Consider the following 61,685-nt stretch of genomic DNA (forward strand, 5'->3'; position numbering starts at 1 on the left):
ACAGCTTTTTGTAAGTGAAAGAAGTATGAAGTGCTCTGGAAATTTCTCCCCATTGCACTGCTAGGCTACTCCAGAGGATGCATGAGTATTACGCGGTGTGGCTGGGCTGGGAAGTTGATTTTAGGCATAACTTAACAGACCAGCATGGACAAAACATTGGAAATGATCTCTCACTCAAGCTGCAGGAGAGAAATCTATGGTCTGCATCATTCAAGGCAGCAGAAGACCAACATGACTTGCTATAAATCATTGCTTTTGAAAGTAAATAAAACTTCCATGTAAATAATGAAATCAGTCAAAAAAAAAAAAAAAAAGAGGCCTTCTGATACTTTGGAAGATGGTACTGATTTTCTAGTAAATTAGAATAACAAAGATAAGAAAGCAATGGAACAACAGCAGCTGCCAGAGAAATGGAGGTATGTTTGGGGAGAAAGAAAGGAAGGAAGGAAGGAAGGAAGGAAAGAAAGAAAGAAAGAAAGAAAGAAAGAAAGAAAGAGAGAAAGAAAGAAAGAAAGAGAAAGAAAGAGAAAGAAAGAAAGAAAGAAAAAGAAAAAGAAAGAGAGAGAGAAAGAAAGAGAAAGAAAGAGAGAGAGAAAGAAAGAAAGAAAGAAAGAAAGAAAGAAAGAAAGAAAGAAAGAAAAAGAAAGAAAGAAAGAAAAGAACAGCTCTGCTTTTCCCTTGTCTAAGTGATGTAGAGTATAATAACAATTCTTTTCTTCATTTTTTTTTTCTTTTTTTCTTCTTTTTCCCAAATGGCAATAGAAACCTACAGAACTGTGACTCATCTTTGAAGAAGTTTTCAGTGCTGAAACCCTAACAACATGCTTTTCTCATAGAAGACACTACTTTCTCCCTTTCACAAGGACAAATAGAAATCAACAGTACGTAAGTCAAAAAAAAGAATGGAAAAGCAGTAATTCAGTATTTTGACATTCTTGTCTAAAAATGCATAAAAACTCTTTTACTAAGTCAAAACAGTCAGATATAGGGAGTGACCAAAACTTAACACTGAATATAAAACATGATTTACACACAAGCACACATATATGTATATATGCAACATCTGTGAGATTTCCCACAACTGGTATCCCACATGTGATTATCTGCAGCATAAGGCCTTCCACAGCCAGAATGATATTTTTTCATCAAAGTGTTTGACTGTCACAATGCCAGTTACTGTGTATGAATGATATGATCAGTACAGATAAAAGGCAACGCTGGTGTCTCATACAGGAAAATCAGAAACCAAGTAAAGAGGAATTATAATAAAATCATAGTATGGTTGTGGAAGGGAATGTATTTGTAGGGCACTTTCTCATGGAGCTGGTAGACAGGCAATGCCATCCATAAATTCTTCATTGTAGGAAACAGGAAATTTCCAGCTGATGGACAGACTACTGAACTGTGTTTTTCTGTTATTCTGTACTGGAGAGGAAGACGGAAGAACATGTGACTTAGAAATTTCTAGAAGCAGATGCCAGGAAGAGTTCATTTTTTATATGCTGCTTCCTTGGCCTTTTTAAATTGGGAAGGGATCCCAGAGGTACCCAGCCATGTAATCTACAGCAGAGAAATTGCTCTGAGCCCTAAAACAAAGCTTAAAGCATAAAATGTGAAGATGAACTCATTTCTTTCCATACTCACAGGGCTATTTCTGAGTCAAACTGCACTTCTGTAGGCAGGAGCTGTAAAGGACTCAAGGCACATGAAATGCCATCTCAACTGCTTACAGCAACAGTCAGGATTTTGGAAGCAGGTTGCAAGTCTGCCCACGATGTTGGTTGGTCCAGGATTGACTCCCTTCTCATCATTAGGGTTCTTGAGAGGGCAAAATAGCAAGAGGAATACATATGTTTATACTAAAGAATCTGTCTGATTTTAGTATATTTAAAATAAACAAAGAAAACAGGTAGCCACCATGTGGCTTCTCCTATTGAATTGAATTGAATAATTTACATCCCACAAAGTAACAGAACGGAAAATATGTTTTAAATGGGGTCTTTCGGTTTTCTTTTAAGAAGGGAGTGCCCTATTACTTGTCTTTGAATATATATATATATATATATATATATTTAAACCTGTATATGTGTAAACATATGACTGTGAGACATCAGCTTTCAAGGTGAGTAGTCTGCTTAAGCTGCTTAGTGGATATATGGGCTGTCAGCTGTGGTCTCTTTGCTTCAGCCAGTCCACAGTCACACCTGGTCACAGGATGCACTGCAAGTGGTGACACAAGGAACAAGATAAAGGATGTTCATTCTTCATATACAAGGGACAGTAACTAATAAACATAGAAATTATTAAAAAAAAAAAAAAGGGGGGGGGATTCTGCCATTTGTCAGCAGAATTTTACATAAACTTTTACTGAGTACAGTCTACATGGACAGAATATAAACCATGTTTAACTTTCTCCATCCAGCCAAATGAATAAGTATTTTATTTTAAAAGACTAAGCATCTTTTTCTTTTTTTTTTTTTCTGGAGGGGAGTGAAGCGGTCTTTTTTCTAGACTTCACAAAATAGATCACGGCAACGTTCTATTGAAAAATATTAAAACAGTTATCTTAAGCAACAAAAAATGTATGCCAGCTAAGTGTACTAACCAGTGAAAAGCTTTTTACCAGTTGAACTTGAACCAAAAGAGACAGGAGAATTCTGCAGAAAACAAATAAAGACAAGGAATCAGGGTGTCTCGGTCAATCTGATGTGGTGGAAAGCCAGCAAGATTTAGAGTGAGCGTTTTTTCATCTGCTGTAATAAAAATAATAAAAAAATCTGTTTAATATGCAACAAATTCAATTTAGATGATCAAGCTGAGGATTGGTCTGCATGGAAATGATACAGAATCTGTGGTAGATATTTTAAAGAAAAAGTTACATAAGTCTGGGTTGTTGTGATATCATTGACACTATCTGAAGAAAGTTATTGACCAGGAAGTTTCTTAAGTTTTTCACAGGTGTCTTAATTCAAGGATTGCATTGCTTTGCCAGAGAAATGAACTTTAGGAAGAAAAGAAAAACCGAGGGCAGCGAGAGCAGGAAGGCTTATACCATGTGGAAAAACCGAATATCCCAGGATAAATGCTTCGTTTTACAGACGAAAGGAGGTTTCCATGCAGGGAAATTGTTTGCCTGAATTTTCTGTAAGAGTTTCCCAGTGCCTAAGGAAATTAATGGGAAAGGACTCACTTGAGAATGCACTTTGTTCTTACAGGTCCCATTTCAATACATACTATGATGCGTCCAGAGGTAAAGCTGTTTCATCCTCATTTGGTTTACTTTCCTGTGAGTCTGATCAATGGAGACACAGGACAGCCATGCACAGTAGTCCTGTCAGGTAAGAAAGCGCTCTCCTTCCACCAGGGATGTTAGAGTGAGCTCTGTAGTGAGACAGGGAACAAGATAAAGGCTGGTGATTCCTAGGTCTGAGCTAGCACAATTGTAGGTTAACGACCCAAAGATAAGGGAGTAAAAGACTGTATGCATAGATAATGGAACGAGCTAGAACTGGCTTGACCGATGAAGTCTGACAAAGACAGGAAAGGCCAGAAGATTAGCAGCGAGGAAGACTTCTGCCCTTCGACAGACGACCACCAGAGTGCGCCGGACGACCACCCAAGGACTCCAGTACCCATACGAATAGAGACGGGACCCCACCTGACTGATTCTTCGGAGGCCTGATGACTATGCAAGAGACTTACGGCGGAAATGAAATGAAGACGGATTTGTCCCACTAACAGAAGCACACTGGCAGCAACCGTTGGTGCGCAAGTTAGGTGGAGCTCTCCCCCTTGCGGCCGGCGTGCGTGCGCAGCGCCGAATAAACATACCTGCTTTATAGCTGTTTAGTTATTTATTTTCCTCGGAGGAGCCTCCGCTCCCAGCCGCTCCCCGCGGGAGCAGACAACGACCTCCCGAAGCCGCGGACAAGCGGGATGTTTAACAAAGGGGGCCGGGAAGCCGTAGGGGACGCCCGCGCTTGGGCGGGGCCGCTGGTGAACCGCGCAGAGACGTCTGGCGCACGGCGTAGTCCGCGTCCGGGAGGAGGGTAGCCTACAGGCTGACCGGCAGAGCGGCCGGGGGCATTTGCTGAGCGATAGGGCGGCCGCCAGCGATGTGGGGAGCAGGTGGAGCAAATCCGAGGTCACCGCTGCATCCCCGTGTTGGGAGCCAGGACGGACCTGCTAGTGACAGTGTAAGAAGCAGGAGAAGGTACGGTAAGCGGGCCCCTCACAGTTGTGACAGGGTTACCTGGGTCATATCTGCAGCTGCTGGAGGGCAGGAGTGGTAATAATTGTACGTCTTATTTGTAAATGTCCGGGTATTTTGTGTTGAAAGTAGTTGTGTAAGGGTGCGTGTGTTAGAGACACAGTGTTGTTGTGAAGTGGGTGGGAGTCGTGACTTGCGGTTATGTTCTTTTTTAACCGCCAGCGGACAGGAAGTGGCCTTAGATTGGGAGCAACCTATCCCCAATCCCTTTTTAAAGCCTCCTGTTGACGGACAGGTAGGAGTGATGCCTTGTTTTGTGTGGGGGCTTACTGACGGAGGACATGAGAAAAATTGGCGCTCAGCTTGGGTCTTGTTGAAATGTAAATCTTGTGAGAGAAGGTGGTATTGTTTGTCTAGCCCCAAGTGTTTTCCCAAAGTCCCGTGGACTTAGTGACAGGATTGTGACAGGGCCCATCAAGAATCTGAAATCGTAAAGGTTGCATGTGGAAAGAAAAGTTTAATCCCAAAGAACTGGGAGGTTTGGGAAGGAGATTGGGAGAAGACGGTGAAAACCTGCAATAAAAGGTTTGCGTGGAAATTGAAACAAGGGACAGTAACTAATAACGAATAGAAATGATAAATAAAGGGAGCTAGGAAATGAAGGAGATGGGCAATAGCCAGAACAAAGACGTTTTAAAGAAAAGCCCCCTTGGGTGCATACTGGCACATTGGAAGGATATTGTCGGAAGTGGGGGCGCAGAAAGCAAGAGGACTCTCCTCAAGTATTGCAGTCAAGGGTGGCCACTATACAAGCTTGAGGATGGAGCTAAATGGCCACTTTATGGATCAATCGCCTATAACACTATCTTGCAATGAGTGCTGTTTTTGAGGAGAGAAGGAGAATGGGATGAAATGTTGTATACTGATACGTTGTTTCAGCATCCTGGAGGGAAGAAGGTATGGAATTGAGTTGGCCCCTGACTGAGCCTTTGGTGAAAGTACAGGCTGGAGAAAGATAAAAAGAAGCATTGGAAGGGTTATTGAAGGTGCTAAAGGCGTGGCATGTAGTATTTGACAGAGCTGTTTGCAGTTGAATGAGCAGGGAAAGAGGATACCAAAATGGCGGGTGTGAGCCCTGTGGGGTCTCTGGTAAATCCCCAAATCTGGGTAAATTGGGAATCGAGAATCTGTTCCACCAAGGTCCAAAAGAAACCCCTATGGAATTTTTGGACCAGCTTTGAAATGCAATGAAGAAAAAAAAAAAAAACAAACAATTTGGACCTGGCTTCGGAAGACAAACCGAGGCAATTGGCTAGCCTCTTTCTAGGACAGTCGGCCCCTGATATCAGAAAGAAATTGTCTTAGGTTGCAGGATTAACTTGCAACAGTCAGAGCAGGAATGCTGGGGACCTGGGGCATGTAGCCTAGCAGATCCAGTGGTTGAAAGAAAGCTAGGGAATGAAGAGAGAGGCATGGATTTTAGGTTGGATATGGGAGCTGCTTTCTCCGTGTTAATCCAAAACTTGATTCTGGACAAGCGCTAGGTCTGTAAATGTAGTAGGAGCAACTGGCCAAAAGGCAAAGGCGTTTTTTTGCAATGCTCGAAATTGAAATTGGGGAAAAATGATGGGACTCCATCAATTTTTATACTTACCCAATTTGCTAAGGCCTTTCTTAGGAAGGGGCTTGCTGGAAAAATTGGATGCAAAACTTTCTTTTGAACAAGGGCAAATGGAAATCGAAGTAACATCTTAAGCTCTGAAGTCTATCTATCCCTGGCGAGTCCAGAGAAAGCTCCAGATAGGACTCCCTGTATGGGTGTAATTACGAACCAAGTGTGTGTGGGAGTTTGGGCTACAGGAATACCTTGGGGAGCAAAGAATGTCGTGCGTGTAAAAAAAAAAACTGATTTAAAGGAAAATGCTCCCAAGGTATGCTAAAAGCAATACCCACTAAAGGTGAAAGACAGAAGGGGAATGGAAGGAATAATCAATAACTTTCTTAAATATGGACTATTAGTAGAATGTGAGTCAGAATATAATACTCCATATAGGCCCGGTTAGGAAGGCAGATGGAACCTATGGTATAGTTCAGGATTTAAGGGCCAACAAAAGGATAACAAAAGATTTATACCCTGTAGTAGCCAACCCCTACAACCTTTTGACAAAATCAGAAAAGAGTCAAGTTTGGTCCACGGTACTAGATTTAAAGGATGCCTTTTTGTGCCTGCCCGTGGCACCTGAAAGCCAGAAACTCTTTGCCTTTGGATGAGAAAATCCTACTAGAGGACGAAAAACTCAGCTTACTTGCACTGTGTTACCACAGGGGTTCAAGAATAGCCCCACCATATTGAGAAACCAACTAGCCTGTAATCTTGAGGCTTGGAAAACCCCGTCAGGGAAAGGGGACACTTGCAATATGTAAATGGCATGTTGATAGCTCCTCAAGAAGAAAAGGAATGTGCAGAATGGACTAGTAGTTTACTAAATTTTGGGGGGCGTTAATACTGTGAACCCAGCCTCTTTCCTTAGTAACAGAGTTTATTGCATCAAGACCATGGACACGGTATACTCCAGCCGACCAGCCCTAGAAGATGCAAAGGATTGGTATATAGATGGCAGCACCTTCGTCCGCCAAGGACTTCACCTCACAGGATATGCGGTAACAAACATCAGCCCAAAAGGCTGAAATCATCGCCTTGGTAAGAGCTCTTGAGCTGGCAAAAGGGAAAAGAATTAACATTTGGACAGATTTGAAATATGCCTTTGGTGTGGTGCATGCACGTGGGGCAATTTGGAAGGCGAGAGGGCTCTTATCGTCCTCAGTTAAACATGCAGAAGAGCTAAAGTTGCCATTTTGCACTGTAAAGGACATCAAACAGGGGATGCTGATATTGAAAGAGGAGATAGATTGGCTGATGCAGAAGCCAAAGGGGCAGCAGAACGGGCATGTGAGAGTCAAATTTTGGCACTAGTAGCAGGAACAGAAAGCCAGGCATCAACAAAAGTCTTAGAAAATGAAGCAGAATATTCTAAGATCGAAAAGCAATTAATTGAAGGTGTAAACGGAAAGTGTTACCTACAGGTTTAACACGAATAACTGATGGGAGAATTGTGATACCGTATGATATTGAATGGTAATTGGAGGACATAAGAAAGCATGCTGGGGAGCTGAACTATTAAAACAGTTTTTGAGTAGAAAATGGATAGGACCTAATTTGTATACCATTGTTAGGCAGGCATGAAAGTAAACCACAGACAGGAATCAAATCCCAGACAGGAACAATAGGGAAGGGAAGTGTTCCTGGGAAACAGTGGCAAATCGATTTTTTCGGACTCCCAGGAAAAGCGGGGTTTAGGTGCCTATTGGTACTACCAGACACTTTTTCCAGATGGCCAGGAGCATTCCCGTGTAGAACTAACAAAGCCAGAGAAGTGTCCAAAGTATTGTTGAATGCAATTATACCGAGCTTTGGTGTACCCTCAGTAATGTCATCTGAGCGGGGACCACACTTGACTGCAGAACTGACCCAACAAGTCAGCAGAGTGCTGGGGATCGATTGGCAACAACACACTCCGTATAGGCCACAGGCAAGTGGCCAAGTGAAAAAACCATGAACCATTTGATAAAACAACAGATGTGTAAAATCTGTCAAGAAACCAATATGTATTGGTAAAACTAAGCCCCTTTTGAGACATCGGATGGCAGGCCTTACCGAATGCCGTACAAAGGAGAAGCTCTGACGCAAGCAGGAAACCAATATTTGCAACAACATATTATAGTTTTGGGCAAGCAACTAGAACAAATCAATAAGAACGTTTTAGGCACTAGACCTTTGATTTGCCTCCCAAGGGGAAGTATGCACTTGAATAAATATTAGTTGCTGTATGTGTGTAAATGAGGCAGGACGAATTGAGAATGATCTCTCTCTGTATATATGTATATACGTATTTGAAAAGACCTATATACGTATATTGAAAACTACCTACATAAGGTAGTTCAAGATGACACCTCATGGGGTTTTTGAGAATTATGCAACAAAACGACCTCTTGGTTAACGACCACCCAAGGACTCCAGTACCCATACGAATAGAGACGGGACCCTACCTGACTGATTCTTCGGAGACCTGATGACTATGCAAGAGACTTATGGGGGAAGTGAAATGAAGATGGATTTTTCCCACTAACAGAAGCACACTGGCAGCAACCGTTGGTGTGCAAGTTAGGTGGAGCTCTCCCCCTTGCGGCCAGCGTGCGTGCGCAGCGCCGAGTAAACATACCTGCTTTATAACCATTCCGAGGTTATAGATAGAGTCTGACTTCCACAAGTCAGTAGCTGACCAACACTGTAGAGCTCAGAACAGACTTCAAGTGACTGATCAGCTACTTTGATTAGCTAATATGACTGATTAGCTATAACGACCAGGACTAAAAGTTTGGTATTTCTGGAGAATATCATGTAGATGAAGGAGCGTTCAAATGATGATGTGCTAGTTTTGAAGCCTACAAGTATATTCTACCAACCTTTTTAAAAATAAATTCCATGCTAGGCCAATTGTAATGAATTTTTTCTCTTATTTCTACAAAGCTGTCTCAGTGTGGAAACTTGCGACAGTTCAGTGTTGGGCAGTCATCTATCCTAAAATGCTGAGAACCGGTTAATATAAAAGAATGCACGTCTGACAATCATACGACCAGATGGGAGGCTGTTTTATCTGGGTCTGTGGATTTTGTGTCTGTATGCTGTTGAGGAGATTGTTAGAATTCTGAGGACAGAATACAGAACCTACGGAAAGTGCAGAATGCAAATGCTGGAGAGCACGGCTCAAAGTTTTACGCTTCCTGGGACTGCCTAGCGTATTAACAGGTCTAGGGAAAAAAAATGACTGTGGTTCCAAATTAATAGCACATTGACAAGCGTGATTTAAACCTATCCCCATCTCAATCGGTCAGCCCTACTGAAATCTTCAAATACTTAAGAGGTAACCCGTAGCCAATGGTGTCAGAAAGTGCTGTGAGATTTGAGAAATTGATCTGCTTTTCTCTCAGGTAACAGTTTTGTCCTTGTGTGAGAAGCAAGTGAGGGATTTTGCTGCCCTTGTGTCTTTTATTTAACCTCCATTAGCACCACATGTAGTAAAATGCTACTGTCTTAAATAAATGTTACGGTTTTGAGAAACAAATTAGATGGCAAATAATCTGTTAAGAGCTGACTGCCTTCTTCCCCCCAGACAGTTGAGCTGCATCTCTTTTTCCCTCTCTCAAGCATTTGCTGCTTTGCACTTCCTTTCTTTCATTGGAGAGTCAGATAAATCGGTTGCTTTGCACTAGTATATGTTCCTTGGAAAGCCGCTTAAACTCTCTTCAAACACTGGACTACCTAGAATTGATTGCTTCCTCTAACTGGCACTTCTGCTGTAGCTGGATCCTCGAAATCCCACTTTACTGCTTCTGCTTACTAAGCAGGTGACAGAAACTTTCATAACCGGAGAGCAGAGAAGAAGGAGTTGTAGTTCTGTATAAAGAAAACGTTTGGAAGTTTTGAAGCTGTTTCCCCTGCTCAGCTGCCATCCATATGTTAATCAGTCACCTGATCTTTTGCATTACAGCAAAAGTCTTGATTCAGTTATTAGGGAAGGTTATTTCTGAAAATACTCGGCCACCTCTGTGCATGCCAAACCATCAATGGCACTGTGCAATACAAAGACTGCAGTGATAAATCAGGTTGTGGAACGAATGGCAACAAAACTAGTTGGCTCCAGATCCAAAATGTCATTTATTTGACCATTTTATTTATGGTAGCACTCCCCTCCCCTACCATTCCCTCCCTCCCCTCCCTCTCCCCCTCCCCTCCCCTGCCCTACGATCCCCTCCCCTACGCTCCGCTGCACTCCCCTCCCCTCCACTCTCCTCCCCTACACTCCCGTACACTCCCCTACACTCCTCTCCCCTACACTCCCCTGTACTCCCCTACACTCCCCTCCGATCCCCTCCCCTACACTCTCCTCCCCTACACTCCTCTCCCCTACTATCCCCTACACTGCTCTACAGTCCCCTCCGCTACATTCCCCTACACTCTCCTCCCCTACACTCCCCTATGCTCCCCTACACTCCCCTACGCTCCCCTACACTCCTCTCCCCTACACTAACCTCCCCTACACTCCCCTACACTCACCTCCCCTACAGTTCACTCCCCTACACTCCCCTACACTTCTCTCCCCTACACTCCCCTACACTCTCCTCCCCTACACTCCACTACACACCCCTCCCCTACACTCCCCTCCCCTCCCCTATACTCCCCTACGCTCCCTTACCCTACACTACCCTACATGTCCCTTCAGTACCCTCCCCTCCCCACTCCCCCTCCCCTCCCACGCCCCCTCCCCTCCCCTCCCCTCCCCTCCCCTCCCCTCCCCTCCCCTCCCCTCCCCTCCCCTCCCCTCCCCTCCCCTCCCCTCCCCTCCCCTTCCCTTCCCTTCCCTTCCCTTCCCTTCCCTTCCCTTCCCTTCCCTTCCCTTCCCTTCCCTTCCCTTCCCTTCCCTTCCCTTCCCTTCCCTTCCCTTCCCTTCCCTTCCCTTCCCTTCCCTTCCCTTCCCTTCCCTTCCCTTCCCTTCCCTTCTCTTCATTCACTCTCCTTCCCTCCCCTTCCCTCCCGTCTTCTCCTCTTCTCTCCTCTCTTCTCCTTCTCTCCTGTCTTCTTCTCCTCTCTTCTCCTTTCTTTCACAAATTTGAATGCAGAACAGGGAGAAGCGTAACTTCAAATTGCTTCAGTTGTTCTCGTAGCTGATATCACTGGCTGATTCATGGGAATCCATCAGCAGGAATCATAAGCGTTCCAGCTGCTGTGTTACTAGTCAAGCAACAGTCTCAAACTGAGAATCGCTGACTTCTTTCTGTGGCTTGGACAGGTGGTTTTCAATTGCACCCTGCCTTGGACATGTCCTCTTGCTATGTCCCCACCTACATTACAGTTTTGCTTAGAAGCAGAAGCACGGTTTTGAAGTAGTTCCACTACTTCCATTTTCAATGATTTAGCTTGGCTAGCCAAGTGGTTTCTGTAAATAGAACACAATCGAGAGATTTTGGTTAGAAACAACTAACTGAGCAGTTCCTTTCCACATGGGCAAGGAATATCTACCCTTTCCTAATGGAGACTACAGTGTAAGAGAGAATGACAGATCATTCAGAGAGCTTTGAAATATCCCTTGGGGATGCTTAGTCCAGAGGACCAGAGTAAATCTGTCTAAAGTACACCATGGGATCACTCTGAATTACTTGCTAACAGGCGCATGTCCTTACTATGTCTGATATGGCTTCAGCTGGTTTTGGGGGTCTTTTTCACCTAATACCTAAATTAAGTTAAGAGTTCTAAACGAAGATGGAAAGATTGAGAAATATATAAATCACTGATGAAAAGGGCTTTGAGAACTTTGGCCATTAGCCCTGGAAAGCATCAAAGTACTGTCCTATGAAGCAAATGCTTTATTCTCTTGATATCTAAGGAGATGAATAAATCCAATGTTGTAACACGAAGGATAGGTTAGAAAAGAAAACACTGAAAACAAGTAAAGGAGAAGAACAAGTAAGCAATTGCAGTGCCTATGGGGTAACTGCAGGGTTAGGCAAAGAACTGTTGTGCAATGAAATCTTGTTATAAAAGAAGTATTATGTGAATTTTTACTGTTTCATTTGTTGAGCTATATTTGAAAGGGAGTGAATCTATCAGGATGAGCTATTTAATTTAGAAATGTAATTAAAATTGGTTTCTCTTTCCTTTTGAGTTCACCCCTTTTTATAGGATTTTATAATAGAATACGTATATATATGCTTTTTTTAAAAAAAAAAAAGAGTAAAAGCAGGTAATTATATGCACAATTCTTTTTAAAATACAGTAACAATAGCAAGGATGAGATGAAAGGTATTTACACACTATTATAGTGTCAAGGTATGTCCCATACATTAGTAACAGTCAGAGGAATCATGTTAGTGAAGAGAAGATATCTTTAAATGAGTAAAAAAATAATTGAATATATATGCATATATATTTATATGCATATATATATATATATACAGACAGACACCTAAGAAACTGCTATGAAGCTTCTTGCTCTCTTTTCTAAAAGTTAAAATGAATACAGCATCAGTGTGTGTTACAAACATTACCTTCAATCCACCACAGGTACACACGAGAGGTCAGTCTGCAGGTTCTGAAGGCAAAGAAACTGCTCTGGTTTGATGTGAAGAACCACGACATAAGTTGCTGTCAGAGAAAAGATGCTGTCAAAGTGCGTCACGTCTATGCTAGAGCATCTCTACCACCAGCTATACTGCATCTATATTCAATCTATACTAGAGCATCTCTACTTAGCCAGTCTGGGTGACCTTGTGAGCATTCTGAAGACCCAGAGGAGGGTCTCTTTGTCATTTCTGTTTTTATAGCCAGTGAAAATTCTTATAATTTTACACAGCGTGAATGAAAAACACTAAGTGTACTTCCAATTTTCACAACTTCTAAGCAAGTGGAGATGAGGTCGTGGAATAACCAAGTAAACTGTTGATCTAGAAGCAGCCTAAAGATTGTCTTTAACCAGGGCCTTGTATTGTCCTTATGGCTGATCTGCCAGGAATTAAAGAAAGTCTCCCTGGGAACCCAGCCCTGGAGTCACCCAAAACTTGTTTAAACCCATGAGATTTGAAATGAGACACTTGGACTCAATAAACTGCATGTGTACGGATTTTGTTTGTTTGTTCTGTTGTTTGTTTTTCAGAGCTTAATTTTTATTAGCTGTACAGGTTGGCAGCTGCCTACAGACAAATACCTTATCGGTAGTCTAAACAACGTGATTGCTCTAACTGAGAAAAATGAATTGTATTTGACGGACTTATGAAGTGTTTCCAACTAAACTTTCTACCACTACAGAAATGCACCTGATCCTTTCACAAAACTTACAGGTGGTAATTGGAAATATTCATCAGCATTCTCTATTTCCTTCTTCATCTCAATTCTCTTTTGGCCTGTGAAGCTTTTCAGATCCGAGATGAAGATCAGCTATAATATGGAGTTTTGGAGACTGCAAACAAATGGTTTAAAGATTTAGATTTTCTTACAAGTGAAGAAGGAAAAAATAATAAAAAAAAATTACCTGGACATACAGCTTTCCTCTAGCTTGCTTTGCTTCATTCAGAATCTGAGTCGGGTCACAATCAGGGAGCAGCATTGCAGAGAAATGCCAAAGCCTCCCCAGACTTGCTGCATCTTCATCAACAAGGGCTTTGATACTGCTGCCTCCTCAGCAACATCAGCAATTTACTAGGAAAGCTGGTGTCCACCAGGTCACCTTAGGAATAGGAAATCCCTCTTGCCACAACTTCACACTCACCCCAGAAGCCCCCCGCGGCGGTGGCGGCCGTTGAGCGGCGGTTGGCGGCCGTTGGCGGCGCCGCTCCCCCGCCGATGCGGCGCGGGCGGAGGGAGGGCTGCGGGCTCGTGCTCCTCGGGGGCGGGTCGGCTGCCGCGGCTCCGCCGTGGGGCATCCGCCGCGGGGCTGCTGAGGCGGCGGGGGGGCTCCCTGGAGGAGCGGGAGGGCGACGTGCGCTGGGACGGGCTGTGTGGCCACGAAGGAGGCAGCTGTTCCAAAGCGCCACTGTGACATAATTCAGTTCTGTTTCGGAAGTCATTACCGCAGGCCCCTTGCAGTGACACCGAACACTCTCTGTTGCTAATGCGTATGTCTCAGAAACAATTAGAGAAGTACCACTATCCCCCAACTGACTTGAATTAGATTAGTTCAAAAATTATTCTCTACTACCATACATCTGTGGAAGGTGTGTGATAAATCTTTTCCTTCAGCAAGGATTACAGACAAAAGGAGCTTGATTCTGATACGTTCCCCTTACTTCCAGAGCTGTTGACCTTTTATTTCCCTGTAAGAAAAAACAAGGTGAAATCAACAATTCTCCTCCTCCGAGCTGGGAATATGAAATAAGCACAGTTACCCAGGAAGCCTTAAAAGGAAACTATATACTCCCTTGTTAAACACCTTGTTTCTTCTGAGAAATTTTCCAGTCCTTTGTCCCTCCCACGGGATGCCATCCTTCCCGAACTGATCCTGAGGGGGCTGCCCACAGGCAGCAGCTCTTCAAGAACTGCTCCCACATGGCTCCGTACCACAGGGTCCATCCATCCCCCAGGAGCAAACTGCTCCAGCACGGGTCCCCCCCGGCTGGGCGGCAGCTCCCCCCAGACCCCGTGCTCCTGCGTGGGCTCCTCTCCACGGGCTGCAGCTCCGGCCCGGGGTCTGCTGCTGCGGGGGTCCTCCACAGGCCGCAGCCTCCTCCAGGCCACATCCCCCTGCTCCACCGGGGGCTCGTCCACGGGTTGCAGTGTGGAGATCTGCTCCATGTGGGACCCGTGGGCTGCAGAGGGACAGCCTGCTTCACCATGGTCCTCACCACAAGCTGCAGGGGACTTCTGCTCTGGTGCCTGGAGCACCTCTCCCCGCTTCTTCTTCACTGACCTTGGCGCCTGCAAGGCTGTTTCTCACTCCTCTCTCTCTCCCAGCTGCTGTGAAGCAGTCTTCTTTGGTTTTTGTTTTTTTTTTTTTTTTTTTTTTTCCCTTTCTTAAATATGCTCTCACAGAGATGCAAACACATAGCTTATTGGCTCGGCTCTGGTCAGCAGCGCCCCGCCTTATCTAACGTGGGGCAGCTTCTAGATTCTTCTCACAGAAGCCACCCCTATGGCCCCCTGCTACCAAAACCTTGCCACGTAAACCCACCAGAGCAACCCTTTCGGTGAAGAAATTGTTCCTAATAACCAACCTAAACCTCCCCTGGTGCAACTTAAGGTTTTTTGCTCTTGTCTTATCACTTGGGGCTTGGGAGAAGGGAACGATCCCCACCTCCCTGGAGCCTCCTTTAAGGTTACTGTAGAGCACAATAAAGTCTCCCTTGAACCTCCTTTTCTCCAGGCTAAACAACCCCAGCTCCCTCAGCCGCTCCTCACAAGACTTGTTCTCTAAACCCTTAACAAGCTTCAGAGCCCTTCTCTGGACACGCTCCAGCACCTCGATGTCTTCGATGAACACAGTACTCGAGGTGCGGCCCTCACCAGAGCCGAGCACAGAGGGACAACCACTTCCCTAGTCCTGATGGCCACTCTATTTCTGATACAAGCCAGGATGCTCTTGGCCTTCTCGCTCACACTTCTTGACCACATGTTCCACGATAACAATTTTCATTTTTGAGGGTGGAAAAAACCGTCATTCAAATAGAATAACAGAAAATCAACACTGCATTACACCTGAAGTACATTTTAGCAAGTTTAAAAATAAAAAAATCTTAACAGTATATGTAGATCATCTTTTTTATTTTATTTTTTTACATACGGTAACAATAATAATGGTAATGGTAATAATAACCATAGCAATGCAAACTACTGTTCATACTACATTGCTTTTCTTTACGTTATTTCTCAATGTCTGAGAAAATCACAATTGTTGGATTTGGAATGGTTAATGTATTACAGCATTAAGTACTAATTGCCTTCCCACTCAGTAATTTGTCTAACGTAGGAGAAGCTGAAGAAATGAGGTCTTCACAAAGACAGTAAGCTAACTCTGAAACAACAAAACTGATTCCTGCACGTGTGATAAAACTGTTTCCTCAGCTGAGTGTCTCTGAGCTCCATCTTCCCTTGTGGCTCTAAAGACCATTACTGAGGTATAGATTCAGTCTCCCTAAGCTCGCTGTGCATGGTAAAACAGAAGAAATCCGTGTGTACTTGACAGAAGCATGAATGATGTATTTTGTTAGAATTTGGAGATTTTTAAGGAAACGGGAGCCTCCAAAATACGGACTGGTTCAGAAGAAATGAACCTGATCTTGCGAGAGCAGTCAGTTGTGCTGGATCATGAAGAATGCTATCAGAGCAATCCTGGCTTCACTCCAATGTTTTTAGTTATTGCTGAGAAGGGCTTGCACAGTGTTAAGGCCTTTTCCTTTTTTTTTTTTTTGTTTTTCACATTGCCCTACCAGTGAGGAGGCTGTGGTTGCAAAAAAGCTGGGAGGCAACACATTCAGGAGGACATCTGAGCCAAAGTGGCCAAAGGGATATTCCATAACATATAGAATCATAGAACGGTTTAGGATGGGAGGAATCTTAAAGATCATCAAGTTCCAACCTCCCTGCCATGGGCAGGAACACCTCGCACCAGACCAGGTTGCTCAAAGCCCCATCCATCCTAGCCTTGAACACTTCCAGGAATGGGGCATTCACAGCTTCTTGGAAACCTCTTCCAGTGTCTCCTCATCCTCATAGGAAAAATTTCTTCCTTACCTAAGTCTATCCTCAGCCTGTCTTCGTAGGAGAGGTACTCCATACCTCTGATCATTTTTGTGGCTCTACTCTGGACCAACTGCAGGTCCAGGTCTCTCTTGTGCTACTCCATACCCTGGACTCGTGAGGGCAGAGTAGAGGGGGAGAATCACCTTCCTCGCCCTGCTGGCCACGCTGCTTTTGATGCAGCCCAGGATACAGTTGGATTTCTGGGTTGCAAGCGCATATTGCTGGCTCACGTTGAGCTTCTCATCAACCAGTACCCCCATGTCCTTCTCCACAGGGCTGCTTTCAAGGTGTTTCTCACCTAGTCTATACTGGTGTTTCAGAGAGCCCCTCTGCTCATGCATTAGATTGGGAGGCTGGGCATCTGGTTTGGATTGTCGGGACTCCTAGCTTCAAGAATTAAAATTGAGTGTTGGACATCTAGAACAGTAAACAGGCATTTTCTCCTGCTTCTGTGCTAGGCAATGGGCATAGCTGAAATACATCTGAAACAAAACTCTTACCAGCTAGTACCATTCCAGACAGACCCTTGAGGATACCTGGGTCAACCACTGTGCTGCAAATTGTACAGACCTCAGATTAGTATTCTTTTTAAAAGCAGTTAAACTTAATAAGCAATGACTTTTATTAGAACACTAAAGAAAGTCTATTCATCAAAGGCTGCATCTCTATTAGATGTGGGGATGGAGCAACAATGTAGTTTTGCAACAAATGAATATTACGACAATGAGTATTTGTTATTGGTGCTCTGTGAGTGAATGACTGAAGTGGCCCTGTGGCTGCTGCACCTTCTGTGAGGATGGTAGCAAGGAAGACCTATGTTTCTGCCGGAGCTCTTTCTAGATTGTGAATTTATCCAAACTGTGTTCTGTTCCCTCGGAGGTATAGTAACAAGTAATATAGTCCAATTGGAGAAGATCAGTAGATCAAAGCAGCTAAGGCTAAAGGCCTTACATATTCATCACGTGGTTCCAGCATATAGGAGCTTTGGACTAGATTCAATTGGAGCCATTGGACAAAAATGCCTGCAAAATTTCATTCAAACCTATCCGTGATTAGTTTGGGTTTTTATATATCCCCTTTAGGGGTTGCAATACATTGATCTCGCACCTGAAACAGATCTTTAATTTCTCTTTCTTTAGAGAGAACATTCATTCAAGTACCACTAATCCTCTCTGAAACTACAACTGGATGGAGTAAATGTGATTACTGGAGTTTTATTGCAAAACTACATTATTGCTCCATCCCAGCATCTAATAGAGACGCAGCCTTTAGCGTTCTAAGAGCTGCAGCCAAATAAACTGGGTTTCTCCTAGAGCAGTCAAGCTGGATTCTGCCATTTGTCACAAGAATTTTACATAAACTTTTACTGAGTACAGTCTACGTGGATAGAATACAAACCGTGTTTAATTTCCTCCATCCAGCCAAATGAATAAGTATTTTATTTTAAAGGACTAAGCATCTTTCTTTTTCTTTTTTTTTTCTTTTTTTTTTTGGAGGGGATCTGTTTTCTAGACTTTACAAAATAGATCACGGCAACGTTCTATTGAAAAATATGAAAACAGTTATCTTAAGCAACAAAAATGGATGCCAGCTAAGTGTACTAACCAGTGAAAAGCTTTTACCAGTTGAACTTGAACCAAAAGAGACAGGAGAATTCTGCAGAAAACAAATAAAGACAAGGAATCAGGGTGTCTCGGTCAATCTGATGTGGTGGAAAGCCAGCAAGATTTAGAGTGAGCGTTTTTTCATCTGCTGTAATAAAAATAATAAAAAAATCTGTTTAATATGCAACAAATTCAATTTAGATGATCAAGCTGAGGATTGGTCTGCATGGAAATGATACAGAATCTGTGGTAGATATTTTAAAGAAAAAGTTACATAAGTCTGGGTTGTTGTGATATCATTGACACTATCTGAAGAAAGTTATTGACCAGGAAGTTTCTTAAGTTTTTCACAGGTGTCTTAATTCAAGGATTGCATTGCTTTGCCAGAGAAATGAACTTTAGGAAGAAAAGAAAAACCGAGGGCAGTGAGAGCAGGAAGGCTTATACCATGTGGAAAAACCGAATATCCCGGGATAAATGCTTCATTTTACAGACGAAAGGAGGTTTCCATGCAGGGAAATTGTTTGCCTGAATTTTCTGTAAGAGTTTCCCAGTGACTAAGGAAATTAATGGGAAAGGACTCACTTGAGAATGCACTTTGTTCTTACAGGTCCCATTTCAATACATACTATGATGCGTCCAGAGGTAAAGCTGTTTCATCCTCATTTGGTTTACTTTCCTGTGAGTCTGATCAATGGAGACACAGGACAGCCATGCACAGTAGTCCTGTCAGGTAAGAAAGCGCTCTCCTTCCACCAGGGATGTTAGAGTGAGCTCTGTAGTGAGACAGGGAACAAGATAAAGGCTGGTGATTCCTAGGTCTGAGCTAGCACAATTGTAGGTTAACGACCCAAAGATAAGGGAGTAAAAGACTGTATGCATAGATAATGGAACGAGCTAGAACTGGCTTGACCGATGAAGTCTGACAAAGACAGGAAAGGCCAGAAGATTAGCAGCGAGGAAGACTTCTGCCCTTCGACAGACGACCACCAGAGTGCGCCGGACGACCACCCAAGGACTCCAGTACCCATACGAATAGAGACGGGACCCCACCTGACTGATTCTTCGGAGGCCTGATGACTATGCAAGAGACTTACGGCGGAAATGAAATGAAGACGGATTGTCCCACTAACAGAAGCACACTGGCAGCAACCGTTGGTGCGCAAGTTAGGTGGAGCTCTCCCCCTTGCGGCCGGCGTGCGTGCGCAGCGCCGAATAAACATACCTGCTTTATAGCTGTTAGTTATTTATTTTCCTCGGAGGAGCCTCCGCTCCCAGCCGCTCCCCGCGGGAGCAGACAACGACCTCCCGAAGCCGCGGACAAGCGGGATGTTTAACAAAGGGGGCCGGGAAGCCGTAGGGGACGCCCGCGCTTGGGCGGGGCCGCTGGTGAAACCGCGCAGAGACGTCTGGCGCACGGCGTAGTCCGCGTCCGGGAGGAGGGTAGCCTACAGGCTGACCGGCAGAGCGGCCGGGGGCATTTGCTGAGCGATAGGGCGGCCGCCAGCGATGTGGGGAGCAGGTGGAGCAAATCCGAGGTCACCGCTGCATCCCCGTGTTGGGAGCCAGGACGGACCTGCTAGTGACAGTGTAAGAAGCAGGAGAAGGTACGGTAAGCGGGCCCCTCACAGTTGTGACAGGGTTACCTGGGTCATATCTGCAGCTGCTGGAGGGCAGGAGTGGTAATAATTGTACGTCTTATTTGTAAATGTCCGGGTATTTTGTGTTGAAAGTAGTTGTGTAAGGTGCGTGTGTTAGAGACACAGTGTTGTTGTGAAGTGGGTGGGAGTCGTGACTTGCGGTTATGTTCTTTTTAACCGCCAGCGGACAGGAAGTGGCCTTAGATTGGGAGCAACCTATCCCAATCCCTTTTTAAAGCCTCCTGTTGACGGACAGGTAGGAGTGATGCCTTGTTTTGTGTGGGGGCTTACTGACGGAGGACATGAGAAAAATTGGCGCTCAGCTTGGGTCTTGTTGAAATGTAAATCTTGTGAGAGAAGGTGGTATTGTTTGTCTAGCCCCAAGTGTTTTCCCAAAGTCCCGTGGACTTAGTGACAGGATTGTGACAGGGCCCATCAAGAATCTGAAATCGTAAAGGTTGCATGTGGAAAGAAAAGTTTAATCCCAAAGAACTGGGAGGTTTGGGAAGGAGATTGGGAGAAGACGGTGAAAACCTGCAATAAAAGGTTTGCGTGGAAATTGAAACAAGGGACAGTAACTAATAACGAATAGAAATGATAAATAAAGGGAGCTAGGAAATGAAGGAGATGGGCAATAGCCAGAACAAAGACGTTTTAAAGAAAAGCCCCCTTGGGTGCATACTGGCACATTGGAAGGATATTGTCGGAAGTGGGGGCGCAGAAAGCAAGAGGACTCTCCTCAAGTATTGCAGTCAAGGGTGGCCACTATACAAGCTTGAGGATGGAGCTAAATGGCCACTTTATGGATCAATCGCCTATAACACTATCTTGCAATGAGTGCTGTTTTTTGAGGAGAGAAGGAGAATGGGATGAAATGTTGTATACTGATACGTTGTTTCAGCATCCTGGAGGGAAGAAGGTATGGAATTGAGTTGGCCCCTGACTGAGCCTTTGGTGAAAGTACAGGCTGGAGAAAGATAAAAGAAGCATTGGAAGGGTTATTGAAGGTGCTAAAGGCGTGGCATGTAGTATTTGACAGAGCTGTTTGCAGTTGAATGAGCAGGAAAGAGGATACCAAAATGGCGGGTGTGAGCCCTGTGGGGTCTCTGGTAATCCCCAAATCTGGGTAAATTGGGAATCGAGAATCTGTTCCACCAAGGTCCAAAAGAAACCCCTATGGAATTTTTGGACCAGCTTTGAAATGCAATGAAGAAAAAAAAAAAACAAACAATTTGGACCTGGCTTCGGAAGACAAACCGAGGCAATTGGCTAGCCTCTTTCTAGGACAGTCGGCCCCTGATATCAGAAAGAAATTGTCTTAGGTTGCAGGATTAACTTGCAACAGTCAGAGCAGGAATGCTGGGGGACCTGGGGCATGTAGCCTAGCAGATCCAGTGGTTGAAAGAAAGCTAGGGAATGAAGAGAGAGGCATGGATTTTAGGTTGGATATGGGAGCTGCTTTCTCCGTGTTAATCCAAAACTTGATTCTGGACAAGCGCTAGGTCTGTAAATGTAGTAGGAGCAACTGGCCAAAAGGCAAAGGCGTTTTTTTGCAATGCTCGAAATTGAAATTGGGGAAAAATGATGGGACTCCATCAATTTTTATACTTACCCAATTTGCTAAGGCCTTTCTTAGGAAGGGGCTTGCTGGAAAAAATTGGATGCAAAACTTTCTTTTGAACAAGGGCAAATGGAAATCGAAGTAACATCTTAAGCTCTGAAGTCTATCTATCCCTGGCGAGTCCAGAGAAAGCTCCAGATAGGACTCCCTGTATGGGTGTAATTACGAACCAAGTGTGTGTGGGAGTTTGGGCTACAGGAATACCTTGGGGAGCAAAGAATGTCGTGCGTGTAAAAAAAAAAACTGATTTAAAGGAAAATGCTCCCAAGGTATGCTAAAAGCAATACCCACTAAAGGTGAAAGACAGAAGGGGGAATGGAAGGAATAATCAATAACTTTCTTAAATATGGACTATTAGTAGAATGTGAGTCAGAATATAATACTCCATATAGGCCCGGTTAGGAAGGCAGATGGAACCTATGGTATAGTTCAGGATTTAAGGGCCAACAAAAGGATAACAAAAGATTTATACCCTGTAGTAGCCAACCCCTACAACCTTTTGACAAAATCAGAAAAGAGTCAAGTTTGGTCCACGGTACTAGATTTAAAGGATGCCTTTTTGTGCCTGCCCGTGGCACCTGAAAGCCAGAAACTCTTTGCCTTTGGATGAGAAAATCCTACTAGAGGACGAAAAACTCAGCTTACTTGCACTGTGTTACCACAGGGGTTCAAGAATAGCCCCACCATATTGAGAAACCAACTAGCCTGTAATCTTGAGGCTTGGAAAACCCCGTCAGGGAAAGGGGACACTTGCAATATGTAATGGCATGTTGATAGCTCCTCAAGAAGAAAAGGAATGTGCAGAATGGACTAGTAGTTTACTAAATTTTGGGGGGCGTTAATACTGTGAACCCAGCCTCTTTCCTTAGTAACAGAGTTTATTGCATCAAGACCATGGACACGGTATACTCCAGCCGACCAGCCCTAGAAGATGCAAAGGATTGGTATATAGATGGCAGCACCTTCGTCCGCCAAGGACTTCACCTCTCAGGATATGCGGTAACAAACATCAGCCCAAAAGGCTGAAATCATCGCCTTGGTAAGAGCTCTTGAGCTGGCAAAAGGGAAAAGAATTAACATTTGGACAGATTAGAAATATGCCTTTGGTGTGGTGCATGCACATGGGGCATTTGGAAGGCGAGAGGGCTCTTATCGTCCTCAGTTAAACATGCAGAAGAGCTAAAGTTGCCATTTGCACTGTAAAGGACATCAAACAGGGGATGCTGATATTGAAAGAGGAGATAGATTGGCTGATGCAGAAGCCAAAGGGGCAGCAGAACGGGCATGTGAGAGTCAAATTTGGCACTAGTAGCAGGAACAGAAAGCCATGCATCAACAAAAGTCTTAGAAAATGAAGCAGAATATTCTAAGATCGAAAGCAATTAATTGAAGGTGTAAACGGAAAGTGTTTACCTACAGGTTTAACACGAATAACTGATGGGAGAATTGTGATACCGTATGATATTGAATGGTAATTGGAGGACATAAGAAAGCATGCTGGGGAGCTGAACTATTAAAACAGTTTTTGAGTAGAAAATGGATAGGACCTAATTTGTATACCATTGTTAGGCAGGCATGAAAGTAAACCACAGACAGGAATCAAATCCCAGACAGGAACAATAGGGAAGGGAAGTGTTCCTGGGAAACAGTGGCAAATCGATTTTTTCGGACTCCCAGGAAAAGCGGGGTTTAGGTGCCTATTGGTACTAACCAGACACTTTTTCCAGATGGCCAGGAGCATTCCCGTGTAGAACTAACAAAGCCAGAGAAGTGTCCAAAGTATTGTTGAATGCAATTATACCGAGCTTTGGTGTACCCTCAGTAATGTCATCTGAGCGGGGACCACACTTGACTGCAGAACTGACCCAACAAGTCAGCAGAGTGCTGGGGATCGATTGGCAAACAACACACTCCGTATAGGCCACAGGCAAGTGGCCAAGTGAAAAACCATGAACCATTTGATAAACAACGGATGTGTAAAATCTGTCAGAAACCAATATGTATTGGTAAAACTAAGCCCCTTTTGAGACATCGGATGGCAGGCCTTACCGAATGCCGTACAAAGGAGAAGCTCTGACGCAAGCAGGAAACCAATATTTGCAACAACATATTATAGTTTTGGGCAAGCAACTAGAACAAATCATAAGAACGTTTTAGGCACTAGACCTTTGATTTGCCTCCCAAGGGGAAGTATGCACTTGAATAAATATTAGTTGCTGTATGTGTGTAAATGAGGCAGGACGAATTGAGATGATCTCTCTCTGTATATATGTATAACGTATTTGAAAAGACCTATATACGTATATTGAAAACTACCTACATAAGGTAGTTCAAGATGACACCTCATGGGGTTTTTGAGAATTATGCAACAAAACGACCTCTTGGTTAACGACCACCCAAGGACTCCAGTACCCATACGAAATAGAGACGGGACCCTACCTGACTGATTCTTCGGAGACCATGATGACTATGCAAGAGACTTATGGGGGAAGTGAAATGAAGAGGGATTTGTCCCACTAACAGAAGCACACTGGCAGCAACCGTTGGTGTGCAAGTTAGGTGGAGCTCTCCCCCTTGCGGCCAGCGTGCGTGCGCAGCGCCGAGTAAACATACCTGCTTTATAACCATTCCGAGGTTATAGATAGAGTCTGACTTCCACAGTCAGTAGCTGACCAACACTGTAGAGCTCAGAACAGACTTCAAGTGACTGATCAGCTACTTGATTAGCTAATATGACTGATTAGCTATAACGACCAGGACTAAAAGTTTGGTATTTCTGGAGAATATCATGTAGATGAAGGAGCGTTCAAATGATATGTGCTAGTTTTGAAGCCTACAAGTATATTCTACCAACCTTTTTAAAAATAAATTCCATGCTAGGGCCAATTGTAATGAATTTTTCTCTTATTTCTACAAAGCTGTCTCAGTGTGGAAACTTGCGACAGTTCAGTGTTGGGCTAGTCATCTATCCTAAAATGCTGAGAACCGGTTAATATAAAAGAATGCATGTCTGACAATCATACAACCGGATGGGAGCCTGTTTTATCTGGGTCTGTGGATTTTGTATCTGTATGCTGTTGAGGAGATTGTCAGAATTCTGATTACAGAATACAGAACCTGCAGAAAGTGCAGAACGCAAATGCTGGAGAGCACGGCTCAAAGTTTTACGCTTCCTGGGACTGCCTAGCATATTAAGAGGTCTAGGGAAAAAACGGCTGTGGTTCCACATTAATAGCACATTGACAAGCGTGATTTAAACCTATCCCCATCTCAATCGGTCAGCCCTACTGAAATCTTCAAATACTTAAGAGGTAACCCGTAGCCAATGGTGTCAGAAAGTGCTGTGAGATTTGAGAAATTGATCTGCATTTCTCTCAGGTAACAGTTTTGTCCTTGTGTGAGAAGCAAGTGAGGGATTTTGCTGCCCTTGTGTCTTTTATTTAACCTCTATCAGCACCACATGTAGTAAAATGCTACTGTCTTAAAGAAATGTTACGTCTTTGAGAAACAAATTAGATGGCAAATAATCTGTTGAGAGCTGACTGCCTTCTTCCCCCCAGACAGATGAGATGCACCTCTTTTTCCCTCTCTCAAGCATTTGCTGCTTTGCACTTCCTTTTCTTTAATTGGAGAGTCAGATAAATCGGTTGCTTTGCACTAGTATATGTTCCTTGGAAAGCCGCTTAAACTCTCTTCAAACACTGGACTACCTATAAATGATTGCTTCCTCTAACTGGCACTTATGCTCTAGCTGGATCCTCGAAATCCCACTTTACTGCTTCTGCTTACTAAGCAGGTGACAGAAACTTTCATAACCGCAGAGCAAAGAAGGAGTTGTAGTTCTGTATAAAGAAAACGTTTGGAAGTTTTGAAGATGTTTCCCCCGCTCAGCTGCCATCCATATGTTAATCAGTCACCTGATCTTTTGCATTACAGCAAAAGTCTTGATTCAGTTATTAAGGAAAGTGATTTCTGAAAATACTCAGCCACCTCTGTGCATGCCAAACCTTTAATGGCACTGTGCAATACAAACATTGCAGTGATCAATCAGGTTGTGGAATGAATGGCAACATAAAGATTAGGCTCCAGATCCAAAATGTCATTTATTTGACCATTTTATTTATGGTAGCACTCCCCTCCCCTCCCATTCCCTCCCTCCCCTCCCATCCCCTCCACTCCCCTGCCCTAGCGATCCCCTCCCTACGCTCCCCTGCACTCCCCTCCCCTCCACTCCCCTACACTCCCCTACACTCCCCTACACTCCTCTCCCCTACACTCCCGTATATTCCCCTACACTCCCCTACGCTCCCCTCCCCTACACTCCCCTCCTCTACACTCCCCTCCCCTACTATCCCCTACACTGCTCTACAGTCCCCTCCGCTACATTCCCCTACACTCCCCTCCCCTACACTCCCCTATGCTCCCCTACACTCCCCTATAGTCCTCTCCCCTACACTAACCTCCCCTACACTCCCCTACACTCCCCTCCCCTAAAGTCCTCTCCCCTACACTCCCCTACACTCCCCTACACTCCCCTACACTCCCCTCCCCTACACTCCCTACACACCCCTCCCTACACTCCCCTCCCCTCCCCTATACTCCCCTACGCTCCCTTACCCTACACTACCCTACATGTCCCTTCAGTCCCCTCCCCTCCCCACTCCCCCTCCCCTCCGATCCCCTCCCCTCCCCTCCCCTCCCCTCCCCTTCCCTCCCTTCCCCTCCCCTCCCCTCCCCTCCCTTCCCCTCCGCTCCCCTGCCTTCTCGTCCCCTGCCCTTCCCTGCCCTCCCCATCCCCTTCCCTCCCCTTCCCTTCCCTTCCCTTCCCTCCCTTCCCTTCCCTTCCCTTCCCTTCCCTCCCTTCCCTTCCCTCCCTTCCCTTCCCTCCCCTTCCCTTCCCTTCCCTTCATTCCCTCCCCTTCCCTCCCCTTCCCTCCCGTCTTCTCCTCTCCTCTCCTCTCTTCTCCTCCTCTCCTCTCTTCTTCTCCTCTCTTCTCCTGTCTTTCACAAACTTGAATGCAGAACAGGGAGAACCGTAACTTCAAATTGCTTCAGTTGTTCTCGTAGCTTGTATCATTGGCTGATTCATGGGAATCCATCAGCAGGAATCATAAGCGTTCCAGCTGCTGTGTTACTAGTCAAGCAACAGTCTCAAACTGAGAATCGCTGACTTCTTTCTGTGGCTTGGACAGGTGACTTTCAATTCCACCCTGCCTTGGACATGGCCTCTTGCTATGTCCCCACCTACACTGCAGTTTTGCTGAGAAGCAGAAGCACGGTTTTGAAGTAGTTCCACTACTTCCATTTTCAATGATTTAGTTTGGCTAGCCAAGTGGTTTCTGTAAATAGAACACAATCGAGAGATTTTGGTTAGAAACAACTAAATGAGCAGTTCCTTTCCACATGGGCAAGGAATATCTACCCTTTCCTAATGGAGACTACAGTGTAAGAGAGAATGACAGATCATTCAGAGAGCTTTGAAATATCCCTTGGGGATGCTTAGTCCAGAGGACCAGAGTAAATCTGTCTAAAGTACACCATGGAATCACTCTGAATTACTTGCTAACAGGCGCATGTCCTTACTATGTCTGATATGGCTTCAGCTGGTTTTGGTGGTCTTTTTCACCTAATACCTAAATTAAGTTAAGAGTTCTAAAGGAAGATGGAAAGATTGAGAAATATCTAAATCACGGATGAAAAGTGCTCGGAGAACTTTGGTCATTAGCCCTGGAAAGCATCAGAGTGCTGTCCTATGAGGCAAATGCTTTATTCTCTTGATATCTAAGGAGATGAATAAATCCAATGTTGTAACACGAAGGATTGGTTAGAAAAGAAAACACTGAAAACAAGTAAAGGAGAAGAACAAGTAAGCAATTGCAGTGCCTATGGGGTAACTGCAGGGTTAGGCAAAGAACTACTGTGCAATGAAATCTTGTTATAAAAAGAAGTATTATGTGAATTCTTACTGCTTTATTTCTTGAGTGTTATATTTGGAAGGGAGTGAATCTATCAGGATTAGATAGCTAATTTAGAAATTAAAATTGGTTTCTCTTTCCTTTTGAGTTCACCCCTTTTATAGGATTTTATAATAGAGTAAGTACATATTTTTTTAAAAAAAAAAAAGAATAAAAGCAGGTAATTATATTCACAATTATTTTTTAAATACAGTAACAATAGCAAGGATGAGATGAAAAGTATTTATACACTATTATAGTGTCAAGGTATGTCCCATACATTAGTAACAGTCAGAGGATTCATGTTAGTGAACAAAAGATATCTTTAAATGAGTAAAAAAATAATTGAATATATATGCACATAGGTATATAGATTGACAGATAGATAGATAGATATATATATATATATATACATACAGAAACCTAAGAAACTGCTATGCAGGTTAGCTTCTTGCTCTCTTTTCTGAAAGTTACAGTGAATACAGCATCAGTGTGTGTTACAAACATTACCCTCAGTCCACCACAGATACACACGAGAGGTCAGTCTGCAGGTTCCGGAGGCAAAGAAACTGCTCTGGCTTGATGTGAAGAGCCAAGACATAAGTTGCTGTCAGAGAAAAGATGCTGTCAAAGTGTGTCACGTCTATGCTAGAGCATCTCTACCACCATCTGTACTGCATCTATATTCAATCTATACTAGAGCATCTCTACTTACCCAGTCTGGGTGATCTTATGAGCATTCTGAAGACCCAGAGGAGGGTCTGTTTGTCTTTTCTGCTTTTATAGCCAGTGAAAATTCTTATAATTTTACACAGAGTGGATGAAAAACACTAAGTGTACTTCCAATCTTCACAACTTCTAAGCAAGTGGAGATGAGGTTGTGGAATAACCAAATAAACTGTTGATCTGGAAGCAGCCTAAAGATCGTCTTTAAGCAGGACCTTGTATTGTCCTTATGGCTGATCTGCCAGGAATTAAAGAAAGTCTCCCTGGGAACCCAGCCCTGGAGTCACCCAAAACTTGTTTAAACCCATGAGATTTGAAATGAGACACTTGGACTCAATAAACTGCATGTGTACGGATTTTGTTTGTTTGTTCTGTTGTTTGTTTTTCAGAGCTTAATTTTTATTAGCTGTACAGGTTGGCAGCTGCCTACAGACAAATACCTTATCGGTAGTCTAAACAACGTGATTGCTCTAACTGAGAAAAATGAATTGTATTTGACGGACTTATGAAGTGTTTCCAACTAAACTTTCTACCACTACAGAAATGCACCTGATCCTTTCACAAAACTTACAGGTGGTAATTGAAATATTCATCAGCATTCTATATTTACTTCTTCATCTCAATTCTCTTTGGCCTGTGAAGCTTTTCAGATCCGAGATGAAGATCAGCTATAATATGGAGTTTTGGATACTGCAAACAAATGGTTTAAAGATTTAGATTTTCTTACAAGTGAAGAAGGAAAAAAGAATAAAAAAAAATTACCTGGACATACAGCTTTCCTCTAGCTTGCTTTGCTTCATTCAGAATCTGAGTCGGGTCACAATCAGGGGAGCAGCATTGTACAGAAATGCCAAAGCCTCCCCAGACGTGTTATATCTTCATCAACAGGGCTTTGATACTGCTGCCTCCTCAGCAACATCGGCAATTTACTAGGAAAGTTGGTGTCCACCAGGTCAAATTAGGAATAGGAAATCCCTCTTGCCACAACTTCACACTCACCCCAGAAGCCCCCGCGGCGGTGGCGGCCGTTGAGCGGGCGGTTGGCGGCCGTTGGCGGCGCCGCTCCCCCGCCGATGCGGCGCGGGCGGAGGGAGGGCTGCGGGCTCGTGCTCCCTCGGGGGCGGGTCGGCTGCCGCGGCTCACGCCGTGGGGCATCCGCCGCGGGGCTGCTGAGGCGGCGGGGGGGCTCCCTGGAGGAGCGGGAGGGCGACGTGCGCTGGGACGGGCTGTGTGGCCACGAAGGAGGCAGCTGTTCCAAAGCGCCACTGTGACATATTCAGTTCTGTTTCGGAAGGTCATTACCGCAGGCCCCTTGCAGTGACAACCGAACACTCTCTGTTGCTAATGCGTATGTTCTCAGAAACAATTAGAGAAGTACCACTATCCCCCAACTGACTTGAATTAGATTAGTTCAAAAATTATTCTCTACTACCATACATCTGTGGAAGGCGTGTGATAAATCTTTTCCTTAAGAAAGGATTACAGACAAAAAGAGCTTGATTCTGATACATTCCTCTTACTTTCAGAGCTGTTGACCTTTTATTTCCCTGTAAGAAAAAAAGAAGGTGAAATCAACAATTTCTCTTCCTCCGAGCTGGGAATATGAAATAAGCACAGTTTACCCAGGAAGCCTTAAAAGGAAACTATATACTCCCCTTGTTAAACACCTTGTTTCTTCTGAGAAATTTTCCAGTCCTTTGTACCCTCCCACGGGATGCCATCCTTCCCGAACTGATCCTGAGGGGGCTGCCCACAGGCAGCAGCTCTTCAAGAACTGCTCCCACATGGCTCCGTACCACAGGGTCCATCCATCCCCCAGGAGCAAACTGCTCCAGCACGGGTCCCCCCCCGGCTGGGCGGCAGCTCCCCCCAGACCCCCGTGCTCCTGCGTGGGGCTCCTCTCCACGGGCTGCAGCTCCGGCCCGGCGGTCTGCTGCTGCGGGGGTCCTCCACAGGCCGCAGCCCTCCTCCAGGCCACATCCCCCTGCTCCACCGGGGGCTCGTCCACGGGTTGCAGTGTGGAGATTCTGCTCCATGTGGGACCCGTGGGCTGCAGAGGGGACAGCCTGCTTCACCCATGGTCCTCACCACAAGCTGCAGGGGACTTTCTGCTCTGGCGCCGAGCACCTCTCCCCGCTTCTTCTTCACTGACCTTGGCGCCTGCAAGGCTGTTTCTCACTCCTCTCTCTCTCCCAGCTGCTGTGAAGCAGTCTTCTTTGGTTTTTTGTTTTTGTTTTTTTTTTTTTTCTTTCCCCTTTCTTAAATATGCTCTCACAGAGATGCAAACACATAGCTTATTGGCTCGGCTCTGGTCAGCAGCGCCCCGCCTTATCTAACGTGGGGCAGCTTCTAGATTCTTCTCACAGAAGCCACCCCTATGGCCCCCTGCTACCAAAACCTTTGCCACGTAAACCCACCAGAGCAACCCTTTCGGTGAAGAAATTGTTCCTAATAACCAACCTAACCTCCCCTGGTGCAACGTAAGGTTTTTTGCTCTTGTCTTATCACTTGGGGCTTGGGAGAAGGGAACGATCCCCACCTCCCTGGAGCCTCCTTTAAGGTTACTGTAGAGCACAATAAAGTCGCCCTTGAACCTCCTTTTCTCCAGGCTAAACACACCAGCTCCCTCAGCCGCTCCTCACAAGACTTGTTCTCTAAACCCTTAACAAGCTTCAGAGCCCTTCTCTGGACACGCTCCAGCACCTCGATGTCTTCGATGAACACAGTACTCGAGGTGCGGCCCTCACCAGAGCCAGCACAGAGGGCAACCACTTCCCTAGTCCTGAGTGGCCACTCTATTTCTGATACAAGCCAGGATGCTCTTGGCCTTCTCGCTTCAACTTCTTGACCACATTTCCACGATAACAAATTTTCATTTTTGGAGGGCTGGAAAAACCGCATTCAAATAGAATAACAGAAAAATCAACACTGCATTACACCTGAAGTACATTTAGCAAGTTAAAAATAAAAAATCTTACACAGTATACGTAGATCATATTTTTTATTTTTTTTTTTACATACGGTAACAATAATATGGTAATGGTAATAATAAACCATAGCAATGCAAACTACTGTTCATACTACATTGCTTTTCTTTACGTTATTTCTCAATGTCTGAGAAAATCACAATTGTTGGATTTGGAATGGTTAATGTATTACAGCATTAAGTACTAATTGCCTTCCCACTCAGTAATTGTGTCTACGTAGGAGAAGCTGAAGAATGAGGTCTTCACAAAGACAGTAAGCTAACTCTGAAACAACAAAACTGATTCCTGCACGTGTGATAAAACTTTTTCCCCTCAGCTGAGTGTCTCTGAGCTCCATCTTCCCTTGTGGCCTAAAGACCATTACTGAGGTATAGATTCAGTCTCCCTAAGCTCGCTGTGCATGGTAAAAAAGAAGAATCGTGTGTACTTGACAGAAGCAATGAATGATTGTATTTTGTTAGAATTTGGAGATTTTTAAGGAGAACGGAGGCCTCCAAAATACGGACTGGTTCAGAAGAAATGAACCTGATCTTGCGAGGCAGTCAGTTGTGCTGGATCATGAAGAATGCTATCAGAGCAATCCTGGCTTCACGTCCAATGTTTTAGTTATTGCTGAGAAGGGCTTGCACAGTGTTAAGGCCTTTTCCTTTTTTTTTTTTTTTTGTTTTTCACATTGCCCTGCCAGTGCGGATGGCTGTGGTTGCAAAAAAGCTGGGAGGCAACACATTCAGGAGGACATCTGAGCCAAAGTGGCCAAAGGGATATTCCATAACATAGAGAATCATAGAACGGTTTAGGATGGAAGGACAACTTAAAGATCATCAAGTTCCAACCTCCCTGCATGGGCAGGAACACCTCGCACACCGCACCAGGTTGCTCAAAGCCCCATCCATCCTAGCCTTGAACACTTCCAGGAATGGGGCATTCACAGCTTCTTTGGAAAACCTCTTCCAGTGTCTCCTCATCCTCATAGGAAAATTTCTTCCTTACCTAAGTCTATCCTCAGCCTGTCTTCGTAGGAGAGGTACTCCATACCTCTGATCATTTTTGTGGCTCTACTCTGGACCAACTGCAGGTCCAGGTCTCTCTTGTGCTACTCCATACCCTGGACTCGTGAGGGCAGAGTAGAGGGGAGAATCACCTTCCTCGCCCTGCTGGCCACGCTGCTTTTGATGCAGCCCAGGATACAGTTGGATTTCTGGGTTGCAAGCGCATATTGCTGGCTCACGTTGAGCTTCTCATCAACCAGTACCCCCATGTCCTTCTCCACAGGGCTGCTTTCAAGGTGTTTCTCACCTAGTCTATACTGGTGTTTCAGAGAGCCCCTCTGCTCATGCATTAGATTGGGAGCTGGGCATCTGGTTTGGATTGTCGGGACTCCTAGCTTCAAGAATTAAAATTGAGTGTTGGACATCTAGAACAGTAAACAGGCATTGTCCTCCTGCTTCTGTGCTATGCAATGGGCATAGCTGAAATACATCTGAAACAAAACTCTTACCAGCTAGTACCATTCCAGACAGACCCTTGAGGATACCTGGGTCAACCACTGTGCTGCAAATTGTACAGACCTCAGATTAGTATTCTTTTTAAAAGCAGTTAAACTTAATAAGCAATGACTTTTATTAGAACACTAAAGAAAGTCTATTCATCAAAGGCTTGCATCTCTATTAGATGTGGGGATGGAGCAACAATGTAGTTTTGCAACAAATGAATATTACGACAATGAGTATTTGTTATTGGTGCTCTGTGAGTGAATGACTGAAGTGGCCCTGTGGCTGCTGCACCTTCTGTGAGGATGGTAGCAAGGAAGACCTATGTTTTCTGCCGGAGCTCTTTCTAGATTGTGAATTTATCCAAACTGTGTTCTGTTCCCTCGGAGGTATAGGTAACAAGTAATATAGTCCAATTGGAGAAGATCAGTAGATCAAAGCAGCTAAGGCTAAGGCCTTACATATTCATACACGTGGTTCCAGCATAATAGGAGCTTTGGACTAGATTCAATGGAGCCATTGGACAAAAGCCTGCAAAATTTCATTCAAACCTATCCGTGATAGTTTGGGTTTTTATATATCCCCTTTAGGGTTGCAATACATTGATCTCGCACCTGAAACAGATCTTTAATTTCTCTTTCTTTAGAGAGAACATTCATTCAAGTACCACTAATCCTCTCTGAAACTACAACTGGATGGAGTAAATGTGATTACTGGAGTTTTATTGCAAAACTACATTATTGCTCCATCCCAGCATCTAATAGAGACGCAGCCTTTAGCGTTCTAAGAGCTGCAGCCAAATAAACTGGGTTTCTCCTAGAGCAGTCAAGCTGGATTCCTGCCATTTGTCACAAGAATTTTACATAAACTTTTACTGAGTACAGTCCACGTGGATAGAATATAAACCGTGTTTAACTTCCTCCATCCAGCCAAATGAATAAGTATTTTATTATAAAGGACTAAGCATCTTTTTTTTTTTTTTTTTTTCTTTTTTTTTTTGGAGGGGATCTGTTTTCTAGACTTTACAAATAGATCACGGCAACGTTCTATTGAAAAATATGAAACAGTTATCCTTAAGCACAAAAATGGATGCCAGCTAAGTGTACTAACCAGTGAAAAGCTTTTACCAGTTGAACTTGAACCAAAAGAGACAGGAGAATTCTGCAGAAAACAAATAAAGACAAGGAATCAGGGTGTCCTCGGTCAATCTGATGTGTGGAAAGCCAGCAAGATTTAGAGTGAGCGTTTTTCATCTGCTGTAATAAAAATAATAAAAAAATCTGTTTAATATGCAACAAATTCAATTTAGATGATCAAGCTGAGGATTGGTCTGCATGGAAATGATACAGAATCTGTGGTAGATATTTTAAAGAAAAAGTTACATAAGTCTGGGTTGTTGTGATATCATTGACACTATCTGAAGAAAGTTTATTGCCAGGAAGTTTCTTAAGTTGTTTCACAGGTGTCTTAATTCAGATTGCATTGCTTTGCCAGAGAAATGAACTTTAGGAAGAAAAGAAAAAACCGAGGGCAGTGAGAGCAGGAAGGCTTATACCATGTGGAAAAACCGAATATTCCCGGGATAAATGCTTCATTTTACAGACGAAAGGGAGGTTTCCATGCAGGGAAATTGTTTGCCTGAATTTCTGTAAGAGTTTCCCAGTGACTAAGGAAATTAATGGGAAAGGACTCACTTGAGATGCACTTTGTTCTTACAGGTCCCATTTCAATACATACTATGATGCGTCCAGAGGTAAAGCTGTTTCATCCTCAGTTGGTTTACTTTCCTGTGAGTCTGATCAATGGAGACACAGGACAGCCATGCACAGTAGTCCGGTCAGGTAAGAAAGCGCTCTCCTTCCACCATGGATGTTAGAGTGAGCTCTGTAGTGAGACAGGGAACAAGATAAAGGCTGGTGATTCCTAGGTCTGAGCTAGCACAATTGTAGGTTAACGACCCAAAGATAAGGGAGTAAAAGACTGTATGCATAGATAATGGAACGAGCTAGAACTGGCTTGACCGATGAAGTCTGACAAAGACAGGAAAGGCCAGAAGATTAGCAGCGAGGAAGACTTCTGCCCTTCGACAGACGACCACCAGAGTGCGCCGGACGACCACCCAAGGACTCCAGTACCCAACCGAATAGAGACGGGACCCTACCTGACTGATTCTTCGGAGGCCTGATGACTATGCAAGAGACTTACGGCGGAAATGAAATGAAGACGGATTTGTCCCACTAACAGAAGCACACTGGCAGCAACCGTTGGTGCGCAAGTTAGGTGGAGCTCTCCCCCCTTGCGGCCGGCGTGCGTGCGCAGCGCCGAATAAACATACCTGCTTTATAGCTGTTTAGTTATTTATTTTCCTCGGAGGAGCCTCCGCTCCCAGCCGCTCCCCGCGGGAGCAGACAACGACCTCCCGAAGCCGCGGACAAGCGGGATGTTTAACAAAGGGGGCCGGGAAGCCGTAGGGGACGCCCGCGCTTGGGCGTGGCCGCTGGTGAACCGCGCAGAGACGTCTGGCGCACGGCGTAGTCCGCGTCCGGGAGAGGGTAGCCTACAGGCTGACCGGCAGAGCGGCCGGGGGCATTTGCTGAGCGATAGGGCGGCCGCCAGCGATGTGGGGAGCAGGTGGAGCAAATCCGAGGTCACCGCTGCATCCCCGTGTTGGGAGCCAGGACGGACCTGCTAGTGACAGTGTAAGAAGCAGGAGAAGGTACGGTAAGCGGGCCCCTCACAGTTGTGACAGGGTTACCTGGGTCATATCTGCAGCTGCTGGAGGGCAGGAGTGGTAATAATTGTACGTCTTATTTGTAAATGTCCGGGTATTTTGTGTTGAAAGTAGTTGTGTAAGGGTGCGTGTGTTAGAGACACAGTGTTGTTGTGAAGTGGGTGGGAGTCGTGACTTGCGGTTATGTTCTTTTTTAACCGCCAGCGGACAGGAAGTGGCCTTAGATTGGGAGCAACCTATCCCCAATCCCTTTTTAAAGCCTCCTGTTGACGGACAGGTAGGAGTGATGCCTTGTTTTGTGTGGGGGCTTACTGACGGAGGACATGAGAAAAATTGGCGCTCAGCTTGGGTCTTGTTGAAATGTAATCTTGTGAGAGAAGGTGGTATTGTTTGTCTAGCCCCAAGTGTTTTCCCAAAGTCCCGTGGACTTAGTGACAGGATTGTGACAGGGCCCATCAAGAATCTGAAATCGTAAAGGTTGCATGTGGAAAGAAAAGTTTAATCCCAAAGAACTGGGAGGTTTGGGAAGGAGATTGGGAGAAGACGGTGAAAACCTGCAATAAAGGTTTGCGTGGAAATTGAAACAAGGGACAGTAACTAATAACGAATAGAAATGATAAATAAAGGGAGCTAGGAAATGAAGGAGATGGGCAATAGCCAGAACAAAGACGTTTTAAAGAAAAGCCCCCTTGGGTGCATACTGGCACATTGGAAGGATATTGTCGGAAGTGGGGGCGCAGAAAGCAAGAGGACTCTCCTCAAGTATTGCAGTCAAGGGTGGCCACTATACAAGCTTGAGGATGGAGCTAAATGGCCACTTTATGGATCAATCGCCTATAACACTATCTTGCAATGAGTGCTGTTTTTGAGGAGAGAAGGAGAATGGGATGAAATGTTGTATACTGATACGTTGTTTCAGCATCCTGGAGGGAAGAAGGTATGGAATTGAGTTGGCCCCTGACTGAGCCTTTGGTGAAAGTACAGGCTGGAGAAAGATAAAAAGAAGCATTGGAAGGGTTATTGAAGGTGCTAAAGGCGTGGCATGTAGTATTTGACAGAGCTGTTTGCAGTTGAATGAGCAGGGAAAGAGGATACCAAAATGGCGGGTGTGAGCCCTGTGGGGTCTCTGGTAAATCCCCAAATCTGGGTAAATTGGGAATCGAGAATCTGTTCCACCAAGGTCCAAAAGAAACCCCTATGGAATTTTTGGACCAGCTTTGAAATGCAATGAAGAAAAAAAAAAAACAAACAATTTGGACCTGGCTTCGGAAGACAAACCGAGGCAATTGGCTAGCCTCTTTCTAGGACAGTCGGCCCCTGATATCAGAAAGAAATTGTCTTAGGTTGCAGGATTAACTTGCAACAGTCAGAGCAGGAATGCTGGGGACCTGGGGCATGTAGCCTAGCAGATCCAGTGGTTGAAAGAAAGCTAGGGAATGAAGAGAGAGGCATGGATTTTAGGTTGGATATGGGAGCTGCTTTCTCCGTGTTAATCCAAAACTTGATTCTGGACAAGCGCTAGGTCTGTAAATGTAGTAGGAGCAACTGGCCAAAAGGCAAAGGCGTTTTTTTGCAATGCTCGAAATTGAAATTGGGGAAAAATGATGGGACTCCATCAATTTTTATACTTACCCAATTTGCTAAGGCCTTTCTTAGGAAGGGGCTTGCTGGAAAAATTGGATGCAAAACTTTCTTTTGAACAAGGGCAAATGGAAATCGAAGTAACATCTTAAGCTCTGAAGTCTATCTATCCCTGGCGAGTCCAGAGAAAGCTCCAGATAGGACTCCCTGTATGGGTGTAATTACGAACCAAGTGTGTGTGGGAGTCTGGGCTACAGGAATACCTTGGGGAGCAAAGAATGTCGTGCGTGTAAAAAAAAAACTGATTTAAAGGAAAATGCTCCCAAGGTATGCTAAAAGCAATACCCACTAAAGGTGAAAGACAGAAGGGGAATGGAAGGAATAATCAATAACTTTCTTAAATATGGACTATTAGTAGAATGTGAGTCAGAATATAATACTCCATATAGGCCCGGTTAGGAAGGCAGATGGAACCTATCGTATAGTTCAGGATTTAAGGGCCAACAAAAGGATAACAAAAGATTTATACCCTGTAGTAGCCAACCCCTACAACCTTTTGACAAAATCAGAAAAGAGTCAAGTTTGGTCCACGGTACTAGATTTAAAGGATGCCTTTTTGTGCCTGCCCGTGGCACCTGAAAGCCAGAAACTCTTTGCCTTTGGATGAGAAAATCCTACTAGAGGACGAAAAACTCAGCTTACTTGCACTGTGTTACCACAGGGGTTCAAGAATAGCCCCACCATATTGAGAAACCAACTAGCCTGTAATCTTGAGGCTTGGAAAACCCCGTCAGGGAAAGGGGACACTTGCAATATGTAAATGGCATGTTGATAGCTCCTCAAGAAGAAAAGGAATGTGCAGAATGGACTAGTAGTTTACTAAATTTTGGGGGGCGTTAATACTGTGAACCCAGCCTCTTTCCTTAGTAACAGAGTTTATTGCATCAAGACCATGGACACGGTATACTCCAGCCGACCAGCCCTAGAAGATGCAAAGGATTGGTATATAGATGGCAGCACCTTCGTCCGCCAAGGACTTCACCTCCCAGGATATGCGGTAACAACCATCAGCCCAAAAGGCTGAAATCATCGCCTTGGTAAGAGCTCTTGAGCTGGCAAAAGGGAAAAGAATTAACATTTGGACAGATTTGAAATATGCCTTTGGTGTGGTGCATGCACGTGGGGCAATTTGGAAGGCGAGAGGGCTCTTATCGTCCTCAGTTAAACATGCAGAAGAGCTAAAGTTGCCATTTTGCACTGTAAAGGACATCAAACAGGGGATGCTGATATTGAAAGAGGAGATAGATTGGCTGATGCAGAAGCCAAAGGGGCAGCAGAACGGGCATGTGAGAGTCAAATTTTGGCACTAGTAGCAGGAACAGAAAGCCAGGCATCAACAAAAGTCTTAGAAAATGAAGCAGAATATTCTAAGATCGATAAGCAATTAATTGAAGGTGTAAACGGAAAGTGTTACCTACAGGTTTAACACGAATAACTGATGGGAGAATTGTGATACCGTATGATATTGAATGGTAATTGGAGGACATAAGAAAGCATGCTGGGGAGCTGAACTATTAAAACAGTTTTTGAGTAGAAAATGGATAGGACCTAATTTGTATACCATTGTTAGGCAGGCATGAAAGTAAGCCACAGACAGGAATCAAATCCCAGACAGGAACAATAGGGAAGGGAAGTGTTCCTGGGAAACAGTGGCAAATCGATTTTTTCGAACTCCCAAGAAAAGGGGGTTTAGGTGCCTATTGGTACTACCAGACACTTTTTCCAGATGGCCAGGAGCATTCCCATGTAGAACTAACAAAGCCAGAGAAGTGTCCAAAGTATTGCTGAATGAAATGATACCGAGCTTTGGTGTACCCTCAGTAATGTCATCTGAGCGGGGACCACACTTGACTGCAGAACTGACCCAACAAGTCAGCAGAGTGCTGGGGATCGATTGGCAACAACACACTCCGTATAGGCCACAGGCAAGTGGCCAAGTGAAAAACCATGAACCATTTGATAAAACAACGGATGTGTAAAATCTGTCAAGAAACCAATATGTATTGGTAAAACTAAGCCCCTTTTGAGACATCGGATGGCAGGCCTTACCGAATGCCGTACAAAGGAGAAGCTCTGACGCAAGCAGGAAACCAATATTTGCAACAACATATTATAGTTTTGGGCAAGCAACTAGAACAAATCAATAAGAACGTTTTAGGCACTAGACCTTTGATTTGCCTCCCAAGGGGAAGTATGCACTTGAATAAATATTAGTTGCTGTATGTGTGTAAATGAGGCAGGACGAATTGAGAATGATCTCTCTCTGTATATATGTATATACGTATTTGAAAAGACCTATATACGTATATTGAAAACTACCTACATAAGGTAGTTCAAGATGACACCTCATGGGGTTTTGAGAATTATGCAACAAAACGACCTCTTGGTTAACGACCACCCAAGGACTCCAGTACCCATACGAATAGAGACGGGACCCTACCTGACTGATTCTTCGGAGACCTGATGACTATGCAAGAGACTTATGGGGGAAGTGAAATGAAGACGGATTTGTCCCACTAACAGAAGCACACTGGCAGCAACCGTTGGTGTGCAAGTTAGGTGGAGCTCTCCCCCTTGCGGCCAGCGTGCGTGCGCAGCGCCGAGTAAACATACCTGCTTTATAACCATTCCGAGGTTATAGATAGAGTCTGACTTCCACAAGTCAGTAGCTGACCAACACTGCAGAGCTCAGAACAGACTTCAAGTGACTGATCAGCTACTTTGATTAGCTAATATGACTGATTAGCTATAACGACCAGGACTAAAAGTTGGTATTTCTGGAGAATATCATGTAGATGAAGGAGCGTTCAAATGATGATGTGCTAGTTTTGAAGCCTACAAGTATATTCTACCAACCTTTTTAAAAATAAATTCCATGCTGGGCCAATTGTAATGAATTTTTTCTCTTATTTCTACAAAGCTGTCTCAGTGTGGAAACTTGCGACAGTTCAGTGTTGGGTAGTCATCTATCCTAAAATGCTGAGAACCGGTTAATATAAAAGAATGCATGTCTGACAATCATACAACCGGATGGGAGCCTGTTTTATCTGGGTCTGTGGATTTTGTATCTGTATGCTGTTGAGGAGATTGTCAGAATTCTGAGGACAGAATACAGAACCTACAGAAAGTGCAGAATGCAAATGCTGGAGAGCACGGCTCAAAGTTTTACGCTTCCTGGGACTGCCTAGCGTATTAACAGGTCTAGGGAAAAAAATGACTGTGGTTCCAAATTAATAGCACATTGACAAGCGTGATTTAAACCTATCCCCATCTCAATCGGTCAGCCCTACTGAAATCTTCAAATACTTAAGAGGTAACCCGTAGCCAATGGTGTCAGAAAGTGCTGTGAGATTTGAGAAATTGATCTGCATTTCTCTCAGGTAACAGTTTTGTCCTTGTGTGAGAAGCAAGTGAGGGATTTTGCTGCCCTTGTGTCTTTTATTTAACCTCTATCAGCACCACATGTAGTAAAATGCTACTGTCTTAAATAAATGTTACGTCTTTGAGAAACAGATGGCAAATAATCTGTTAAGAGCTGACTGCCTTCTTCCCCCCAGACAGCTGAGATGCACCTCTTTTTCCCTCTCTCAAGCATTTGCTGCTTTGCACTTCCTTTTCTTTCATTGGAGAGTCAGATAAATCGGTTGCTTTGCACTAGTATATGTTCCTTGGAAAGCCGCTTAAACTCTCTTCAAACACTGGACTACCTAGAAATTGATTGCTTCCTCTAACTGGCACTTATGCTGTAGCTGGATCCTCGTAATCCCATTTTACTGCTTCTGCTTACTAAGTAGGTGACAGAAACTTTCATAACCGCAGAGCACAGAAGGAGTTGTAGTTCTGTATAAAGAAAACATTTGGAAGTTTTGAAGCTGTTTCCCCCGCTCAGCTGCCATCCATATGTTAATCAGTCACCTGATCTTTTGCATTACAGCAAAAGTCTTGATTCAGTTATTAAGGAAAGTTATTTCTGAAAATACTCGGCCACCTCTGTGCATGCCAAACCATCAATGGCACTGTGCAATACAAAGACTGCAGTGATAAATCAGGTTGTGGAACGAATGGCAACAAAACTAGTTGGCTCCAGATCCAAAATGTCATTTATTTGGCCATTTTATTTAGGGTAGCACTCCCCTCCCCTACCATTCCCTCCCCCTCCCCTCCCTTCTCGTCCCCTGCCCTTCCCTGCACTCCCCTCCCTTCCACTCCCCTGCCCTACACTCCCGTATATTCCCCTACACTCCCCTACACTCCTCTCCCCTACACTCCTCTCCCCTACACTACCCTCCCCTACAATACCCTCCCCTACACTCTCCTCCCCTACGCCCCTCCCCTACACTCCCCTACACTCCCCTAAAGTCCTCTCCCCTACACTCCCCTCCCCTACACTCCCCTATATTCCCCTACACTACCCTCCCCTACACTCCCCTCCCCTACACTCCTCTCCCCTGCCCTGCCCTCCCCTGCCCTCTACTCACCTCCCCTACAGTTCACTCCCCTACTCTCCCCTCCCCTACACTCCCTTACCCTCCCCTACCCTCCTCCTCCCCTCCCTCCCTTCCCCCTCCCCTCCCCTCCCCTCCCCTACAATCCCCTCCCCTCCACTCCCTTACCCTACACTACCCTCCATGTCCCTTCAGTACCCTCCCCTCCCCTCTCCTCCCCTCCCCTTCCCTCCCCTCCCCTCCACTCCCCTCCCCTCCCCTCCCCTCCCTTCCCTTCCCCTCCCCTCTCGTCCCCTCCCCTCCCCTCCCCTCCCTTCCCCTCCCCCCCTTTCCTTTATTCCCTCCCCTTCCCTTCTCGTCCCCTGCCCTTCCCCTGCCCTCCCCATTCCCTTCCCTCCCCTTCCTTCCCCTTCCCTTCCCTCCCCTTCCCTTCCCTCCCCTTCCCTTCCCTTTCCTTTATTCCCTCCCCTTCCCTCCCCTTCCCTCCCGTCTTGTCCTCTCTTCTCCTCTCTTCTCCTCCTCTCCTCTCTTCTTCTCCTCTCTTCTCCTGTCTTTCACAAATTTGAATGCCGAACGGGGAGAACCGTAACTTCAAATTGCTTCAGTTGTTCTCGTAGCTGATATCACTGGCTGATTCATGGGAATCCATCAGCAGGAATCATAAGCGTTCCAGCTGCTGTGTTACTAGTCAAGCAACAGTCTCAAACTGAGAATCGCTGACTTCTTTCTGTGGCTCAGAGAGGTGACTTTCAATTCCACCCTGCCTTGGACATGGCCTCTTGCTATGTCCCCACCTACACTGCAGTTTTGCTGAGAAGCAGAAGCACGGTTTTGAAGTAGTTCCACTACTTCCATTTTCATGATTTAGCTTGGCTAGCCAAGTGGTTCTGTAAATAGAACACAATCGAGAGATTTTGGTTAGAAACAACTAACTGAGTAGTTCCTTTCCACATGGGCAGGAATATTTACCCTTTCCTAATGGAGACTACAGTGTAAGAGAGAATGACAGATCATTCAGAGAGCTTTGAAATATCCCTTGGGGATGCTTAGTCCAGAGGACCAGAGTAAATCTGTCTAAAGTACACCATGGAATCACTCTGAATTACTTCCTAACAGGCGCATGTCCTTACTATGTCTGATATGGCTTCAGCTGGTTTTGGGGGTCTTTTCACCTAATACCTAAATTAAGTTAAGAGTTCTAAATGAAGATGGAAAGATTGAGAAATATATAAATCACTGATGAAAAGGGCTTTGAGAACTTTGGCCATTAGCCCTGGAAAGCATCAAAGTACTGTCCTATGAAGCAAATGCCTTATTCTCTTGATATCTAAGGAGGTAAATAATCCAATGTTGGAACATTAAGGATAGGTTAGAAAAGTAAACACTAAAAACAAGTTAAGGAGAAGAACAAGTAAGCAATTGCAGTGCCTATGGGGTTATTGCAGGGTTAGGCAAAGAACTGTTGTGCAATGAAATCTTGTTATAAAAGAAATATTATGTGAATTCTTACTGCTTTATTTCTTGAGCTATATTTGAAAGGGAGTGAATCTATCAGGATGAGCTATTTAATTTAGAAATGTAATTAAAATTGGTTTCTCTTTCCTTTTGAGTTCACCCCTTTTTATAGGATTTTATAATAGAGTAAGTACATATTTTTTTTAAAACAGAGTAAAAGCAGGTAATTATATGCACAATTCTTTTTAAAATACAGTAACAATAGCAAGGATGAGATGAAAGTATTTATACACCATTATAGTGTCAAGGTATGTCCCATACATTAGTAACAGTCAGAGGATTCATTTTAGAGAACAAAAGATATCTTTAAATAAATAAAAATATATTGAATATATATGCATATATATTATATGCATATAATATATATATATACAGACTGACACCTAAGAAACTGCTATGAACTTCTTGCTCTCTTTTCTAAAAGTTAAAATGAATACAGCATCAGTGTGTGTTACAAACATTACCCTCAGTCCACCACAGGTACACACGAGAGGTCAGTCTGCAGGTTCTGAAGGCAAAAGAAACTGCTCTGGTTTGATGTGAAGAACCAAGACATAAGTTGCTGTCAGAGAAAAGATGCTGTCAAGTGTGTCACGTCTATGCTAGAGCATCTCTACCACCAGCTGTACTGCATCTATATGCACCTCTACTAGAGCATCTCTACTTACCCAGTCTGGGTGACCTTGTGAGCATTCTGAAGACCCAGAGGAGGGTCTCTTTGTCTTTTCTGCTTTTATAGCCAGTGAAAATTCTTATAATTTTACACAGAGTGGATGAAAAACACTAAGTGTACTTCCAATCTTCACAGCTTCTAAGCAAGTGGAGATGAGGTTGTGGAATAACCAAATAAACTGTTGATCTGGAAGCAGCCTAAAGATCGTCTTTAAAGCAGGGCCTTGTATTGTCCTTATGGCTGATCTGCCAGGAATTAAAGAAAGTCTCCCTGGGAACCCAGCCCTGGAGTCACCCAAAACTTGTTTAAACCCATGAGATTTGAAATGAGACACTTGGACTCAATAAACTGCATGTGTACGGATTTTGTTTGTTTGTTCTGTTGTTTGTTTTTCAGAGCTTAATTTTTATTAGCTGTACAGGTTGGCAGCTGCCTACAGACAAATACCTTATCGGTAGTCTAAACAACGTGATTGCTCTAACTGAGAAAAATGAATTGTATTTGACGGACTTATGAAGTGTTTCCAACTTAACTTTCTACCACTACAGAAATGCACCTGATTCTTTCACAAAACTTACAGGTGGTAATTGGAAATATTCCTCAGCATTCTCTATTTCCTTCTTCATCTCAATTCTCTTTTGGCCTGTGAAGCTTTTCAGATCCGAGATGAAGATCAGCTATAATACGGAGTTTTGGATACTGCAAACAAATGGTTTAAAGATTTAGATTTTCTTACAAGTGAAGAAAATTACCAGGACATACAGTTTTCTTCTAGCTTGCTTTGCTTCATTCAGAATCTGAGTCTTGGGTCACAGTCAGGGAGCAGCATTGTACAGAAATGCCAAAGCCTCCCCAGACTTGCTGCATCTTCATCAACAAGGGCTTTGATACTGCTGCCTCCTCAGCAACATCAGCAATTTACTAGGAAAGCTGGTGTCCACCAGGTCACCTTAGGAATAGGAAATCCCTCTTGCCACAACTTCACACTCACCCCAGAAGCCCCCGCGGCGGTGGCGGCCGTTGAGCGGCGGTTGGCGGCCGTTGGCGGCGCCGCTCCCCCGCCGATGCGGCGCGGGCGGAGGGAGGGCTGCGGGCTCGTGCTCCTCGGGGCGGGTCGGCTGCCGCGGCTCCGCCGTGGGGCATCCGCCGCGGGGCTGCTGAGGCGGCGGGGGGGGCTCCCTGGAGGAGCGGGAGGGCGACGTGCGCTGGGACGGGCTGTGTGGCCACGAAGGAGGCAGCTGTTCCAAAGCGCCACTGTGACATAATTCAGTTCTGTTTCGGAAGTCATCACCGTAGGCCCCTTGCAATGACAACAGAACACTCTCTGTTGCTAATGCGTATGTCTCAGAAACAATTAGAGAAGTGCCACTATCCCCCAACTGACTTGAATTAGATTAGTTCAAAAATTATTCTCTACTACCATACATCTGTGGAAGGCGTGTGATAAATCTTTTCCTTAAGAAAGGATTACAGACAAAAAGAGCTTGATTCTGATACATTCCTCTTACTTTCAGAGCTGTTGACCTTTTATTTCCCTGTAAGAAAAAAGAAGGTGAAATCAACAATTCTCTTCCTCCGAGCTGGGAATATGAAATAAGCACAGTTACCCAGGAAGCCTTAAAAGGAAACTATATACTCCCTTGTTAAACACCTTGTTTCTTCTGAGAAATTTTCCAGTCCTTTGTCCCTCCCACGGGATGCCATCCTTCCCGAACTGATCCTGAGGGGGCTGCCCACAGGCAGCAGCTCTTCAAGAACTGCTCCCACATGGCTCCGTACCACAGGGTCCATCCATCCCCCAGGAGCAAACTGCTCCAGCACGGGTCCCCCCCGGCTGGGCGGCAGCTCCCCCCAGACCCCGTGCTCCTGCGTGGGCTCCTCTCCACGGGCTGCAGCTCCGGCCCGGGGTCTGCTGCTGCGGGGGTCCTCCACAGGCCGCAGCCTCCTCCAGGCCACATCCCCCTGCTCCACCGGGGGCTCGTCCACGGGTTGCAGTGTGGAGATCTGCTCCATGTGGGACCCGTGGGCTGCAGAGGGACAGCCTGCTTCACCATGGTCCTCACCACAAGCTGCAGGGGACTTCTGCTCTGGCGCCCGGAGCACCTCTCCCCGCTTCTTCTTCACTGACCTTGGCGCCTGCAAGGCTGTTTCTCTCCTCTCTCTCTCCCAGCTGCTGTGAAGCAGTCTTCTTTGGTTTTTGTTTTTGTTTTTTTTTTTTTTCCCCTTTCTTAAATATGCTCTCACAGAGATGCAAACAACATAGCTTATTGGCTCGGCTCTGGTCAGCAGCGCCCCGCCTTATCTAACGTGGGGCAGCTTCTAGATTCTTCTCACAGAAGCCACCCCTATGGCCCCCTGCTACCAAAACCTTGCCACGTAAACCCACCAGAGCAACCCTTTCGGTGAAGAAATTGTTCCTAATAACCAACCTAAACCTCCCCTGGTGCAACTTAAGGTTTTTTGCTCTTGTCTTATCACTTGGGGCTTGGGAGAAGGGAACGATCCCCACCTCCCTGGAGCCTCCTTTAAGGTTACTGTAGAGCACAATAAAGTCTCCCTTGAACCTCCTTTTCTCCAGGCTAAACAACCCCAGCTCCCTCAGCCGCTCCTCACAAGACTTGTTCTCTAAACCCTTAACAAGCTTCAGAGCCCTTCTCTGGACACGCTCCAGCACCTCGATGTCTTCGATGAACACAGTACTCGAGGTGCGGCCCTCACCAGAGCCGAGCACAGAGGGACAACCACTTCCCTAGTCCTGATGGCCACTCTATTTCTGATACAAGCCAGGATGCTCTTGGCCTTCTCGCTCACACTTCTTGACCACATGTTCCACGATAACAATTTTCATTTTTGAGGGTGGAAAAACCGTCATTCAAATAGAATAACAGAAAATCAACACTGCATTACACCTGAAGTACATTTTAGCAAGTTTAAAAATAAAAAAATCTTAACAGTATATGTAGATCATCTTTTTTATTTTATTTTTTTACATACGGTAACAATAATAATGGTAATGGTAATAATAACCATAGCAATGCAAACTACTGTTCATACTACATTGCTTTTCTTTACGTTATTTCTCAATGTCTGAGAAAATCACAATTGTTGGATTTGGAATGGTTAATGTATTACAGCATTAAGTACTAATTGCCTTCCCACTCAGTAATTTGTCTAACGTAGGAGAAGCTGAAGAAATGAGGTCTTCACAAAGACAGTAAGCTAACTCTGAAACAACAAAACTGATTCCTGCACGTGTGATAAAACTGTTTCCTCAGCTGAGTGTCTCTGAGCTCCATCTTCCCTTGTGGCTCTAAAGACCATTACTGAGGTATAGATTCAGTCTCCCTAAGCTCGCTGTGCATGATAAAACAGAAGAAATCCGTGTGTACTTGACAGAAGCATGAATGATGTATTTTGTTAGAATTTGGAGATTTTTAAGGAAACGGGCCTCCAAAATACGGACTGGTTCAGAAGAAATGAACCTGATCTTGCGAGAGCAGTCAGTTGTGCTGGATCATGAAGAATGCTATCAGAGCAATCCTGGCTTCACTCCAATGTTTTAGTTATTGCTGAGAAGGGCTTGCACAGTGTTAAGGCCTTTTCCTTTTTTTTTTTTTTTTGTTTTTCACATTGCCCTGCCAGTGAGGAGGCTGTGGTTGCAAAAAGCTGGGAGGCAACACATTCAGGAGGACATCTGAGCCAAAGTGGCCAAAGGGATATTCCATAACATATAGAATCATAGAACGGTTTAGGATGGAAGGAAACTTAAAGATCATCAAGTTCCAACCTCCCTGCCATGGGCAGGAACACCTCGCACCAGACCAGGTTGCTCAAAGCCCCATCCATCCTAGCCTTGAACACTTCCAGGAATGGGGCATTCACAGCTTCTTTGGAAAACCTCTTCCAGTGTCTCCTCATCCTCATAGGAAAAATTTCTTCCTTACCTAAGTCTATCCTCAGCCTGTCTTCGTAGGAGAGGTACTCCATACCTCTGATCATTTTTGTGGCTCTACTCTGGACCAACTGCAGGTCCAGGTCTCTCTTGTGCTACTCCATACCCTGGACTCGTGAGGGCAGAGTAGAGGGGGAAATCACCTTCCTCGCCCTGCTGGCCACGCTGCTTTTGATGCAGCCCAGGATACAGTTGGATTTCTGGGTTGCAAGCGCATATTGCTGGCTCACGTTGAGCTTCTCATCAACCAGTACCCCCATGTCCTTCTCCACAGGGCTGCTTTCAAGGTGTTTCTCACCTAGTCTATACTGGTGTTTCAGAGAGCCCCTCTGCTCATGCATTAGATTGGGAGGCTGGGCATCTGGTTTGGATTGTCGGGACTCCTAGCTTCAAGAATTAAAATTGAGTGTTGGACATCTAGAACAGTAAACAGGCATTTTCTCCTGCTTCTGTGCTAGGCAATGGGCATAGCTGAAATACATCTGAAACAAAACTCTTACCAGCTAGTACCATTCCAGACAGACCCTTGAGGATACCTGGGTCAACCACTGTGCTGCAAATTGTACAGACCTCAGATTAGTATTCTTTTTAAAAGCAGTTAAACTTAATAAGCAATGACTTTTATTAGAACACTAAAGAAAGTCTATTCATCAAAGGCTGCATCTCTATTAGATGTGGGGATGGAGCAACAATGTAGTTTTGCAACAAATGAATATTACGACAATGAGTATTTGTTATTGGTGCTCTGTGAGTGAATGACTGAAGTGGCCCTGTGGCTGCTGCACCTTCTGTGAGGATGGTAGCAAGGAAGACCTATGTTTCTGCCGGAGCTCTTTCTAGATTGTGAATTTATCCAAACTGTGTTCTGTTCCCTCGGAGGTATAGTAACAAGTAATATAGTCCAATTGGAGAAGATCAGTAGATCAAAGCAGCTAAGGCTAAAGGCCTTACATATTCATCACGTGGTTCCAGCATATAGGAGCTTTGGACTAGATTCAATTGGAGCCATTGGACAAAAATGCCTGCAAAATTTCATTCAAACCTATCCGTGATTAGTTTGGGTTTTTATATATCCCCTTTAGGGGTTGCAATACATTGATCTCGCACCTGAAACAGATCTTTAATTTCTCTTTCTTTAGAGAGAACATTCATTCAAGTACCACTAATCCTCTCTGAAACTACAACTGGATGGAGTAAATGTGATTACTGGAGTTTTATTGCAAAACTACATTATTGCTCCATCCCAGCATCTAATAGAGACGCAGCCTTTAGCGTTCTAAGAGCTGCAGCCAAATAAACTGGGTTTCTCCTAGAGCAGTCAAGCTGGATTCTGCCATTTGTCACAAGAATTTTACATAAACTTTTACTGAGTACAGTCTACGTGGATAGAATAAAACCGTGTTTAATTTCCTCCATCCAGCCAAATGAATAAGTATTTTATTTTAAAGGACTAAGCATCTTTCTTTTTCTTTTTTTTTTTCTTTTTTTTTTTTGGAGGGGATCTGTTTTCTAGACTTTACAAAATAGATCACGGCAACGTTCTATTGAAAAATATGAAAACAGTTATCTTAAGCAACAAAAATGGATGCCAGCTAAGTGTACTAACCAGTGAAAAGCTTTTTACCAGTTGAACTTGAACCAAAAGAGACAGGAGAATTCTGCAGAAAACAAATAAAGACAAGGAATCAGGGTGTCTCGGTCAATCTGATGTGGTGGAAAGCCAGCAAGATTTAGAGTGAGCGTTTTTTCATCTGCTGTAAAAAATAATAAAAAAATCTGTTTAATATGCAACAAATTCAATTTAGATGATCAAGCTGATTGGTCTGCATGGAAATGATACAGAATCTGTGGTAGATATTTTAAAGAAAAAGTTACATAAGTCTGGGTTGTTGTGATATCATTGACACTGTCTGAAGAAAGTTATTGACCAGGAAGTTTCTTAAGTTTTTCACAGGTGTCTTAATTCAAGGATTGCATTGCTTTGCCAGAGAAATGAACTTTAGGAAGAAAAGAAAAACCGAGGGCAGTGAGAGCAGGAAGGCTTATACCATGTGGAAAAACCGAATATCCCGGGATAAATGCTTCATTTTACAGACGAAAGGAGGTTTCCATGCAGGGAAATTGTTTGCCTGAATTTTCTGTAAGAGTTTCCCAGTGACTAAGGAAATTAATGGGAAAGGACTCACTTGAGAATGCACTTTGTTCTTACAGGTCCCATTTCAATACATACTATGATGCGTCCAGAGGTAAAGCTGTTTCATCCTCATTTGGTTTACTTTCCTGTGAGTCTGATCAATGGAGACACAGGACAGCCATGCACAGTAGTCCTGTCAGGTAAGAAAGCGCTCTCCTTCCACCAGGGATGTTAGAGTGAGCTCTGTAGTGAGACAGGGAACAAGATAAAGGCTGGTGATTCCTAGGTCTGAGCTAGCACAATTGTAGGTTAACGACCCAAAGATAAGGGAGTAAAAGACTGTATGCATAGATAATGGAACGAGCTAGAACTGGCTTGACCGATGAAGTCTGACAAAGACAGGCCAGAAGATTAGCAGCGAGGAAGACTTCTGCCCTTCGACAGACGACCACCAGAGTGCGCCGGACGACCACCCAAGGACTCCAGTACCCAACCGAATAGAGACGGGACCCTACCTGACTGATTCTTCGGAGGCCTGATGACTATGCAAGAGACTTACGGCGGAAATGAAATGAAGACGGATTTGTCCCACTAACAGAAGCACACTGGCAGCAACCGTTGGTGCGCAAGTTAGGTGGAGCTCTCCCCCTTGCGGCCGGCGTGCGTGCGCAGCGCCGAATAAACATACCTGCTTTATAGCTGTTTAGTTATTTATTTTCCTCGGAGGAGCCTCCGCTCCCAGCCGCTCCCCGCGGGAGCAGACAACGACCTCCCGAAGCCGCGGACAAGCGGGATGTTTAACAAAGGGGGCCGGGAAGCCGTAGGGGACGCCCGCGCTTGGGCGGGGCCGCTGGTGAACCGCGCAGAGACGTCTGGCGCACGGCGTAGTCCGCGTCCGGGAGGAGGGTAGCCTACAGGCTGACCGGCAGAGCGGCCGGGGGCATTTGCTGAGCGATAGGGCGGCCGCCAGCGATGTGGGGAGCAGGTGGAGCAAATCCGAGGTCACCGCTGCATCCCCGTGTTGGGAGCCAGGACGGACCTGCTAGTGACAGTGTAAGAAGCAGGAGAAGGTACGGTAAGCGGGCCCCTCACAGTTGTGACAGGGTTACCTGGGTCATATCTGCAGCTGCTGGAGGGCAGGAGTGGTAATAATTGTACGTCTTATTTGTAAATGTCCGGGTATTTTGTGTTGAAAGTAGTTGTGTAAGGGTGCGTGTGTTAGAGACACAGTGTTGTTGTGAAGTGGGTGGGAGTCGTGACTTGCGGTTATGTTCTTTTTTAACCGCCAGCGGACAGGAAGTGGCCTTAGATTGGGAGCAACCTATCCCCAATCCCTTTTTAAAGCCTCCTGTTGACGGACAGGTAGGAGTGATGCCTTGTTTTGTGTGGGGGCTTACTGACGGAGGACATGAGAAAAATTGGCGCTCAGCTTGGGTCTTGTTGAAATGTAAATCTTGTGAGAGAAGGTGGTATTGTTTGTCTAGCCCCAAGTGTTTTCCCAAAGTCCCGTGGACTTAGTGACAGGATTGTGACAGGGCCCATCAAGAATCTGAAATCGTAAAGGTTGCATGTGGAAAGAAAAGTTTAATCCCAAAGAACTGGGAGGTTTGGGAAGGAGATTGGGAGAAGACGGTGAAAACCTGCAATAAAAGGTTTGCGTGGAAATTGAAACAAGGGACAGTAACTAATAACGAATAGAAATGATAAATAAAGGGGCTAGGAAATGAAGGAGATGGGCAATAGCCAGAACAAAGACGTTTTAAAGAAAAGCCCCCTTGGGTGCATACTGGCACATTGGAAGGATATTGTCGGAAGTGGGGGCGCAGAAAGCAAGAGGACTCTCCTCAAGTATTGCAGTCAAGGGTGGCCACTATACAAGCTTGAGGATGGAGCTAAATGGCCACTTTATGGATCAATCGCCTATAACACTATCTTGCAATGAGTGCTGTTTTTGAGGAGAGAAGGAGAATGGGATGAAATGTTGTATACTGATACGTTGTTTCAGCATCCTGGAGGGAAGAAGGTATGGAATTGAGTTGGCCCCTGACTGAGCCTTTGGTGAAAGTACAGGCTGGAGAAAGATAAAAAGAAGCATTGGAAGGGTTATTGAAGGTGCTAAAGGCGTGGCATGTAGTATTTGACAGAGCTGTTTGCAGTTGAATGAGCAGGGAAAGAGGATACCAAAATGGCGGGTGTGAGCCCTGTGGGGTCTCTGGTAAATCCCCAAATCTGGGTAAATTGGGAATCGAGAATCTGTTCCACCAAGGTCCAAAAGAAACCCCTATGGAATTTTTGGACCAGCTTTGAAATGCAATGAAGAAAAAAAAAAACAAACAATTTGGACCTGGCTTCGGAAGACAAACCGAGGCAATTGGCTAGCCTCTTTCTAGGACAGTCGGCCCCTGATATCAGAAAGAAATTGTCTTAGGTTGCAGGATTAACTTGCAACAGTCAGAGCAGGAATGCTGGGGACCTGGGGCATGTAGCCTAGCAGATCCAGTGGTTGAAAGAAAGCTAGGGAATGAAGAGAAGGCATGGATTTTAGGTTGGATATGGGAGCTGCTTTCTCCGTGTTAATCCAAAACTTGATTCTGGACAAGCGCTAGGTCTGTAAATGTAGTAGGAGCAACTGGCCAAAAGGCAAAGGCGTTTTTTTGCAATGCTCGAAATTGAAATTGGGGAAAAATGATGGGACTCCATCAATTTTTATACTTACCCAATTTGCTAAGGCCTTTCTTAGGAAGGGGCTTGCTGGAAAAATTGGATGCAAAACTTTCTTTTGAACAAGGGCAAATGGAAATCGAAGTAACATCTTAAGCTCTGAAGTCTATCTATCCCTGGCGAGTCCAGAGAAAGCTCCAGATAGGACTCCCTGTATGGGTGTAATTACGAACCAAGTGTGTGTGGGAGTCTGGGCTACAGGAATACCTTGGGGAGCAAAGAATGTCGTGCGTGTAAAAAAAAAACTGATTTAAAGGAAAATGCTCCCAAGGTATGCTAAAAGCAATACCCACTAAAGGTGAAAGACAGAAGGGGAATGGAAGGAATAATCAATAACTTTCTTAAATATGGACTATTAGTAGAATGTGAGTCAGAATATAATACTCCATATAGGCCCGGTTAGGAAGGCAGATGGAACCTATCGTATAGTTCAGGATTTAAGGGCCAACAAAAGGATAACAAAATTTATACCCTGTAGTAGCCAACCCCTACAACCTTTTGACAAAATCAGAAAAGAGTCAAGTTTGGTCCACGGTACTAGATTTAAAGGATGCCTTTTTGTGCCTGCCCGTGGCACCTGAAAGCCAGAAACTCTTTGCCTTTGGATGAGAAAATCCTACTAGAGGACGAAAAACTCAGCTTACTTGCACTGTGTTACCACAGGGGTTCAAGAATAGCCCCACCATATTGAGAAACCACTAGCCTGTAATCTTGAGGCTTGGAAAACCCCGTCAGGGAAAGGGGACACTTGCAATATGTAAATGGCATGTTGATAGCTCCTCAAGAAGAAAAGGAATGTGCAGAATGGACTAGTAGTTTACTAAATTTTGGGGGGCGTTAATACTGTGAACCCAGCCTCTTTCCTTAGTAACAGAGTTTATTGCATCAAGACCATGGACACGGTATACTCCAGCCGACCAGCCCTAGAAGATGCAAAGGATTGGTATATAGATGGCAGCACCTTCGTCCGCCAAGGACTTCACCTCCCAGGATATGCGGTAACAACCATCAGCCCAAAAGGCTGAAATCATCGCCTTGGTAAGAGCTCTTGAGCTGGCAAAAGGGAAAAGAATTAACATTTGGACAGATTTGAAATATGCCTTTGGTGTGGTGCATGCACGTGGGGCAATTTGGAAGGCGAGAGGGCTCTTATCGTCCTCAGTTAAACATGCAGAAGAGCTAAAGTTGCCATTTTGCACTGTAAAGGACATCAAACAGGGGATGCTGATATTGAAAGAGGAGATAGATTGGCTGATGCAGAAGCCAAAGGGGCAGCAGAACGGGCATGTGAGAGTCAAATTTTGGCACTAGTAGCAGGAACAGAAAGCCAGGCATCAACAAAAGTCTTAGAAAATGAAGCAGAATATTCTAAGATCGAAAGCAATTAATTGAAGGTGTAAACGGAAAGTGTTACCTACAGGTTTAACACGAATAACTGATGGGAGAATTGTGATACCGTATGATATTGAATGGTAATTGGAGGACATAAGAAAGCATGCTGGGGAGCTGAACTATTAAAACAGTTTTTGAGTAGAAAATGGATAGGACCTAATTTGTATACCATTGTTAGGCAGGCATGAAAGTAAACCACAGACAGGAATCAAATCCCAGACAGGAACAATAGGGAAGGGAAGTGTTCCTGGGAAACAGTGGCAAATCGATTTTTTCGGACTCCCAGGAAAAGCGGGGTTTAGGTGCCTATTGGTACTACCAGACACTTTTTCCAGATGGCCAGGAGCATTCCCGTGTAGAACTAACAAAGCCAGAGAAGTGTCCAAAGTATTGTTGAATGCAATTATACCGAGCTTTGGTGTACCCTCAGTAATGTCATCTGAGCGGGGACCACACTTGACTGCAGAACTGACCCAACAAGTCAGCAGAGTGCTGGGGATCGATTGGCAACAACACACTCCGTATAGGCCACAGGCAAGTGGCCAAGTGAAAAACCATGAACCATTTGATAAAACAACGATGTGTAAAATCTGTCAAGAAACCAATATGTATTGGTAAAACTAAGCCCCTTTTGAGACATCGGATGGCAGGCCTTACCGAATGCCGTACAAAGGAGAAGCTCTGACGCAAGCAGGAAACCAATATTTGCAACAACATATTATAGTTTTGGGCAAGCAACTAGAACAAATCAATAAGAACGTTTTAGGCACTAGACCTTTGATTTGCCTCCCAAGGGGAAGTATGCACTTGAATAAATTTAGTTGCTGTATGTGTGTAAATGAGGCAGGACGAATTGAGAATGATCTCTCTCTGTATATATGTATATACGTATTTGAAAAGACCTATATACGTATATTGAAAACTACCTACATAAGGTAGTTCAAGATGACACCTCATGGGGTTTTTGAGAATTATGCAACAAAACGACCTCTTGGTTAACGACCACCCAAGGACTCCAGTACCCATACGAATAGAGACGGGACCCTACCTGACTGATTCTTCGGAGACCTGATGACTATGCAAGAGACTTATGGGGGAAGTGAAATGAAGACGGATTTTCCCACTAACAGAAGCACACTGGCAGCAACCGTTGGTGTGCAAGTTAGGTGGAGCTCTCCCCCTTGCGGCCAGCGTGCGTGCGCAGCGCCGAGTAAACATACCTGCTTTATAACCATTCCGAGGTTATAGATAGAGTCTGACTTCCACAAGTCAGTAGCTGACCAACACTGTAGAGCTCAGAACAGACTTCAAGTGACTGATCAGCTACTTTGATTAGCTAATATGACTGATTAGCTATAACGACCAGGACTAAAAGTTTGGTATTTCTGGAGAATATCATGTAGATGAAGGAGCGTTCAAATGATGATGTGCTAGTTTTGAAGCCTACATATATTCTACTACCAACCTTTTTAAAAATAAATTCCATGCTGGGCCAATTGTAATGAATTTTTTCTCTTATTTCTACAAAGCTGTCTCAGTGTGGAAACTTGCGACAGTTCAGTGTTGGGTAGTCATCTATCCTAAAATGCTGAGAACCGGTTAATATAAAAGAATGCACGTCTGACAATCATACGACCAGATGGGAGGCTGTTTTATCTGGGTCTGTGGATTTTGTGTCTGTATGCTGTTGAGGAGATGTTAGAATTCGGAGGACAGAATACAGAACCTACGGAAAGTGCAGAATGCAAATGCTGGAGAGCACGGCTCAAAGTTTTACGCTTCCTGGGACTGCCTAGCGTATTAACAGGTCTAGGGAAAAAAATGACTGTGGTTCCAAATTAATAGCACATTGACAAGCGTGATTTAAACCTATCCCCATCTCAATCGGTCAGCCCTACTGAAATCTTCAAATACTTAAGAGGTAACCCGTAGCCAATGGTGTCAGAAAGTGCTGTGAGATTTGAGAAATTGATCTGCTTTTCTCTCAGGTAACAGTTTTGTCCTTGTGTGAGAAGCAAGTGAGGGATTTGCTGCCCTTGTGTCTTTTATTTAACCTCCATTAGCACCACATGTAGTAAAATGCTACTGTCTTAAATAAATGTTACGTCTTTGAGAAACAAATTAGATGGCAAATAATCTGTTGAGAGCTGACTGCCTTCTTCCCCCAGACAGCTGAGATGCACCTCTTTTTCCCTCTCTCAAGCATTTGCTGCTTTGCACTTCCTTTTCTTTCATTGGAGAGTCAGATAAATCGGTTGCTTTGCACTAGTATATGTTCCTTGGAAAGCCGGATAAACTCTCTTCAAACACTGGACTAACTATAAATGATTGCTTCCTCTAACTGGCACTTATGCTCTAGCTGGGTCTTCTAAATCCCACTTTACTGCTTCTGCTTACTAAGTAGGTGACAGAAACTTTCATAACCGCAGAGCACAGAAGGAGTTGTAGTTCTGTATAAAGAAAACATTTGGAAGTTTTGAAGCTGTTTCCCCTGCTCAGCTGCCATCCATATGTTAATCAGTCACCTGATCTTTTGCATTACAGCAAAAGTCTTGATTCAGTTATTAAGGAAGGTTATTTCTGAAAATACTCGGCCACCTCTGTGCATGCCAAACCATCAATGGCACTGTGCAATACGCACATTGCAGTGATCAATCAGGTTGTGGAATGAATGGCAACATAAAGATTAGGCTCCAGATCCAAAATGTCATTTATTTGGCCATTTTATTTAGGGTAGCACTCCCCTCCCCTACCATTCCCTCCCCTCCCCTCCATCCCCTCCCCTCCACTCCCTGCCCTACACTCCCCTCCCCTACGCTCCCCACTACTCCCCTCCACTCTCCTCCCCTACACTCCCGTACCCTCCCCTACACTCCCCTACACTCCCCTATATTCCCCTACACTCCCCTACGCTCCCCTCCCCTACACTCTCCTCCCCTACACTCCTCTCCCCTACTATCCCCTCCCCTCCTCTACAGTCCCCTCCCCTATATTCCCCTACACTCTCCTCCCCTACACTCCCCTACACTCCCCTACACTCCCCTATATTCCCCTACACTCCCCTCCCCTACGCTCCCCTCCCCTACACTCCCCTCCCCTCCCCTCCCCTCCCCTGCCCTCCCCCTCCACTCCCCTACACTACTCTCCCCTCCCCTACCCTCCTCCCCCCCCCTCCACTCACCCCTCCCCTCCCCTCCCCTCCCTCCCCTATACTCCCCCTACGCTCCCCTCCCTACACTACCCTCCCCCTTCCCTCCCCTCCCCTCCCCACTCCCCTCCCCTCCCCTCCCCTCCCCTCCCCTCCCCTCCCCTTCCCTCCCCTCCCTTCCCCTCCCTTCCCCTCCCCTCCCCTGCCTTCTCGTCCCCTGCCCTTCCCTGCCCTCCCCATCCCTTCCCTTCCCTTCCCTTCCCTTCCCTTTCCCTTCCCTCCCCTTCCCTCCCCTTCCCTTCCCTTTCCTTTATTCCCTCTCCTTCCCTCCCCTTCCCTCTCCTCTTGTCCTCTCTTCTCCTCCTCTCCTCTCTTCTTCTCCTCTCTTCTCCTGTCTTTCACAAACTTGAATGCAGAACAGGGAGAAGCGTAACTTCAAATTGCTTCAGTTGTTCTCGTAGCTTGTATCATTGGCTGATTCATGGGAATCCATCAGCAGTAATCATAAGCGTTCCAGCTGCTGTGTTACTAGTCAAGCAACAGTCTCAAACTGAGAATCGCTGACTTCTTTCTGTGGCTTGGACAGGTGGTTTTCAATTGCACCCTGCCTTGGACATGTCCTCTTGCTATGTCCCCACCTACATTACAGTTCTGCTTAGAAGCAGAAGCACGGTTTTGAAGTAGTTCCACTGCTTCCATTTTCAATGATTTAGTTTGGCTAGCCAAGTGGTTTCTGTAAATAGAACACAATAAAGAGATTTTGGTTAGAAACAACTAACTGAGCAGTTCCTTTCCACATGGGCAAGGAATATCTACCCTTTCCTAATGGAGACTACAGTGTAAGAGAGAATGACAGATCATTCAGAGAGCTTTGAAATATCCCTTGGGGATGCTTAGTCCAGAGGACCAGAGTAAATCTGTCTAAAGTACACCATGGGATCACTCTGAATTACTTGCTAACAGGCGCATGTCCTTACTATGTCTGATATGGCTTCAGCTGGTTTTGGTGGTCTTTTTCACCTAATACCTAAATTAAGTTAAGAGTTCTAAACGAAGATGGAAAGATTGAGAAATATATAAATCACTGATGAAAAGGGCTTTGAGAACTTTGGTCATTAGCCCTATAAAGCATCAGAGTGCTGTCCTATGAGGCAAATGCTTTATTCTCTTGATATCTAAGGAGGTAAATAAATCCAATGTTGTAACACGAAGGATTGGTTAGAAAAGAAAACACTGAAAACAAGTAAAGGAGAAGAACAAGTAAGCAATTGCAGTGCCTATGGGGTAATTGCAGGGTTAGGCAAAGAACTGTTGTGCAATGAAATCTTGTTATAAAAGAAATATTATGTGAATTCTTACTGCTTTATTTCTTGAGTGTTATATTTGGAAGGGAGTGAATCTATCAGGATTAGATAGCTAATTTAGAAATTAAAATTGGTTTCTCTTTCCTTTTGAGTTCACCCTTTTTATAGGATTTTATAATAGAGTAAGTATATATTTTTTTAAAAAAAAAAAGAATAAAAGCAGGTAATTATATTCACAATTATTTTTTAAATACAGTAACAATAGCAAGGATGAGATGAAAGTATTTATACACCATTATAGTGTCAAGGTATGTCCCATACATTAGTAACAGTCAGAGGATTCATGTTAGTGAACAAAAGATATCTTTAAATGAGTAAAAAATAATTAAATATATATGCATATATATTTATATGCATATATATATATATATATACAGACTGACACCTAAGAAACTGCTATGAAGCTTCTTGCTCTCTTTTCTAAAAGTTAAAATGAATACAGCATCAGTGTGTGTTACAAACATTGAGGTCAGTCTGCAGGTTCTGAGGCAAAGAAACTGCTCTGGTTTGATGTGAAGAACCAAGACATAAGTTGCTGTCAGAGAAAAGATGCTGTCAAAGTGCGTCACGTCTATGCTAGAGCATCTCTACCACCAGCTGTACTGCATCTATATGCACCTCTACTAGAGCATCTCTACTTACCCAGTCTGGGTGATCTTATGAGCATTCTGAAGACCCAGAGGAGGGTCTGTTTGTCTTTTCTGTTTTTATAGCCAGTGAAAATTCTTATAATTTTACACAGAGTGGATGAAAAACACTAAGTGTACTTCCAATTTTCACAACTTCTAAGCAAGTGGAGATGAGGTCGTGGAATAACCAAGTAAACTGTTGATCTGGAAGCAGCCTAAAGATCGTCTTTAAGCAGGACCTTGTATTGTCCTTATGGCTGATCTGCCAGGAATTAAAGAAAGTCTCCCTGGGAACCCAGCCCTGGAGTCACCCAAAACTTGTTTAAACCCATGAGATTTGAAATGAGACACTTGGACTCAATAAACTGCATGTGTACGGATTTTGTTTGTTTGTTCTGTTGTTTGTTTTTCAGAGCTTAATTTTTATTAGCTGTACAGGTTGGCAGCTGCCTACAGACAAATACCTTATCGGTAGTCTAAACAACGTGATTGCTCTAACTGAGAAAATGAATTGTATTTGACGGATTATGAAGTGTTTCCAACTTAACTTTCTACCACTACAGAAATGCACCTGATTCTTTCACAAAACTTACGGGTGGTAATTGGAAATATTCATCAGCATTCTCTATTTCCTTCTTCATCTCAATTCTCTTTTGGCCTGTGAAGCTTTTCAGATCCGAGATGAAGATCAGCTATAATACGGAGTTTTGGATACTGCAAACAAATGGTTTAAAGATTTAGATTTTCTTACAAGTGAAGAAGGAAAAAATAATAAAAAAAATTACCTGGACATACAGCTTTCCTCTAGCTTGCTTTGCTTCATTCAGAATCTGAGTCGGGTCACAATCAGGGAGCAGCATTGCAGAGAAATGCCAAAGCCTCCCCAGACTTGCTGCATCTTCATCAACAAGGGCTTTGATACTGCTGCCTCCTCAGCAACATCAGCAATTTACTAGGAAAGCTGGTGTCCACAGGTCACCTTAGGAATAGGAAATCCCTCTTGCCACAACTTCACACTCACCCCAGAAGCCCCCGCGGCGGTGGCGGCCGTTGAGCGGCGGTTGGCGGCCGTTGGCGGCGCCGCTCCCCCGCCGATGCGGCGCGGGCGGAGGGAGGGCTGCGGGCTCGTGCTCCTCGGGGGCGGTCGGCTGCCGCGGCTCCGCCGTGGGGCATCCGCCGCGGGGCTGCTGAGGCGGCGGGGGGCTCCCTGGAGGAGCGGGAGGGCGACGTGCGCTGGGACGGGCTGTGTGGCCACGAAGGAGGCAGCTGTTCCAAAGCGCCACTGTGACATAATTCAGTTCTGTTTCGGAAGTCATTACCGCAGGCCCCTTGCAGTGACAACCGAACACTCTCTGTTGCTAATGCGTATGTCTCAGAAACAATTAGAGAAGTACCACTATCCCCCAACTGACTTGAATTAGATTAGTTCAAAAATTATTCTCTACTACCATACATCTGTGGAAGGCGTGTGATAAATCTTTTCCTTAAGAAAGGATTACAGACAAAAAGAGCTTGATTCTGATACATTCCTCTTACTTTCAGAGCTGTTGACCTTTTATTTCCCTGTAAGAAAAAAGAAGGTGAAATCAACAATTCTCTTCCTCCGAGCTGGGAATATGAAATAAGCACAGTTACCCAGGAAGCCTTAAAAGGAAACTATATACTCCCTTGTTAAACACCTTGTTTCTTCTGAGAAATTTTCCAGTCCTTTGTCCCTCCCACGGGATGCCATCCTTCCCGAACTGATCCTGAGGGGGCTGCCCACAGGCAGCAGCTCTTCAAGAACTGCTCCCACATGGCTCCGTACCACGGGGTCCATCCATCCCCCAGGAGCAAACTGCTCCAGCACGGGTCCCCCCCGGGTGGGCGGCAGCTCCCCCCAGACCCCCTGCTCCTGCGTGGGCTCCTCTCCACGGGCTGCAGCTCCGGCCCGGGTCTGCTGCTGCGGGGTCCTCCACAGGCCGCAGCCTCCTCCAGGCCACATCCCCCTGCTCCACCGGGGGCTCGTCCACGGGTTGCAGTGTGGAGATCTGCTCCATGTGGGACCCGTGGCTGCAGAGGGACAGCCTGCTTCACCATGGTCCTCACCACAAGCTGTAGGGGACTTCTGCTCTGGCGCCCGGAGCACCTCTCCCCGCTTCTTCTTCACTGACCTTGGCGCCTGCAAGGCTGTTTCTCACTCCTCTCTCTCTCCCAGCTGCTGTGAAGCAGTCTTCTTTGTTTTTTGTTTTTGTTTTTTTTTTTTTTTTTTTCCCCTTTCTTAATATGCTCTCACAGAGATGCAAACAACATAGCTTATTGGCTCGGCTCTGGTCAGCAGCGCCCCGCCTTATCTAACGTGGGGCAGCTTCTAGATTCTTCTCACAGAAGCCCCCTATGGCCCCTGCTACCAAAACCTTGCCACGTAAACCCACCAGAGCAACCCTTTCGGTGAAGAAATTGTTCCTAATAACAACCTAAACCTCCCCCTGGTGCAACTTAAGGTTTTTTGCTCTTGTCTTATCACTTGGGGCTTGGGAGAAGGGAACGATCCCCACCTCCCTGGAGCCTCCTTTAAGGTTACTGTAGAGCACAATAAAGTCTCCCTTGAACCTCCTTTTCTCCAGGCTAAACAACCCCCTCCCTCAGCCGCTCCTCAAAGACTTGTTCTCTAAACCCTTAACAAGCTTCAGAGCCCTTCTCTGGACACGCTCCAGCACCTCGATGTCTTCGATGAACACAGTACTCGAGGTGCGGCCCTCACCAGAGCTGAGCACAAGACA

At 44.9% G+C, this 61,685-nt stretch overlaps 3 long non-coding RNA genes across 5 annotated transcripts; 1 reads left to right on the top strand and 2 right to left on the bottom strand.

The window, feature by feature from the left end:
• Positions 1-2,674: 2,674 nt before the first annotated feature.
• LOC121062224 lies at positions 2,675-8,802 on the bottom strand. The gene is made up of 3 exons (XR_005815476.1): positions 8,491-8,802; positions 3,191-3,831; positions 2,675-2,753 (listed from the first exon to the last, which is right to left on the bottom strand). It is a non-coding gene; the product is annotated as an uncharacterized LOC121062224 (long non-coding RNA).
• A 17,870-nt stretch (positions 8,803-26,672) lies between these two features.
• LOC121061492 lies at positions 26,673-59,632 on the bottom strand. 3 transcript variants are annotated; one of them, XR_005815124.1, is made up of 4 exons: positions 44,346-44,660; positions 44,162-44,282; positions 27,886-27,982; positions 26,673-26,760 (listed from the first exon to the last, which is right to left on the bottom strand). It is a non-coding gene; the product is annotated as an uncharacterized LOC121061492 (long non-coding RNA). The 3 variants fall into 3 exon arrangements; XR_005815123.1 differs by having other exon boundaries at positions 44,336-44,660; XR_005815125.1 differs by lacking the exons at positions 44,162-44,282; positions 44,346-44,660 and adding an exon at positions 59,517-59,632.
• On the top strand, positions 26,708-44,277 carry LOC121061494. Its single transcript, XR_005815127.1, has 4 exons — positions 26,708-26,762; positions 37,467-37,470; positions 43,381-43,474; positions 44,164-44,277. It is a non-coding gene; the product is annotated as an uncharacterized LOC121061494 (long non-coding RNA).
• Positions 59,633-61,685: the final 2,053 nt, after the last annotated feature.

This window comes from Cygnus olor, chromosome Z, assembly GCF_009769625.2.
Source record: "Cygnus olor isolate bCygOlo1 chromosome Z, bCygOlo1.pri.v2, whole genome shotgun sequence".
Lineage (NCBI taxonomy): Eukaryota > Metazoa > Chordata > Aves > Anseriformes > Anatidae > Cygnus > Cygnus olor.